The sequence below is a fragment of the Aotus nancymaae genome, unplaced genomic scaffold (assembly GCF_030222135.1).
Source record: "Aotus nancymaae isolate 86718 unplaced genomic scaffold, 86718_ANA_hifiasm-v0.15.2.pri h1tg000004l, whole genome shotgun sequence".
NCBI classification, from domain to species: Eukaryota; Metazoa; Chordata; class Mammalia; order Primates; family Aotidae; genus Aotus; species Aotus nancymaae.
The window spans coordinates 68,661,500-68,733,588 of NW_026988415.1; the positions used below are offsets into that span (position 1 = coordinate 68,661,500).

The following is a 72,089-nucleotide window of genomic DNA, read 5'->3' on the forward strand; positions in this document are numbered from 1 at the left end:
TCCTGTCACTTACAGCAACATGGATGGAACTGGATGTCATTATTTTAAGTGAAATAAGTCAAGCACAGAAAGACAAATATTGCATGCTCTTATTCATATGCGGGGGCTAAAAAAGTGGATCTCATGAAGATAGAGAATAGATTGGTGGTTACCAGAGGTGGTTCCAAGTTCCTGGTTAACCTGGTGGTTCCTGGTTCCTGTAGTAACCACAGAGGTGAAGAGAAGTTGATTAATTAGTACAAATATACAGTTAGATAGAAGGAATAAGATCTAGTGTTCAATAGATAAGTAGAGTGACTATAGTATACAACAATCTATTGTACATTTCAAAATAGCTAGAAAAGAATACTTCAAATGTTTCTAACATAAAGGAAAGACAAATATTTAAGGTGATGGCTATCCCAAGTACACTGATTTTATGTTTACAAATTATATGAATATATTAAATTATCAAATGTACCCTGTACTATTACACATCAATAAAAAATATTTTAAAATAAAAGCTAAATTCCTAAGAAAAAATTACATACAAACATGGACAACAGATGGATTAGAAAACTAAAACTGAAAGGTAACTGCTTTGTACCACTGTAACAGAATACCTAAGACTGGGTAATTTATAAAGCACGGAGAATTATTTATTGCCCTCTGGAGGCTATGAAGTACAAGCTCAGTGGGCCCCTATCTGGTGGGGCCTTCTTGCTGCATCATCAAATGGCAGAAGGTGGAAGAGAAAGAGAGCACATTTATACAAGAGAGAGGAGGAGAGAGAACAAGCAGAAGAGGAGGCCAAGGTTGCTTTTTTAACAAACCCACTCTTGCAATATGAGCCCACTCTCATGATAACATGAATCCATTCACAAGGGCAGAGCCTTCATGTCCTAATCACTTCTAAATGGTCCCACCTACCAAAACTGCTGCACTGGGAATGAAGTTTCCAACACATGAACCTTGGGGACACGTTTAAACCATAACAGTAATACTATAATGGGAGATGGAGAAAAAAAATATTTGTGACCTGGGAGTGGAGAGTGAATTGGGGGAAGAACTTTTTAAACAAGATGGCAAAAGTGAAACCATAAGGCAAATCTTTTATTTATTTGAATATGTTAAAATTGTTAAAATCAAGGATTTCTATTCAACATAGAACATCACAGAGAACATTAATAGGAAGATGATAAAAGTGAAGAAAATATTTTCAATGTCTGAAGCTGACAAAGAATTGATACCTAAAATATATAAGAACTCTGGCAAATTATAGCAAAAGCTCAGCAACTCCAGTAGAAAAATGGGCAAATTATATTTATAGGCAATTTACATAAGAGCAAACCTGAAAGACTGGTAAGCATATATAGAAATGCTCAACTCATCCCTAATCACAGAAATGTAAATTTTTAAGAAACAATGAAATATAACTTTATTAAGCTGACAAAATTATTTATTTATATTTTTACAGAACCAAGATCAGAAAAGATAAATTGACAAAATTTAGAAAGCAGGGTCATGCCAAGTACTGGTGGAGACTGGAAATATAGGAACTTTCATGCAGGTAAAAGTGTAGATTTGTACTATTATTCCAGAGAACTAACTGAAAGCAGGCAGTTATATTTGAATCATGCCCCATGCCCCAGCAATTTTGTTCCTGAGTCGGTATCCCAGAGAAATTCTCCTATGAATTCAGGTACAGGTATATTCACCGCAGCATGGTTTGTGCTAGTGGGAAGTTGGAGATGCTGGGAAAGTGGCTGCATATTGTGGATTACCAGGCAGCAGAAGAAAGCAATGAGCTACACTGGACATATGAGCATAGCGACATGGATGAAGCTTTTAAACACAGTGCTGAGGGAGAAATGAGATATACAACACAATGCCATTTACAGACACTGAAAAATATGCACCCAAGATCATACTTAGATTGCAAGAATACCTAAAAATTAAAAGATACACATTAAATGTGTTAGAATAGCTGTATATGGAGTGGGAAAAGGAAATGGCTATTGAACATGGGAATGGAAAGCAATAACTAAACAAGGGATGGGCATAGCTCAGACCAATAATAATGCAAAAATAAAATACCAGAATATAAAATAATTCATCCAGGAGGCAATAAAAGTATCCAGTGTATAGATTTCAAGAACTACAAAAGCCAGATTTCTAACTCTTCAAAAGTCTGTAGGATAAGGAACAAAGGGTGGTTATGTGAGTAGCTTAGCATAGAAGCTGAGCTGCTAAAGAAAATATCTATAACTAATATCCTAGAAAGAACTAACACTGCCAAATTTTAGAGTGAAGATTCCTTTCTTTTTCATGATTTTATCTATCTTTGCCACTTCTGTGTTTAGATACAGAAACTATTTTGAGTCTAGAGTCATATACTTTTGGACATGGAACAATAATCCCTGTTTCTTGAGCCCCTGAGTTTTGGAACTTAGGTGTAAGAAAGAATTTTACACTGGGACAAATGATTGAGCGAGTTGCATCTCTGAAATCTTAAAAAGCAGAAAGCACTGTAAGTTTTCCAGGTCATTTTAAAAGCTCTGGTCCATATGACATTTCCATGTCTCTATCAGTCCTGACCATCATTTACCTGACTTATCCCTTAAGTGATCATTTTGTGTCTACTCCACTAAGTGTAATATGCAGAATGAGAAATAATGTAATTTCTTTTACTTTGAAGTTTCATATAGATCAGAAAATAAAAGTAAGGAAGTATTCTTCCTTCATAGGTAATTTATCATTTTTATTTATACATAAGGAACAATAATAAACATGGCAAGGTGCTTGGGTGGATGCTCAGATGCTCAGTGGTCATTTCTAGACAACCCCTTATTCAGGGATCTAGTCTCTATAGTTAGCCACACATTTTAAGATGGACTGCGTTTGGAAAACTCACTTATATACTACTCAGCTTAACACTAGCTTAACAGTAGCAGGCACTGAAAAAGACTATCTTTCTAGATTCAATTATCCATTGATCTAACAAATGAATATATATTTAGTGACTGATATGCAAGGGTGAGAATGAGGATAAAGTCAGTAGATTAGAGGCTGTGAGTATGTTCCACAAGGGTACAGTCTTTGCCAATAGCATAGGAAATTCACAGGACAAGGGTATGAGTGGGGCCACTAGCTTTTGGACCAGGAAGTTAATTTTTTACTAACTATATTGCTTAGAAATCCTAGAATTCTCAATGACTCTGTGCTAGTCCCCACATTTTCTTCATAACAAGGGTAGCCCCTGCATCTCCCCCACAAAATGCAAAGTATAGGACTTTTAGCAGATAGCATTCCCAGTGTAAGATCTGCTGTGGTTGAGCAGCCTCAAAGTAGGTTAGGGTTTTTAAGAGTTTTAATTATTTACAAATAACACTTTCTGGTTAATTTGATAGAGGAATAAATTTGAGTCACAGAAGGCCTCACTAGTGCTCTATTGCTATTAAAGCTTTGCTGATATTGGGGATCCTGCTGCCAGGATTTTGGTGTGGAAGACTAATAGGGTTTGCTGATGAGCAAAGGGACTATTAAGCCAAGGTTTGCTGCACAGCGCTTTGGATTTTAATGGTGACATTTTATACCTCGACAGCCCAATAAATATGTAAGAAGATAGTGGCATTAGCATGTCCCCAGATACAGCCTCCAATGGGTTAACATAATGAGGCAGTATAAATTCAAAGTTGGTCAGTTTGCCCAGATTTCTAAACTCCCCACTTTATTGTGCGAAAATTTCCTACAGAAGATTTCAGAATCAATAATTCTCTATCAGAGGCTTTGAAGAAGCAAAAGAAGCCCTACCCAGTTACCTGCTGTGTCTCTGAGGGGAGGCCAGAGTCATGATTAGGCCCCAACCCAGCTCCTCAGCTCAGCTGCAGCTATAATTAAGGATAAGCCATAATCTGCCTTTAAAATATCCTCCACTTTTCATGCCTTCCTTGCACAATCATAACTATTTTTTAAAAAATCAAATCATCGGCCGGGCGCGGTGGCTCACGCCTGTAATCCCAGCACTTTGGGAGGCCGAGCCGGGTGGATCACGAGGTCAAGAGATCGAGACCATCCTGGTCAACAAGGTGAAACCCCGTCTCTACTAAAAATACAAAAATTAGCTGGGCATGGTGGCGCGTGCCTGTAATCCCAGCTACTCAGGAGGCTGAGGCAGGAGAATTGCCTGAACCCAGGAGGCGGAGATTGCGATGAGCCGAGATCACGCCATTGCACTCCAGCCTGGGTAACAAGAGTGAAACTCCGTCTCAAAAGAAAAAAAAAAAAAAAAAAAAAATCAAATCATCAAGGGCTCAAATTAGGTCTTTATTCTGTCCTCCTATTTCAGTTATCAAATGTGTAAATCCTTGAGCTCTGCTGTCTGATTTTGAAGAGGCTGTTCAAGTGCTTCTTAATAATTTAGTGGTTTGAGGGATTTTAACACTCATTCTCCCTTGGGCACCTGCTGATATTCTGAAGTACAAACTTTGTACTCCGATCTCAATTTTGATGCAGAGTATAGAGTTCTGAAGTTGACAAATGAAATGTGACTAAAGACCTGCCAACCTGTCCTGCTTGCCAGACTCCCAACAGAACAAGGTTCTTGTTACTTGAGCTGATGTGACACTGGCTGCGACAAGGAGCCCAGAGTAGGCAGAGACAGCACATAGCCCAGTTGCAGTGGTATGGGACTTTTTATTTTAACATTTTCAGTAGAGTGCCCAGACAGGCTAATTATTAGAACCATAAAAAAAGTGGACCTAATCTCACCCAAACAGAGATAATCCAAGAAAATAATTGCTCGGCTGTAATGGACAAACTTTACTGGTATGACCCCAAATATTTAATGATTACTCTGTACCCTTAGCCTTGACAAATACAGAGCACTGTTCCTTTCTCAACGTATGGCAAAAGGCCCATGGCACTTTTCAAAAACCTGCCTTTCACTTTTTTTCTCATTACTGATGAGAAAGCGGTTGGTATATTTAAATATGCATGTCCACATAGGTACATAGGCTTATATGTATACACATGCACGAATGCAGTTAGTCGACATTTATTGAATGCAGAACACTATGTGGCAGGAAGTACCAGGGGAAATTTAAAAAAAAAAACACCTAATCTCTGCCCACATGATAGTTATAGTCTAATGGACAATTTGTGATGCATAGGAAAATGAACAAAAATTGATTACTCTAGAGATAAAAGCCTCTCTGTCTTTTGTAACACTTTTTTTCCTTGTGAGTACAAAAATAATGCATGTTTCTTACAAAAACTTTGGAAAATAATCACCTGCAATGCCAGTGCCCAGAAATATATACTGTATTAATGTTTAAATATACATCCTTCAGACTTGTTTTTTCTATGCTCATAAAACGTCTTTAAATGTATACCATTTAACAAACTGACTTTTTCATTGGACAATATGTGATAAATATTTTCCATGTCATTAAACTTTCTCCTAAAATAAAGTATTTAATAATATATTTAATCATAAAATATGTGATAATTTATTAACAAATACTCTAATTCACAACTATGTGAATATATTTAACACTACTGAACTGTTCACTTAAAAATGGTTATGGTGGTTTTTAGAAATTTTGAAAAACAGGGCCAGGCGCAGCATGTCTCATACTTGTAATCCCAGCACTTTGGGAAGCCGAGGAGGGAGGACAGCTTGAGTGCAGGAGTTCCAGACCAGCCTGAGCAACAGAGGGAGACTCTGTCTCTACAAAAAATTGAAAAATTAGCGGTCATGGTTGCACGTGATGGTAGTCCCAGCTACTTGGGAGGCTGAGGTGGGAGGATCGCTTGAGCCAGGGAGGTTGAGGCTGCCATGAGCCGGACTCATACTTAGTCCACTGCACTCCAGCCTGGGCGACAGAAAAAGACTCCATCTCATATACACACATACACAAAACCCCTAATTATTGAAGAATGTTAGGGTGTTGTAACATTTTGCTATTATAAATAGTTCCACAATGAAAAAGCCTTGAGTGTTATTTTTGTGCATGTGCATATCCCTGATTCTTTCTTTAGGAAAAATTCCTAAAATTGGAACTGCTAAGCTAAAGGAATGAACAAAAACAGAAATGTCTTTTTGGCCAGGCACGGTGGCTCACGTCTGTAATCCCAGCACTTTGGGAGGCCGAGGCAGGTGGATCACGAGGTCAGGAGTTCGAGACCAGCCTGGCCAATATAATGACACCCCGTCTCTACTAAATATACAAAAATTAACCAGGTGTGGTGGCATGCACCTGTAGTCCCAGCTACTCGGGAGACTGAGGCAGAAGAATCGCTTGAACCCGAGAGGCGGAGGTTGCAGTGAGCCAAGATCGCGCCACTGCACTCCAGCCTGGCAACAGAGCGAGACTCTGTCTCAAAAGAAATGCCTTTTGAAATTTTTATTGACCCCTGTACAAACACAAAAAATAAAAATGTCTTTGCTGTTTATGATTTTAAAAATAATTCATACTTGTAATTTTTTCAGAAAATGGCAAAAAATACTAAAAAGAAAATGAAAGTTACCTTTAACCCCACCATTCAGAAATAAACACTATTAATATTTTGGTGAATTACTGTTCGGATTTTTTTCTCTTCATATGTATTCTTATACATACTTAAAATAGGAGCATACTATATTTGGTAATCTGTATTTTCATATTACAAAATATAATAAATATCTTTCCATATCAATAAATAAAGGCAGACATAGTAATATTTCATTTCTGTAATACATTTTGATGTACAATTATGTCAGAGGTTATGTAAATAATACTGTATTTTTGAATATTTAGATTGTTTCTAGTTTTGCACTATTACTAACAACAGTGTTTTGATGAAAAGTCTTATCTATACAGCTTTATGCATTTATGTAATTATTTTTCAAGATAATTTCTCAAATGTAGAATTGCTAAGTAAAAGGGCATACACATTTATTTTATTTCATTTTTATTGATATATGTAATATTTGTAGATTTTGACATGCACATTTTTAAGGCTTTTGGAATATCATGCCAAATCTTACTTCAAAATGGGTGGACCACTGTGTATTTTCACAAATTGGAGGAGTTTTTTTTTAGAGAGACATGATCTGGCTCTGTCACTCAGGCCGGAGTGCAGTGGCACGATCATAGCTCACTGCAGCCTTGAACTCCTGGGCTTAAGCAATCCTCCTGCTTCAACCTCTGAAACAGCTGAGACTACAGGCACGCATCACCATGACTGACAAATTAAAAAAAAAAAACTGTAGAGACAGATGGTCTCGCCTTTTTGCCTAGGCTGGTCTGTAACTCCCAGGCTCAAGTGATCCTCCTACCTAGGCCTCCCATAGTGCTGAAAGTATAGGTATCAGCCACTACACCCGGGCCATTTTTTATATAACATGGTTTTATCCATATGGATACTATTTTTGGACTTTTCTTGTTCAAAGTTAATTAATTGCCTCAACATCACTGATTAAAAGGCAATCTTTTATCCAGTTGATTTGAAATGCCATCTTTATCAGATGTGTACTTGGAATATTTGTGTATGATTTGAGTTTCTATCTCCACCCCACTATCTATTCATTTCTGTATCTAGCATTACTTCTTTAACATTCTCTTAAAATAATAATATATCACATTTCCTCCCAATTAAGTTCTTCTCTAGGCACTCGAGTTCACAGAACTTACCTTGCCTGTAGTAACTGCCTACAGTGTGATTTGATATCAAGTACTCCCACCAGAAAATGTCTTCCCCATCAAATTACTATGGCCCCCAAAAGGCCTCCCTTTAGGTTATACAAAAGTTCCCAAACAGGTTGCACATTCAAATTACAAATTAATTTTTTTTAAATACAGATATTTTGACTCTACCCCAGAGCTACTGAATCAGACTCTAAATCACTCTGGTACCAGTGATTTGGAGCTTTGGATGTCTTTGGTTTCAAGAACAAAAGGCAGAAAGTATCTCAAGCAGGCAAAAGTTAAAACCCATGTGTATTACCTGGAGTCTCTTTCAATCTTCTCTCCTATACTGGAAATTGGTTTATCCAATTTGTACTAATGAACACTTTTGACTAGGCCATCAAGGAGGTTTAAACCTTAAGAGGAAAAACTATAGAACTGGCTTACTTTGGAAGGGAAGGAAGAAACATAATGTAATAACTTCTGGAGAGGAATGAGTTCCAGGCCAGGAAAGTCAATCCAAAAAAGTTTTTTATTTTTGCTTATGTTATTCAGCATGTCTTAGGTAATATTCAGATGAACATTCTGTATTTTAATTATTATGTATTGATTTATTTGACTATCATCCATTTATGGCAAGTGATACTGGTTTTCCATTTGTAATAGTAATATATAACATCACTTTAATTAATATATTTACATTTTAAAAGGTAAATCCTTTTCTAAAAATCAAGAAGAGGATATCAGAAAAGTTTTAAATATGGTTAAGAATAATTAAAATTGGGTAAACACTAACAATGAGATTCCTGGGGTAGATGCTTGAAAGTCTAGTTGGGGGAAGGATGCTGAAAAGACAGCCAAAATATGTTTTGTCTATCTGACAATTTTGTTCAGGGTCAGAACTAATATTAACTATATTGGTGTCTCTTTGGTCTCCCATTTTGTTCTGTATTGGCTTATAACGCATTTATTCAGTGGGCAGCATGTCAAGCAGTACAATTTCAACTCCACATGAATAGCAAATGACCAATCTATGTTGCTGCCTAAGGCTGTTGTTCTATTTATGACTCTAGGCTTCTTGCTGAATCAAGTTTTGAACCAAAGAAAAGAGTTGGAGATTTAGTTATGTGCCTTACTATGATAATATTGTTGTTACTGTGCATCTTTTTGTAGAAGATTTTCTTCAAAAAATGGAACAGTAATCCAGGACTCTGGCATTCTGAGATTCTCACTCTTTGCTCTTTGAAAAATAGACTCAATTCTACCTAAAAAGAAGACTTTTTAGGTGTTCAAAATCACGCAGATTCAAGTAATAGTCCTTCCTTCAAAAGTGCAAGTATGCCTTCCAGTATGGGAGTAACTGAGAGACAATAATGGAGAAGACAGTGCATTGAGTGAAAAGGAGCATGAAGTATTTCCTTTTCTCTGTTCAGTGCTCAGACCAGTGCAGATGAGCCACTATGCAATATGAAAGGGCTGTAAGGGAGGTAGGCACTTAACATTTGAGGAACAAATGCATCTGTTGGCCCAGTGCTCTGTGAGGAAAAGGATCTAAAATAAAAATGCTCAATTCCACTGCCTATTCTGGGTCATGTGGGTGTGTCTCTTTAATAAGCCACTTGCAGTTCTTTTTCAGGCTAAGGTGTGCTATTTCCTGAGAGGTTGGTTTGTGGAAGAAGATAAAGTACTTAAGCACATGGTCTGAACTCTAAAGTCGGACAGACTCAGTTTGAATCCCTGTCTCTTCTACTTAATAGCCATATTACATTGCAAGTTACTTTAAACTTTAATTTTTCCAGCTGTAATATGGGTATAATAATACTTATGCCAAAGGTTTATCGTGAGCCTTATGTAAGATACTTTGTACAGAGCCTGACACATTTTAAATGTACAATAAATACTATTTTTATTATCTGTTTATTACCATTTATATAGGTAGTAAGGTATGTTTTTAAATAGCATATTTTCTCCTTAAACTAAGAGTTATAGAAGATTGATAGCCATTTTCTCACAGCTGGATTATCTAGAGTGCTTGAAAGCATGTAGTGCAGCATTGCCAGTGCTTTCCTGAAGTCAAACACTGCATCTCTAAATATTTCTAAGTGCTCTTGTTCTGCCAAAAAGAAAAAAGTAATGCACCCAGCCAAATAAATAGGTGACTTTGGCCAATTTCTGCCATAAGGAGAGAGGAAGAGAGGCAAGAGGTGGAAGAGAGAAAGGAAGGAGAGGAAACTTATAGTTGAAAAGACCATGCCAGCTGGGAGCACTGGCTCACACCTGTAATCCCAGTACTCTGGGAGGCCGAGGTTGGAGGATCACCTGACATCAGGAGTTCGAGACCAGACTGGCCAACATAGTGAAACCTCGTCTCTCCTAAAATACAAAAATTAGCGGGGCATAATTGTGGGTGCCTGTAATCCTAGCTACTCAGGAGGCTGAGGCAGGAGAATTGCTTGAATCTGGGAGGTGGAGGTTGCAGTGAGCCGAAATTGCACTACTGCACTCCAGCCTGGGTGACAGAGCAAGGCTCTGTCTCAAAAAAAAAAAAAAAAAAGCAATCAAACAAACATAGAACCATGCCCATTCAAGATTGTTAGTATAAGGTATACAGATTGAACTTCTGAGGAATGAAATTACCAGCAGAGCCAGGTTTTTCATCTTTTAAATCATCTTCAAGAAGACATTTTTTTAGATTTATGATTCACTTGAGATCTGGTTTAGGAGCTTGGAGACCTGGGTTGTTAGACGCAGCATGCACTTAGAATCCAAACCTATCTCCCTTATTTACTAGTCATGCAGTCACAGATAAATTTTGTTTTTCCTGTTGTTTCTCATTGCTTTAGGCTTCGTTTTTCTCACCTACAAAATGCTCATAACATCTTATAAGGTTTTTTGGTGAGAAGTAAATGAGATAGTGTGCCTATTTCTGGCACATAGTAGGGACACAATAAATGGTAGCTATTATTGATTTAACTATATCCATCTTCCAAATACGTCTCTGCAGATAGCCTGCATCTGAATTTTCTGGGGAGTTTATTTAAAATAAAGATGCCCGAATTCCACCCCAAAATGTCTAAATCAGAATCCTACAATGGGGCCTGGAATCTACATTTTAATTAAGCATCAGATGTGTTCTTGCGGGGAGGAGGTTTTTTGGAAGCTGGAACTTTTCAGTTAAAGTGCTAAGAAGGAGAAGCTCTCTACCAAGGGACTAAGAAAGCTGGGGAATATGTTAGTATTGAATCCACTGTTCCAGAGGGCTCCATGGAAATTGTTGAGAGGGTAAGGAACAGTGTAAGTGGAGATGAAAGTGGAAGCTGACCTCTATGAAAATGGAAGTTTAGGTGGGTGTGGGACCAGATGGACTTGAGGTTTTTATGTTGACTGAGGAAAATCAAGATAAGAAGCAGGGATGGAGCCATCTTCTTCACCAAAGTGAAACTTGGTATGAAGTTGTTTGATGTCAGAGGCAGTGCATAATCAACCTAGTGTACTGTAAACCTTTGTTCTTCACAATTTAAATGGCAGAGAACCCATTTATTAAAATAGATTACTAATTGGAGATAAAATGAGTGTATATTATCTAAATCCTAGCCTTTTGTCTTCTCCCTGTTATACTACTCTTAATTTGTTATAGGACAATTACTTTCTAGTTGCTTTGGCATGAAAAACTACCATGTGCTTTTTTTTCCCCGGAGTCCACCTCTGCTGCCAGGCTGGAGTGCAGTGGCATGATCTCGGCTCACTGCAACCTACGTCTCCCGGGTTCAAGTAATTCTCCTGCCTCAGCCTCCCAAGTAGCTGGGACTACAGGCGTGTATCACCACGCTGAGCTAATTTTTGTATTTTTAGTAGAGACGGGTTTTCACCATGTCAGCCAGGATGGCCTCGATCTTTTGACATCGTGATCCACCTGCCTCGGCCTCCCAAAGTGCTGGGATTACAGGCATGAGCCACCACACCCGGCCACTGCCTTGTGCTTTCTAAACCAGCACATCTGAAACATTTATGTTTGGATATGTAAGGCACTTGATATTGCTTCATTGGCAGGTTACTTTTATATTCCCAGAAAGCACAGAATGTAAAGAGAAGCCTTTCATTGCTGCTTTAATAGCTGGAGTAAAAAAAGACATGACAGTAAATCTGCTTCCAGTTCCCCTGATAATAACGTAATTAAACAGGCATGGGTACATATTTTATTTCTACTATATCTGAATATTTGCAGTAACATTTCCTATTTCTAGAATATATTTTAATGGGAGATAACAACCCCAGTTAATTAAATTACAGGGCATTTGTGGGAGGAATAATATGCATCACAATATACCTTTTCAAAGAGATACACTGAATTCTAGAGAAACTAGAAGGTTTTCAATAACAATGCCAATATAAACAAGACATTGTGCTGCTAGAAACAAAGGCAACTGTAATCTTTTCTACTACCATAAAATGAATATATAAGATGATGCTTTAAGGCTTTTGGGTTAAAAATACCTTCTATAGATGTTAAGGAATAAAAAGGCTTTACTCTTGTGATTTGTGTGCTATACTCTTTAATCTTTCATTAATTTTAAGATCTCTGACATTCATCAAGTACAAACTTCCTAAAGTGACTTCCTAAAGAGTGATACCTGGGCCCCTACAATGAAAGCAACACATCAACTTTAGCTTTTACATACGTTTGTTTACAAAATAACTACATAAAATTACATCCTACCGGGATGCCAATTCTTCTCCTGCTTTGTGAACATGTTCAGGGCAGAGATTACAGCCCCAGAGCCTAGCACAGTCATGGCACAAAGTAAGTATATGTTGAATGGGTAACTTAACTGAATTAATAAATTAAGAAATCACTGATTATCTTTCACTTGTCTCTTTCCATCTTGCTATTTCCCTCCTCAGGGCAAATTGAAGCAAACATTTAGAATTCATTCATATCTTGAATTTTATTGTGAATTCCTAAAGGTACAAACTTTGGCAAAATGGAAGCACTAAGAGAGAGACATTGGTTTTCCGGTTAAATTGATTTTGGCCAGTGATTCTTATTCAAAAGATTTAAAATGCTCCCTAGACATTAGAGGCAATACTTAAACTAAATAAGTATTTTGCGGGTGTCTTAAAAAAAAAAGTCGAGTTTCTTAAAGAAGTATTGTAATCTTAAAACAGTGGCTGTATCCACTATAAAGAAAAACACAGTTTCAAACACATGGCAGCCAAGAAGATTTTTATTTTAAAAAACAATTTAATCAGATCATATGAGTTTTCTTTTAAAACAACTCTTCAACAACTTCCCATTGTTCTTAGGATAAGATCCAAAATGTCTGACATGAACTGCAAGCTAATTTGTTGATTCATTGAAGAAATATTGATTGAGTGCCTTTTAGGTATTTTAGGCTGGGAAAATACCACTGAGAAGGGGTGGGGCAAAGCCTCAGTTCTCACGGAGCTTCCACTGCCAGAAGTGGGGGCGGGCCAGCAGAAACACTGACAGACTATAAACATATAAATAAAATGAACAAACAAAATTAACAAATAACAAGACAAATTCCTTTCTGACAAGTGCTATGGAGAAAATAAAATAGAATATTTGCTAGAGAAAACAAGCTATTCTTTCAGTTCCCCAGGTTCCCTTCTCTCATCCTATGGAATTTGTACAGGTTATTCCCTCTCCCAGGGTTCCTCTCTCAACTTCTCATCCGGAACCATCATTCTGTCTTCAGGTCTCAGCTAAAAATGGCAGCTTTTTTGGGTTAAATGTTCCTTTTATATACTCACCATTGTACCCTTATGTCCCCTTTGTAATGTCCATTACATTTAAAAAGTATGTGTTCAATATCTGTCTTGCCCTAGGGAAGAGTCTTCTAGTGTACGGTCTACTGATATAGCTAGTGGTATGTCCCCAGCGACAAGAAGGTAGTAGATTATCAATACATTTTGTTAAAATGAACAGAAGGAAGATTGGGAAGTTCTAACCAAATAAGTATTTAGTAGTTGCTTTGGTAGGTTCTAGAGTGACACTGAATGCCACTATGGGATAAATTGTTTTGACAAGAATTTTCCTTGATATTGTAAGTGAAGTAGCTCCATGCTTATAAAAGAACATGGCTAAATATGTAGAAAAGGAAAAGAAAGTATATTTGAAGCATGAAAAGAATAAGTGATAAGCGAGATACATTTTTTCAAATTCAGACAGATTTTTCTTTCAAAATAAAAATGGCTCTACCCCTTTCCAATACCAAGTAATAATGTACATTATAAAATGTTGAAGACAATATTAAAAGGGGCAAAGAACATAAAAATGGGCCCAGTGCAATGGCTCATGTCTGTAATCCCAGCACTTTGGGAGGTCGAGGCGGGTGGATCACCTGAGGTCAGGAGTTCGAGACCAGCCTGACCAACATGGTGAAATCCTTTCTCTACTAAAAATACAAAAATTAGTCAGGCATGGTGGTGGACACCTGTAATCCCAGCTACTCGGGAAGCAGAGGCATGAGAATCGCTTGAACCTGGGAGACAGAGGTTGCAGTGAGCTGAGATCGCACCACTGCACTCCAGCCTGGGCGACAGTGCCACTCTGTCTCTAAATAAATAAATAACACTAATAACTCCATCACATTTTATTTGCATGCATGCTTATCTAGACTTTCTTCTAGGCATATTTATACATATCTTTTAAATAAAAATGGAGTCACAGGCCGGGCGCGGTGGCTCACACCTGTAATCCCAGCACTTTGGGAGGCCGAGGCGAGTGGATCACAAAGTCAAGAGATCGAGACTATCCTGGCCATGGTGAAACCCCGTCTCTACTAAAAATACAAAAATTAGCCAGGCGTGGTGGCACGCGCCTGTGGTCCCAGCTACTTGGGGGCTGAGGCAGAAGAATCACTTGAACCCAGGAGGCGGAGGTTGCAGTGAGCTGAGATTGCACCACTGCACTCCAGCCTGTCGACAGAGCAAGCCTCCATCTCAAAAAAAAAAAAAAAAAAAAAAAAAATGGAGTCACACATGCTCTATTGTAAATCACTTTTTTCATTAAAAATGTAACCTGAGGCTGGGTGCAGTGGCTCATGCCTGTAATCCCAGCATTTTGGGAGGCCGAGTCGGATGGATCACTTGAGGTCAGGAGTTTGAGACCAGCCTGGCCAATATGGTGAAACCCTGTTTCTACTCAAAATACAAAAATTAGCTGGGCGTGGTGGCACGTGCCTGTATTCCCAGCTACTAAGGAGGCTGAGGCAGGAAAATCGCTTGAAACCAGAAAGCGGAGGTTGCAGTGAGCCGAGACCAAGACTGCACTCTAGGCTGGGTGATAGAGCTAGACTGCATCTCAAAAAAAAAGTAACCTGAACCTATTTCCAGCTCTAGGTACTCATCATTTCTAATGGCTACATAGTAGTCCATTATGTGGTTATACTATAACTAATTATTGTTGAATGGTTACTTTTTTCTGATTTGTCACTATTTTGATGTTATAAACCACACTGTAATTAGCATCTTTGTACATTCATTACATCTTTGCAAATCTGTCCACTTCTTTCCTTAAAATAAATTTCTGTACATTGACTTGTTGGTCAAATAGTATGAATACGAGTCTTTTGAAACATGTTACCAAATTTCTTTAAGAAAACTGATATCGGCCGGGCACGGGGGCTCATGCCTGTAATCCCAGCACTTAGGGAGGCTGAGGCGGGAGGATCACGAGGTCAAGAGATGGAGACCATCCTGGTCAACATGGTGAAACCCCATCTCTACTAAAAATACAGAAATTAGCTGGGCATGGTGGCACGCGCATGTGGTCCCAGCTACTCGGGAGGCTGAGAAAGGAGAATCGCTTGAACCCTTGAACCCGGGAGACAGAGGTTGCAGTGAGCCGAGATTGCACCATTGCACTGCAGCCTGGGCGACAAAGCAAGACTCCATCCAAAAAAAAAAAAAAAAAAAAGAAAGAAAGAAGAAAGAAAGAAAGAGAGACAGAAAGAAAGAAAAGAAAAAGTAACCTATGTTTTCTTCCACATAATTTGTGATTTTATATTTTACATTAAGCCACATAAGCCTCAAGAATACGTTAAGGAGTGGCTAATGTTACTGCCATAATCAGAATATCAGGTTTAATGGCAATTGCAGGCTATTTAATAATTCATTTCACATGTTCTAGGTAAACGTTCTAGTACATGATTATGTAAAATAAGACAAAAACCTGAGTAGAGACACAGCACCTAAATCATGTATCCCTCTGCCAAAAATGACAATATCAATGGGTCTGCTAGGAAGTTGGGCAGGTAAGTATGAAGGGATATTTTTTTTAACTGCTTGGAGTGAAATACTTATATTCCAGGCTGATATAACATCCATCATGCTGAAGGGGTAATTCTCCCAAAGTATATTTGAGGGGTTACTATGTGGTCGCTGGGGACACAACAGTCAACAAAACAGAGAGGTTTACCGCTCAGAAAGGGTGAAGTAAACAAACAACATACTTTCAGATTAAGTACTTTACAGAAAAGTAAGCAGGTAAGGGGATGGGAGAAGTCGTTATTAGTTTTTTCTTTTTTTTCTTAGACCCCTTTTCCACCTTCAGGAGGAAGTCCTTGTTGTAGGTAGGGTGGTCAGGGAAGGCTTCTCTAGGAAGGTAATAATTGTGAGGCTTGGATGATGAAAGCAAAGATATAAAAAGAAAATATTCCAACAAAGGTAAAGTAGTTGAGGTAGGTAGAAGTTAGCTTTGTTGGAAAACCAGTAAGAAAGCCAACATAACTGGCATGTTATTGGAAAACAGAAAAATGGGAAAAGAAACAGAACCTAAAAACTTGGGTAAGGTTTTCCTTTAATTGTGACAATGGGAGTGGCAGGCTGTGTGGCCCATTCCCCCAATTCTTTCAGGCATTACTACCTAAGAAAGGCCTTTAACTGCCCTTTTACAAATTCCAACGTTATCAGATTTTCCCACCCTTTCGCAATCACCCGCCCTTTTCGAATACTTTAGAGTTACCCGCCTCAAAGTTATCAGTCTTTTAAACATTGCGAATCCGTTTGCCCCTATCGGGAACTCTTCTGTCCCCTTTCCTTAATTTTTCTTCTTGATATTTATCACTAACATTTTATATACATATATATATATTTTTAAAATTATTGTCCCCGGCCCCCAGTAAATTATAAAGATTATGAGAATTGGGATTTTGATCTGTTTTTTTTTTTCTTTCTTTCTTTTTTCTTTTCTTTTTTTTTGAGACGGAGTTTCGCTCTTGTTACCCAGGCTGGAGCGCAATGGCGCGATCTCGGCTCACCGCAACCTCCGCCTCCTGGGTTCAGGCAATTCTTCCTGTCTCAGCCTCCTAAGTAGCTGGGATTACAGGCACGCGCCACCGTGCCCAGCTAATTTTTTGTATTTTTAGTAGAGACGGGGTTTCACCATGTTGACCAGGATGGTCTCGATCTGTCGACCTCGTGATCCACCCGCCTCGGCCTCCCAAAGTGCTGGGATTACAGGCGTGAGCCACCGCGCCCGGCCTATTTGATTTCTTAATTTTGGTCTATTTTAATTTCCTAAGCATTTACAATGGCGCTTGACATACAGTTGCCACTCAGTAAATATGTGTTGAATAAAACGTGGGCAACTGTATGAACTGGACTGATTGTGTGAACTGATGTTCATACAGGTTACACTAGTATCACATTTCTCGCTCTCCGAAAAAGTCTTCAAACAGTCAGACCGTGACGTCCTTCAGTTTTCAAAATGGGAAAGTAAAGGTTCCCACAATTCTCACAACGCAAATTTCTCGCCACAATTCAAAATGGCGGAGGAGGGTGGGGCCTGTCACATGCTGGGCGTCATAACAGCTTTCCTTTTCCAAACCGCCATCCGCCTTGCCGCGTCGTCTGCCGTCCCCCTCCTCCCGCGGAGCCTTTTCGAGGAATCGACTGGGATTGGCTAACATGCTGGGAGTGGGGCTGCGGTGCCGGGACGCGGCATCATCACTTCCTGTTGTGGGCAGTCGTTTCCTGTCGCTGCTTGGTAACAATGGGGAAGATAATGGCTGCCTGAGCAACGTCTCGGAGCAGGCGCTGGGCTAGAGGCGGGTCTCAACCAGCGACTCATTGGAGGCGGGCTTGAGAGCAGCGGCCAGAGAGGTGCGGAGCAGCCTCGGACGCCGCGGCCGAACCAACCGAGTCGGATCCTGACCCTAAAACCTAGTAAGTGAAGACTTGGGAATCCTGTGAGAAATGGATGTAGAGCGACAGGAAGACAGCGGAGCCGCGGCTGCCGTGTTCTCTCAAAATGGCCCGAGTGACGCGTCGTGGCAGAGGCTCAGCGCCGCCTCCGGACCCCAGGCCCGTTACTGCGGGGGGCTCCGTGGCGTAGTCGCCGCTGCCATTTTAGTTCAGTGGTGTAGTCGACGGGCTCTTTGAAGGGGAAGGAGGTGGGGAGTACTTCCTCTCCGTGGCCGCGCGAGCTGCAGCCCAGGCCCTCCGGAGCCTTAGAATATCGGGGGAGGCGGTTTTGGAGTTTTGGCCTCAGGCGTCAAAATCTTAGGGCGTCTCAGGTTTTTTTTTCTCTCTGTTCTCGGGAGGCTTCCTGGCCTCCCCCTCGTTTCTTATGTCCGGCTTGGGTTTGGGAAAAGGGAAGTAAAAAATCAGGCTGCCCTAAGTAAGATGCTGGGAACTCTCCGGCCTGTAGATTTCCCCAGATTTGCAAAACCTCATTTTGAGCCCGTCTGCAGGGTATTACCAATTAGGCGCCCCCTGGGGCCGCGATGACATCTTCCCTGAGGATCTGAGGCAAATGTGGTTTACTCCCTTGCTCGAATAACCCTGGCATATCCTTTGCCAGGTATCACAGGAAGGATCCCCCTAAAAGAGAGAGAAAAGTCGTTACGTGTTTGTTGTTTTCTCCTGGGTAAGGGATGGAATTGGGCCAAATTATTTTCAAGTAATATCCGTTTAATCCACTAACAACCCAATCCCTCCCCCATTAAAAAAAAAAAAAAAAAAAAAAAAGCCTAAGGGGTCTCGGCTTCTGCAGGCGGTACCTGCCACGCATGCCTTAGCTTAGTAACTAGTATTAACCGGTTGGGCTTCTGCTTCCTGAATACTCGGCCCCTTTTTCCCTTATGCTGATTAATTTCAAGATGGAGGAGACAGCCACGTTCCTTCCCTGGACAGTTTCACCATACTTATTCCACAGGTTAGTCTGGGAATCTGAGGCCTAGCAGTCTTATTATTGAGGTCATTTTTTTTTTCATTTTGGAGCAAGAGGAAGCAGTTATATCAGATTGTCATCTACCATTTGCAAGGCCCCACAATGATTTTTTGCTAGAAGTAAGGAGCCCGCATTTCCTGAATCAGAATTAACCGCAGTGCTTTGGGCTGATTGAAAGGGGGAAGAAATAACAAACATACTGCTACTAATCATTTCTTTCACTCTTCGTGATTATAAATAAAGTACTTACCACTCGATTAGGTACATTGTATTTTCTCTGGAGGACTGGAGAGCAGACAGGCACAATTATAGCACCTCCCCCCCCATGAGTTTTCTAAACTAAAAATACAGCTTAGGTAGCCAGAAAGACCAATCCACTTTTTAAAATACGATTTTAGGACACTCTCCACTTACTGAAAAATGTTATAAAGATTTTGTGGCCTATGATGTTATGATGAATTTTAATACTTTAGTTCCTGCCTTAGGCTAGTGTAATGTGCCAAATAAGTCCTTGAAAGTGACTATCAGAATCTGAAAATAATTACTGGTCTGATAAGGAAAGACCTATTTTAAACAAGCTTACAGTAAAACGTAAATTGCCTCTCAGCCTTAAAAGACATCTTTTATCTAACTCCTGGTCCCCTCAGACCTTCTTGCTCTCCCCAAATACCCTAATACTAATATTGAATTCGGTTGGGTTGTGGTGTGTCTGTGTGTGTTTTTTTAAGGATGTGTCTAATTCAAAGAAAATGTGTATCTTCTAAAAGAGGAAGAATAATGGATTCTTTTTTTTTCTAGAGAAGAGAGTGAAGAAAACTAAAATCCAGTTTATTGTATTTCAATACTATGTCATAACAGTCAGGTAATTTATTTTTTGTTGCGTCTCCTGATGATTTATATGTAGAATGCATGTTTACAAATATTTATTGTTCTGTTTTGCAGGCCCTGTAATTGGATGGGCTCATTGATAGATGTTAGATGGTATTGGGTATTCTTCATAAGAATGGGTACTTTTCTCAGCTCTCATGAGACTTATTTAAAAAAAAAAAGAATGGGTACTTTTCACTGAGAATTAAAAGGGTAATGTTTCTGGATACCTGGAACTCACCAGTGCTTTATCTGTGAATTTGACTTTAAAATAATGTCTGAAGTTTACCAATACCTGTATAGAACAAAAAACAAGAAATTTGTTGCCTTATATCATTGTTGAAATGGCATGGGTATAAGTAAAATAACATTTAAATGTTCAATGGATAACTAAATGAAACATCAGTAGAATAGCTTTTGAGAGTATAACCTTACATTATTTTGTGTGTGGTGGTTGATTTTTACTTTTAAGAATCAAAAATTCATAATTTTGTGATACTTTTAATTGGTATTAACTCCTTTTATTATTATCATCAGTAGGGTAACCACATAATTTATTGCCCTAACCAAGACACTTTTAAGGACAAAAGGAACGTTAATGATTCCTGGACAACAGGTATAAACCTTGATTGTCCCAGACAAACTGGGATGGATACTTAGCCTAAATTCATAACCAACTTCTACTGAAGGCCTTTGGTGCTAGGCCATGTGCTTTACATGCATTATTTTATAATCCTCACAGCAGAACCTTATAAGAATGTTAACTGTTTTATAGAGGAAACAGAAAACCCATCATCAGTTAAATAGCTGTAAGTGATGGAGCCCTCATTTTATCCCAGGCCTGTCTGAAGCTGAAGTCACTGAACTTTATGCTTCTAGGTTTGATTGCTGTCTAATTAGATAGGAAATGCAATGAAAATGAAAGGTCCTAGTAAAAAGTCTGTAGGTTATGTTGCATCAAAAACTTGTTAACACTTAAAAGTGTCCAACAATCCCGTTTTCATCTGTTATGTTCCTGTTTCAGCTATTAGTGCTCTTTGTATATAATTTGATAAACTTAATTTAAAATCAGAAATGATTTTAAGAAATAGCTTAATAATGAAATGATCTGGAAATGTTAGGCTGGTTGGATATCTTTGAGGTTAGTGAACATATAGTGAGCCTTAAATAATACAGTAGGTCAAATGAGGCATCTGCATTTATGGAATTATGTTATGTGTACATTAATTTTTCCATGGCCATGGTGGATTGGAAATAGAGCAAATCACCAACCAGCCTCCTCCTGTTCTTTTCATTTATTATAGAGTGGATGACAAATTAGAAAATGAAAAGTCTTCTGTCAAACCCCAAACCAATGAGGTGCTGGAATTTTCTGCCACTGCCTAGGACTGGACAAGGTTTTGGTTTTGTTTTTTTTTAAGCTTTGTTCCTTAATGTTTTTCTTTAACACAAAGATTTCCAAAACCTATGGCCCATTAATTTCAGAAAGTATCTAGTTTACATAATAAATTGAAGTTCTGATGTCCAATATAAAAAAGCAGTAACACTTCGGTGTCCATTTTTGTTTCATTATTTTTTTCTCAACCTCAAACATGAACGTTTCCCAGATAATTGAGCAGTTCATTTTTCTTTTTTTCAATTGAAATGTTTTTTAAATACACCTCAATTGGGGGAATACGTTTATGAACTTGAGGTTTTTCTCCTGAAATATTTAGTTGGTATTTTTGCCCTAGATTTCCTTATATTTTAATGCTCCAACCCAAGATTTTTTTTGTTTTGTTTTTGAGCCGGAGTTTTGCTCTGTCCCTCAGGGTGGAGTGCAGTGTCGTGCTATCTTGGCTAACTGCACCCTCCACCTCCCAGGTTCAAGCAATTCTCCTGCCTCAGCCTCCTGAGTACCTAGGATTACAGGCACGTGACACCATGCCTAGCTAATTTTTGTATTTTTAGTAGAGACAGTGTTTTCACCATGTTGGCCAGGCTGGTCTTGAACTCCTGATCTCAGGTGGTCCACCCGCCTTGGCCTTCCAAAGTGCTGGGATTACAGGCATGAGCCACCACGCCCAGCCCCCAACCCAGTAGTTTAATTTCATTAGTCATAATAGTACTCACATATTTGTGAGACAGTCTGTAGGCAGAGAGCACTTGGTACATTATATAGATTCGTGGATTTCTTGCAGGAATTTCGCAAGGACAGGTTGGGTTGCTCTTAAAACATTTGACAGTCTAGTGGTGTTTGCATCATGATGAACATGTTCCTTCCTGGGAGAAAGATATTTGTGTTTGATGTTTTAAATTTTTTTCTGGAATGACAACAGGTCCCTTCTGATCTCCTCTTGACTGTAAGAAGAAAGATGTTAACTACAATTTTTGTGTCTTGTTGACCAATGTTCTCTTTAGTGCTGTTTATAACTAAGGAGACCATATAAATTGTCTAAACTGGGACACTTTTGAGAGTGAAAAGGGGAGCCATATTACTAATTACTTTAGCACAAGTGTAAACCATTACTCTTCTGGACAAATCAAAGATATATGGTCACCCTCTTCATGTTATTTCTATGTAAGTATTTTATGTAGATTCAGGAAGGTCAGTTGTTAGCATGTTGGTCTTAAATACAAAATTATTTCCTCAAATAATATAACTGATTGGTATAGATAATATTTTCTTTTTTGGTTAAGTGATTTTAGTTTTAGAAATTAGCTTCACTCTTTTAAAGACCTGATTTTTTGATGGAAAAATTGTAGGTCCTTAAAATAGTGCCTTATTTTAAGGGGGAAATATGTTGGAAAAATGTTGGTGTTATTTGTGAACACCAACATTATCAGTTATCAGTGATTTTTACATTTATAACTTTTGAAATAAACATATGGACTCTTTGGGTTTTTGAGTCTTTTTCTTTTTGACTTCTTAGGAATAATGAGAGAAGCAAGTCAAAATGAGTTTATAGATAAGACCAAATTCTAATTTAGTGTCATAGCTCGATAATGAAAGAACATAAAATGGGTAATTGAAGATTAAATTCGCTGTCTAGATTAAGGTATTTGACTGAGATGAAATGTCATAATGGTTTCCTTTTTTAACTAAGCTGATCCTATAGATCTACAGCATTTGGCATGGTCTTCAGTCCTTTGATTTACTATAGTTCTTAACACTTTCAGTTTAACTGTTTTAGAGGGTTGTAGTAAAAATTGTTTGAGCTGCAAGTCGTTGGGACATTACTGAGTCCTTTTATTTTTTCTCTGCTGTCTTTTTCAAGTGGTAAATATAGAAGAATATAGTAAAAATTGTTTGAGCTGCAAGTTGGTGGGACATTCCTGAGTCCTTTTAGTTTTTCTCTGCTGTCTTTTTCAAGTGGTAAAGATGGAAGAATGTAAGTGGAAGCTAAGCTAACTGCCATTCAGATAATATTTTATAATCTCTTATTGCTGTAGTAGCATGAGCAGTGGTGGGTGCCTTGGTAGCATTTTCTGATAGGCCACTGTTGGAAATTATGAGAGGTATGATGTAATAAGGAGAGTCTGTGAGACATTAACCCTGCCCTTTTTTTTTTTTTTTTAAGAATGCTTTATATTTCTTTTCAAAAAGATAAGCGGCCAAGGCAGGAAGATCATGAGGTCAGGAGATTAAGACCATCCTGGCTAACATGCTGAAACCCCATTTCTATTAAAAATACAAAAAATTAGTCAGGCGTGGTGGCACGAGCCTGTAGTCCCAGCTACTTGGGAGGGTGAGGCAGGAGAATCACTTGAATCTGGGAGGTGGCGTTTGTAGTAAGCTGAGGTCGCACCACTGCACGCCAGCCTGGGCGACAGAGCGAAACTCCATCTCAAAGAAAGAAAAATAGAAAGTAAGATGACCGCATAAGTTTAGGTAGAAGTACTTTGAGTGAAATAGTAGTGAGAAAAACAGCACTTATAAGCTTACATCTTAGTTATTTGTGCTGTTTCCTAAACTTAATTTTTCTTAATATCGTAATGTGGCCTAGGTTATGTCTTATTTACAGTCACAGATTCATAGAACTGGATGGTACCTTGCAGATGGTTTAATCCAATACTCTAATATTGATGGGGATTCTCAGGCACAAGAGGTTTAAATGAATTGGCTAAATCCACATAACCAAATTACAGCCAAGACTGGATTTCAGTATCTCTTTTTTTCCTTTCACAGAGCTGAATTTCACCCTGCTACCCATGTGTAGAATAAGAAAAGATATCTGTTTGTTATCAAATATTTCTATGTTACAAATGCCATAAAATTTTAATTAAACATTCCATATATGAAGAATCCCCAACACTTTTGGTGTCTACATACATGATGGTACTTTTGTTTTCTGATGTTAAATTCAGCAGTTCTTTGTGATTTAACTTTTAAAAAACTGAATAAAGTATTTTTCATTTTGGTGATGGTATTTAACATTTTCTCAATACAGATCACATGTTATTAGTCCTTAATCTCCTTTATGAGGTTCTTTTGGGGTTTAGTTTGTTGTTTTTTTTTAATACGGAGTCTCACTCTGTCACCCAGGCTGGAGTGCAGTGGTGCTGTCTCTGCTTACTGCAACCTCCACCTCCCAGGTTCAAGCGATTCTCCTGCCGCAGCCTCCTGAGTAGCTGGGATTGCAGGTACCCGCCATCATGCCCAGCAGATTTTTGTATTTTTGTAGAGATGAGGTTTCACCATGTTGGCCAGGCTGATCTTGAACTCCTGACCTCATATGATCCGCTCGCCTCAGCCTCCCAAAGTGCTGGGATTACAGGCATGAGCCACTGTGCTCAGCCTCCTTTATGAGGAGGTTCTTAATGAAGTTTTGTTGCAAACAAAATGGATTGCCCTTCTCTTGTCAATGTGACACATTTTTGTGTTGATATCCATGATTTTTTAAAAATTATCATGTCCTGCTTTAGAGCTTTATTAATAGAATTTGGAGCTTGATTGAACACATATGCACAAGATGAAAATATTCAGCATGATTTAGTTAGATGATGTTATGTTACCTTAATTCCTCCCTCCCACCCACTCCACTTTTGTTTTTAAAAAGAGGTAATTTCTTCCAGATGACTTTTTTCATTTTGATAGAGACCTCACTGTGTCACCCAGGTTGGAATGCTATGGCACGATCTCAGCTCACTGCAACCTCTGCCCCCAGGCTTAAGCGATCCTTCCACCTCACCCATCTCAGGTCCCAAGTAGCTGGGACCGCAGATGGGCATCACCATCTATGATGGTGCTAAGTTTTTGCATCTTTTGGTAGAGACAGGGTTTCACCATGTTGCCCAGGCTGGTCTTGAACTCCTGGGCTGAAGCAATCCACTGACCTCGACCTCCCAAAGTGCTGAGATTACAGGTGTGGGCTACCACACTCAACCAGCACCTTGCCCAGCCAAGATGACTTACTTTTTAAAATTGGTTTTTACACAAGTATTTCACTTGATGTTTCAGAATTTAGTTTTGTAAGGTCTGTTTTATTAACAGCATTTTTGGATGCCTTATGTTTCCTTAATTGAGTACTATAATGTTTCCATCAAATATAATATGCCTGTGTTTATACTTAGCACCAGGTCTCCTGACCGGTTAGTACTGAAGAGTATGTTTTAAATGACTTTTTGCCTGAATGTTATAACAATTAATTTTTTTTTAAGATTGGTGTGCATGAATTAGAAGAATTAAATGAGACACTACATTTAGCAGTAGTCAGAAAGTCATTTGCATAATTTATATTAATATATAATAATGACTAGTAAGCCTTATTAACAATATGTTAAAATTCTCAAGGTGAATAAAACTGTTTTAAATAAATCTCAGGTTTGGTGTTCTTGCTGGCCTTTCCTCCCCAGAATTAAATTTATCTGATACAGTCCCATTCATTGACCAGATGGATGAGTAGCTCTTTGAAATGATTGGGCAAAATTTCTAATTTGGTTTCTTGTTTACAGGAATGGATTTGGAGATATTGGCACACAGTACTCTAAAAGAAATAAGGTTAATAAAATATGCTATTCATCTAAGGAACAACTGTATTTTTTAAAATTGCTAAAAGTTGACTTATTTAAAAATAAGTTCATCTGGGTTTGTGCTGCTTATAAAAGGCGTTTTGTCATTTTGGAATTTTTCATACAGGGAGTGAACATACTATAAAAAGCTCATAGATTGAATAGTTTAGTCATGCCTATTGGCGTTGAAGGAGTATAGAATCTTGGGATACGTTGGGATGCAGTTGTCTTAGTGAAAAGTTGACTGGATTTGGAATGCAGAAACTTGGATTTAATTACTTGCTCTTTCCATGTCCTAGCCACATGGTTTTGGTAAATCTCTTTGTGCTTCTGTTTCTCACCTGCAGAGGTGGTAATTCCTACTTCATGGAATTATTGTGAGAATTAAATGAAATACAGGTGAAAGGGCTATATAAATACATGGTGATGAGTATTGCTAATAGCCAGAGAGAGACCTAAGTGACTTCAAAACAATTGTATTTCATTGTCTACATCACTGTATGTTTCACTGGTAATCTCTTCATAGAAAAATGGCTGATGCTAATTATATGCTGACGTCAAAATTTCTGACTTATGTGAGATAGCTAAAGAAACAATTTTATGACCTTCTGTTAGGATGTTGAAGGATCCTAGGGGTGTGTAAGGATTCTTTTTTTTCTCTTACTACTTAAACTAGAAATGTACCACAATGTTACAGAAATGTAAAGTAGAATCTGGAGACCTGTTTTGTTAATATGTTATTCTTCACTAATGTTTTCACCCCTCAGTGGAGATAGAGCTGTGTTTGATCATTTGGACTATGGTTCCCTGACATTTTTGACATGCCTGAACTTTAAAATGTTTGTTTGCACTTACTAAACAATAGGGGAGTTACATCTGCCTGGGGCAGAACTTATGGTTTAGATTTATTCCATTTCTTTCTTTTATGCCACTTAGATAGTGAAGGGCTGCTTAAAATGAGACCAGGCTCATTGGGTATGTGAGAGTGAGATTAGTTTACAAGGCATTTGAGAGCATTGCTTGAATTCAGGATTTCCGTTTTCTTTGCAAATGTAATTACCTCTGGTCCAGGGGGCCTCTGCAGGTATTGTAGCCATAGCTTACTCCTTAAATTCCCCTATAAGGGAGGGAGTGCCTTGCCAGTGCTGAAATCTCTTGACCCCCAATTCCAGCCCATGGGAAATGCAAAGTTAAGGCAGAAAGGATGGAGGCTTTAAAATAAGTCTGTTGCAGGAATATCATGGGGAAAATATTTTCCTTGACTGTCTCTGATGTATATATGGGAGGGTAGAGGGAAAGGAGGAGACAGAGCAGTATATTGCTATCAAAGAGGTAGTGCTTTGGATTTGTTCACATGTTACTTTGTGTCTCCTTAAAATTTTGAATTAAATACAATTTAGAAATCCCTCTTTCATGGAATGGAATCCAAGTTTATCAAGCAGGAGCTGTTTCGGATTCAAAAATCTCTGAAATCACTGTGTCAGGAAAATTTTGAATGAAGGTATAATGTTTTGTCTCTAGTTTCCATATAGGAAATGGTAGAAATTCTAAAAGGGCAAAAATGAATCTTGAAGATTCATGAACATAGGAAAGAATTATCTATCCCATGAGTATTGAACATTGTACAGTATTGAATCTTACAGTTGTATTTTTGGAAAACATAAAGGGAATGCAAATATTGGGTTTGTAGAGCATGAGCAATATATTGGGAATATTTGAAACTCTCCATGTGTGAGATTTCTCTATCTTACAAAGAAATACTTTATGCTGCCCAATATAGTAGCCACTAAACATGTGTGACTGTTAGGCATTTGAAATAAAACTAGTGAAACTGAAATTTTAAGTTTAAAAAACTGAAGTAGTGTAAAATGTTTTTCCACTAAACAAAACTTTATTGTTTTGGGAGAACTACATTCCATTATATCTGTTGAAAATTTAGCATCCAACTTGTGATGGGCTCTAAATGTAAAACACACACCAGGTTTCAAAGACTTAGTATTTTTTAATGTAAAACTTCTAAGTGATTTTTTTTATATTGATATGTTGAAATGATATTTTGGTTGCATCAGTAAGATACATTACTAAGATTAATTTCATGTGTTTTTGCTCTGAATAATTACATATATGGTTCAAATCATATTTCTTTTGGACAGTACTGTTTCAGACAGACTACTAAGGGAAATGAGCTCAGTGTTCACATTGGATTTCATTCAGTCATTTAAATATCCACAATGTGCAAGGCATTGTGCTAGTGGCATTTGGCAGAGTTCTAAAGGGACTAATTCTGGTTCATTCCCTAAAAGAAAGTACTTGGGAAGAGAAGACACATACAAAATATAAAACATCATGGAAGACAGGAAGTGCCACTCTAGTAGCATAGACAAGTGCTGTATGCGGAGACGGATGGAAAAATGGCTAGCTGAGATAGTAATAGCTCCTTAAGACAGAAGATCTCATTGACTCTTAGCGGGTAGGTGAAATAGGAAGAGGCTAAGAGGGGGTTGAGGGGGAATAGCAGTGAATTGTAACATTAGTAAAGCACTAGGTATGTTGAAGGAGGAGAGTACAGGGTGGGGGCAACCTAAGTGGATTGGTGTTGCCAAGAAAATGTTATGATTTTGTGTCACTGGGGTATGTAGCTTACTATGACCCTAAGCCCAGAATAGAAAACCAAGAGACTTCACTACCCTTAATAGCATTTTAGTCCAAATGGTCTTTTGGAATCAGTCTCTTCCAGCTCTCACCTAATAAGGAAACCTCTTTTTAATATGCAACTTCTGCTTTGAGTATCTCCAGAGAAAGGTAGTTTGCTTGCTTTAAGAGACTGGTTGCATTTCAATTTTTTTGACAATTTTGCTAGATTGTTTTATTAAAAGGAAGAATTATTTGCTTCTGCATGTCTTTAACTATTGACTCTAACCCTATGGTTGTGCTCTCTTTCATGTTATTCCTCTCTAAATATTTGAAGATGGTAATTGTGTCCATTTTTAGTCTTTCTCCAGGCTAAATACCTCCAGGTAATTCATCCATTCCTTTTATGATGCTCCCAGCCTTCTCACTAGTGTTTCACATACTCTACATATAGTCTGTTTTTGTTTTTGAGATGGGGTCTCACTCTCTTGCCCAGGCTGGAGTGCAGTGGTGCAGTCTTGGCTCACAGCAATCTATGCCTCCCAGGTTCAAGCAATTCTCCTGCCTCAGCCTCCGTAGTAGCTGGGACTACAGGCATGCACCACCATGCCCAGCTAATTTTTTTTGTATTTTTTTAATAGAGACAAGGTTTCGCCATGTTGTTCAGGCTGGTCTCAAACTCCTGACCTCAAATGATCTGCCCACCTCAGCCTCCCAAAGTGCTAGGATTACAGGTGTGAGCCACCATGTCCAGCCTACTACATGTACTCTGAACAGCAGGTTTCAGTGGGGCTGTTAACTGCTTTTATTTGAACACCAAGATCTATGAAAGCAACTTTTTATTCTCTTAGGTTTTGTAGCCAGGTCAAAACAGACTTTTTAATTGAGCTTGTGTTGGCTAAAAACATGAGGTCTCTTTCATGTGAACTGTCAAGTCAGGTTCTTCCCCTACTGTGAACTTTTAGTATGGGTTATTTTAGCTTGATAGCCCTTCATAAAGTGTCCAAGGTAGGATGTTTACCATTGTTTTTATTTCAGCCCATCCTCGGAATCCATTGAGAATGCAGAATATTATTTATCATATGCATCTTCTGTGCTAACTCACAGCTTCAAGTTGTTTATGGATTTATTTACCATGTCTTGGGCAGATTCATCCAACTGGTTCACATAAAAATGCTAAAGTTTACAGGGCTTTTTGCAAGTTAACATTGCTTCGTAATCTTTGAGGGTGGTATTCAACAACTGTGAATCTCTTTAATTGTATTGTCATCAAGCTCCTTACTACTCAAGAGTATGGTTCTAGGTTCAGCATTAACATCACCTGGAGGCTTAATAAAAATGCAGAATCTCAGGCCCTACTCCAACCTACTGAATCAGAATCTGTATTTTAACAAGATTTCCAGATGATTCCTATTACACTGATCTATATCTCTTCATAATGATAGCAAGAAAAACCACAGATCCTGTGCAGAAATCTGGTCAGTCAGCAGTGTTACCCTGATGTCCCTATCAAAGAGGTTCTCGACCCTGACTTTGAAAATAGAATTACCTGTGGAATTTAAAAAATATCCATGTCTGGCCAACCCCAGAGAAAGCCCCCAAGTAATTCAAATGTGCAAGCCAAGGTTTAGAACCATCCCTGTGTAAAGCAAATAAGGTTAAATAAAGTTAATCTTCTCAGGGGTTTCTTTGTATTTTTTTTAGTTAACCAGCAGTAAACTTCACTTCTTGTGAACATATTTTCTTCTGCATGTTTATAGTTTATCCGATAATGTATTTGCAGAACTTTTCCCTAGGTTTATTGTCAGATTTTACTGCTCTGTACCTTGTAGATCTCACTTTTTTTGAAGTTTGGATCATTTGGCATCTCTCTCCTATTCTCTATGACATCTCAAAAGGATTGTCATTAGAAATTATGCAGTCTTGGCTTTTGGTTTTCTTTGAAAAGTTGTTTTTTTCCACTCTTTCCAGTTAGAAGATGATTCTCATTGTTTAATAACATAGAAACAAAATGGAAGTTGAGTGACTCTTCCTTCAGTCTCCTGTTAATATACCTCATACACCCCCCTCCATACTCAATACAACATCCCTTTCTTGCTTCACATTCAGTGTTTTAAATCTTTCCCATATTTTTGCTGATTTCTGTTCCTTCTGGGCTTTTACCTCCCTGATACTTCTTTCTTTCTTTGAGATGGAGTTGTATTCTTGTCGCCCAGGCTGGAGTGCATGGCATGATCTCAGCTTACTGCAGTCCCTGTCTCCCAGGTTCAAGGGATTCTCCTGCTTCAGCCTCCCAAGTAGCTGGAATTACAGGTGTGTGCGCCACACCCAGCTTATTATTATTATTATTGTTTTAATAGAGACAGGGTTTCACCATGTTGACCAGGCTGGTCCCAAACTCCTGACCTCAGGTGATCCACCTGCCTCGGCCTCCCAAAGTGCTGGGATTACAGGCATGAGCCACCGCACCCAGCCCCTGATACTATTGTTAAGACTGTGTGCCACTACTGTAACTGTCCTTGGCATGTGAGTTTTCTCTTTTCTTTGGTTCATGTTCTTCAAATGTCAGAACTTACCAGATGTCTTTGCCTTCTTTGGAAGATTTATATTTTTCAAGCCTTTTAACCCTGCAGTTATTTTCAGAACTGTACTGTTCGTTCACAAGTGAATTTTGTCTTAACTTTCATATATTAGTGTTCAGACTACTAACTGCTTTGTTAAGAACATTGACTAAATGTGTTCTTAGCAAATTTGAGAAATTATGGTTTTTTTTTTCTTTGTGCTTTTCTGTATTTTTAAAAATCGGCTGCCTTTACCATTTCCAATGCCAAATTGTACTATTTGAGATAATGTGGGAAAATTTGACTTCCTTTTTGGTGTTTTTGTTGGGTATTTTTTTGTAATTTTTAGTACCTGTTTTTTTCTGCGTGTTTTATTTAAGCTGCTGATTTCTAGTCTCAAATTTTCAGGTATTATAAAATAAGCATTTGTCAGAAATTTCTATAGTATAATCATATTATGATTAAGCAATCTCAGTTATGAGATTAAGAAACTCCAAAAATAGTATGATTTCACCCCCCCCACACACACATTTCTGGACATTCTCATCTTAATTAAATAAGGATAGGATAGTTCTAAGAATAATGATCTAAGGAAAACAATGGAGATCTAGGTATGCCCATGTCTAGACTAAAATTTATTTAGGCTTAGCAAGCAGGCAGGGTTTGACAAGACAGCTTCTTCGTGTTTTTATATCTGGAGGAAGACTTGTCTTATTTTTCTCTTTAGGATTGATATGTAAACATTCCAGCACTTCAGGTGTTACGTGTGGGTATATGTGGGGTTAAGTCATAGTACCAATACAGACTTATCTTTTTTCCATAAATCAAATTTTCATATTGTCCTAGTCTGTTCAGGCTGCTGTAATAGAGTATTATAAACTGGGTGGCTTATAAACAACAAAAATAATGTCTTTCACAGTTCTAGAGACTGGAAAATCCAAGATCAAGGTGCCAGCAGGTTTGACGTCTGTTGAGGGCCCACTTACTTGTAGACAGCTGTCTTCTCACTGTAACCTCACATGGCAGAAGGACAAAGAAACTCTCTGTGGACTGTTATATAAAGTGTTAATTTCATGAGGGCCCCATCCTTATGACCTAATAACTTTCCAAAAGCCCTACCTTCTAATACTTTCACCTTGGGGGTTAGGATTTCAATGTGAATTTGAGGGGAACAGACATTTGCTCATTAGCACATATGTTCATGGAATTTAGTTGTGTCTGTGGGGAACATAAGGTGAATCTGGGGTTGTAAGGGAAAGAATCAGAGGATGAACATTTTTGTTTGGAGTCTCCTTGTATTTTAGATTGTTGACTACCATTGTTTTTTTATTAGTGTGCAGTTAATTGATGTGTATGTGTGGAATGTCTACCAATATTCTGGTTTCCTTAAACTCGTACAAGTCGTGAATGACAAATAAGAAGTTTTGACTAAGTTTATGTATTACCTAGAACAAGAGTTGGCATACTTTTTCTGTAAAAGGCCAGATGGTATTTTAGGCTTTGCAGGTCAAAAAGCAAAATTCAGCATGTCGTTACTTACACAAAAAAGAAACCAAATTCTCACAGTTTTTCCTGATAAAACTCAAAATGTAATAACAGTAATTGAATACAGTGTTTTGTGAGATAGGTGAGGGTAGCATTTTGCTTAATTGGGATTCATAGCTAGTCTTCCTTATTAGTCATTTGCAAATGTCCATCTATTATTGCTGACTTAAATATTTCATCTTTGAAAATGTCTTTTCATACGTATAGGTATTGCTATCTTAAGCCACAACTGTATGATTTTAGTAAAGCATATTCATCTTTTAGAAGTTACCTATAGAATTTTGTTAGATTTTTATCTTTTAATTTAACTTTTTATGAATATAGGGTCTCACTGTGTTGCCCAAGCTGGTTTGAATTTCTGGGCTCAAGTGATCCTCCCACCTTGGCCTCCCAAAGTGCTGAGATAATAGGTTTGAGCCACCACACCCAGCCAGATTATTTTAATATTTACTTTTTGACATATTACCACTGCAGAGGTATCACTTCCAGAGGGTTAGATGGAAGCTCCTCAGTTGCACAGTTAAATGGATTTTGAAATCAGGAAATGTATTTTGTGCTTACGTTGGGGTCTGCAAAACACTTCTGGAACTGTAGTTTGAGCTCAGAAAATGTATATGCTACAAATTTGTGTGGGAATGGAGCTCTCATTACTTTGACAGCACAAGAAGTATATAAAACAGCTTGAGGCTGGGCACGGTGACTCACGCCTGTAATCTCAGCACTTTGGGAGGCCAAGGCGGGCAGATCACCTGAGGTCAGGAGTTCGAGACCAGCCTGGCCAACGTGACGAAACCCTGTCTCTACTAAAAATACAAAAAATTAGCCAGGCATGGTGGCACACACCTGTAATCCCAGCTACTCAGGTCAGGAGGCTGAGGCAGGAGAATCGCCTGAACCCAGGAGGCGGAGGTTGCAGTGAGCCAAGATCGAGCTATTGCACTCCAGCCTGGGCAACAAGAGTGAAACTCCATCGCAAAAAAAAAAAATGCAAAAAATAGCTTGACATTACATGTGATACCAATGTTATTGTTGGAACAGCTTTACTACAATATAAGTTTTACATATAAGCATTTTTTGCTTTGTTGTTTTAGGATGGATTCTTGAAAAAACATTATCAACTCTGCAGCAAACACTAATTTTCCAAGCAATTCATTGTTTGATAAGAGTAATTGAGAGCAGTTGTCACGCAGAAAAATATTCCACCTTTGCCTTGAGTATAACAAATCACAATAAAACTTTACCAATGTTAGCCCATCAAAATACTGGGTAGTAGAGCAAGACAGGATTTCTGACAAAAGTTCATGGAACTTCGCCAGGTGCGGTGGCTCATGCCTGTAATCCCAGCTACTTGGGAAGTTGAGGCAGGAGAGTCGCTTGAACTCGGGAGGCGGAGGTTGCGGTGAGCCGAGATCGCGCCATTGCACTCCAGCCTGGGCAACGAGCGAATCTCTGTCTCAAAAAAAAAAAAAAAAAAGAAAGAAATTCATGGAGCTTGAACTTAAACCAGAGTTCATAAGAGGAAAATTCATCATTAGTGCTACTGGTTCGGTAATATAATAGATTGAAATATTTTCTTCAGAGCACCTGCTGATGAGTAATACGATAAATAACCAAAAACGTTAAATACCTTACATTTTCATAAACTTTGTAAATTTGTCTAGGTCTTTTTCCATTCCATATATATTTTTATCATTCCAGTAGTAACATATCTTCTTATGATATTCTCCTTCAGGTTGTGCTGAATTAGAGTTTTCTCAACTTCGAAAATATTCTCACCTATGATTATTTCATGTAGACTGCAGAGGTTACTTCTGCAGTTCAAACTCCTTCAATAATCAATACGTGGCTCTTTCAATAAACAATAACTAAGTAGTATCAGTTATATTTGTTAACAAATCAAGAGCCAAAGAGAAAACCATTCCATCATTTGCCTTATTTTTTCAGTTGATTAGTGACGTTGCTTTCAGTATTCCCAACTTTTTGGATCACTATACTCACCAAAAGTCCAATATTACGTTTATTTTCTCTGGACACATTTCTTTAGCTTCTGCACCCAAACATAATTTTACGAACTCGCCATCAATAAACAGCTTTCCTTGCTTAGCCAATAAATGAGTCACTTGGAAATTTACTTTATTGAAGCCTCATTTTTATTTTTGTGAAGAAATATTTTGTGATGATATTTCACTTTACATTTTCTAACTTTTTAAACTGTAGCTTTCCTGTGAATTTGGGAATATTGTCACTAGTGTTTTGTATAGTAGTGTTCAGTATATGTTATATTTAGTATATAGTGTCTTTTTTGCATAATCATGCATTCTTTGCCATCTAATCTGATTTTTGAAAAAATGCATCCTCTACTGCACCTTTAAGCGTGACATTCAGAGTCCACTTTTCTCTTCATTTGAGATGATGAGTGTGTACTCAGTTTTTTTTAATGTTACAGTATGATGGCGCTTGAAATGCTGTTATAAATTACAACTACATCACTGCAACTTAGAGTGCACAGAGCAGCAGTGCAAAGCAATGAGAGTGCCACATACAGTCTGTCACAACTACTTAACTGCCAATATAGCATAAAAGCAGCCATAGATAGCATATAAATGAATGTGTATGGCTGTGTTCCAATAAAACTTTATGAACACTAAAATGTGAATTTCATTATATTTTCGTATGTCAGAAAATAGTCTCTAAAAACCATTCTTAGTTTGCAAGGAGAATAAAAATATGCAGCATGAGGCTGGGTGCAGTGGCTCACACCTGTAAAGCACTTTGGGAGGTTGAGGTACGACACTTGAGGTCAGGAGTTCGAGACCAGACTGGCCAACATGGTGAAACCCTGTCTTTACTAAAAATACAAAAATTAGCTGGGCATGGTGGCAGGTGCCTGTAATCCCAGCTACTCGGGAGGCTGAGGCAGGAGAATCACTTGAACCCGGAAGGTGGAGGTTTCGATGAGCCTAGATCACAGCACTGCACTCTAGCCTGGGTGACAGAGCAAGACTCCATCTCAAAAAAAAAAAAAAAAAATGGCTGGATTTGGCCCAAGGGCTTTAGTGTGCCAGCCCTGTCTGGCTCAAAGGCTATAGTTTGCCAACCCTTGACCTACTTTTTTTTTTTTTTTCGAGACAGCGTTTTGCTCTGTCACCAGTCTGGAGTGCAGTGGCACGATCTCGGCTCACTGCAACCTCTGCCTCCCGGGGGGTTTGAGTGATTCCCCTGCCTCAGCCTCCCGTGTAGCTGGGACTACAGGTATGCACCACCACACCCAGCTAATTTTTTATATTTTAGTAGAGACAGGGTTTCACCATGTTGGCCAGGATGGTCTCAATCTCCTGACCTCGTGATCCGCCCGCCTTGATCTCCCAAAGTGCTGGGATTACAGGCATGAGCCACTGTACCTGGCCTGACCTAGTCTTAATGTAACAGAGCTTTTCAGGAGTTTTTGTTAGGAAATTTGATTTGTTTGAGGTCTGAAAATCCATGTCTAGACCTACATTCTGGATTTTCACGTAATTAAAACTGTTGTATAGAATGCATAGTGACTTTTATTTTCAAGATTAGTCTCCTTTCTCTTTTTAGATAATTTTCCACTTGTTCATCAATATGGAAAACTCAGATTCTAACGACAAAGGAAGTGGTGATCAGTCTGCAGCACAGCGCAGAAGTCAGATGGACCGATTGGATCGGGAAGAAGCTTTCTATCAGTTTGTAAATAACCTGAGTGAAGAAGATTATAGGCTTATGAGAGATAACAATTTGCTAGGCACCCCAGGTATGCTTACATATATTTAAGGATTTATAAATGTAGATTGCCAATTTAAAACATCATACTTGAACCTGTTTTAAAAATCTGTTTCTTTAGCCATTATGAAATAGGATTATTTAATATCAGGGATATGGAATGACATTTATTGCTGTATCTACTACCTGATTGTATTTACAGAGAGATTTTTAACTTATGCATTATAATATGAATTTTTAGTGAACTGAATTGAAAGGAATGGAGCTGAATATTTTTGTTCTGAGTTGGCTTTATATGTTTAACTTACTAGATACGAATCCAAGTGTGAAATAGCTAATGGGAACTTAGTTTTTAGGAAAGACTTATTGTATTTTATCTCTGATTTTCTGAATATGTCCCAGTTGTAATCCTCCAGAGCTAGCCTTGGATAACATAGCAATTAGAAGTTTCTGCTTAATTATTATCTTTTACCCCACTAAGTCCCATTTGATTCTACTTAAAACTCAGTATCTGTCTTCTTCATTTCTCTTTAATTCTACTTACCTTTGAGTAATTACTTAGGTTTTAAAAGGTAAGGTTTTAGCATTACTTTTAAGAAAAGGGGTGTGTTTTGAGCCAACAGTACCAGACTCGAATCAGAATGCCTTAGTTGGAGTTCTGGCTCTGCTGTTGGTGTGGCTTCTGGCAAGCCAGTCTGTCACTCAATCTGTTTCTTCATTTTAAAATGCAGACAACAATATCTACCTCTCAAAGCTACAATTCTTAAAAATTATTTATTTATTTTTGAGACAGGGTCTCATTATGTTGCCCAGGCTGGACTCAAGGGATTCTTCTGCCTCAGTCTCCCGAGTAGCTGGGACTACAGATGCAGTACCACTGTACACCCAGCTTAGAATTGCTTTTTTTTTTTTTTTTTTTTTTTTTTGAGGCAGAGTCTCACTCTGTCACCCAGGCTGGAGTGCAGTGGTGCAGTCTCGCTCACTGCAACCTTCGCCTCCCGGGTTCAAGCGATTCTCCTGCCTCAGCCTCCCAAGCAGCTGGGATTATAGGCGCCCACCACCATGCTTGGCTAATTTTTGTATTTTTAGTAGAGATGGGATTTCACTATGTTGGCCAGGCTGGTCTCCAACTCCTGGCCTCCAGCAATCCACCCACCTTGACCTCCAAAGTGGTGGAATTACAGGTGTGAGCCACTGCGCCCAGCCTAGAGTTGCAGGGTTTTTTTTCTTTTTTACTGTCTTGATTGAGTTATAAAAGTTGCAGTTTTTAAAAGTTAGATGTTATATGCAAAAGAACTTTGTAAATTGCTTGTAATATATTTCCAAAGAAGTGAATTTTTCCAGGTCCTACTCATTTCTGTTTTCCTCTCAGGGAGCTGGGAGCTACTGGGTTTGGGGTTTTTTTTTTTTTTTTTTAAGTTTTCTCTTAACTTTTAAAAATATTTTTACAATAATCATCTTGTGTCAGATTACTGTGAGTCACTGATAAAGTATTTGATTGTCATACCCCTAATGTCATCTTTGCCCTGTGGTATTAAATTTCAGGTGAAAGTACTGAGGAAGAGTTGCTGAGAAGACTACAGCAAATTAAAGAAGGCCCACCACCACAAAACTCAGATGAAAATAGAGGTATATTTTGGTTTTGGTGGGGAGGTGGATAGATGATGGAATGATAGGAACTTTGTAGTAGTAAATGTCAGCCAAAGTCATCCAGATTTGACACAAATTAATATGATGCTAAGTAACTGCTCATAAAAAGAAAACTGGCATTTTCTTGGTATTTAGTGGTAATATCAGCATTTTTTTTCTGCGTTACCTTTGTGATATTTGTGTTAATTGGGACACCATGAGAAATGGCCTATTTAAATGTGATTTTCTTTGTTTGTTTTCCACCTCCATTGAAATTTATTCCTACTTAATTCCTTCTTTATAAACATGTGGACTTTTTCACCAGCAAAAAAAAAAAGTTGTCTAAACCCAGTGGTTCCTAATGAGATGTAATTTTGCCCCATATAGGACATTAGCAACGTCCAGAGACACTTCTGGTTGACACAACTGGGAATCTGCCACAGGCATCTAGTGTGTAGAGGGCAGGAATGTTGCCAAACACCCTGACGTGCCTTAATACACAACATAGCCCCATGACAAAGAATTAACTGGCTTGAAATGTCAGTAGTACCACTGTTGAGAAATCCTGCTCTAACCTCAGGTCTGGTGTTTCCCTCCCAGTGTCAAGTAGGAATTTTGATTGTATAACCTGAGAGGCTACGATAATAATTTGGTTCTTGAACATGCCATTATATGTGCTATCCAAGGCGCGGACTACTTATTTGATCTGATATTTAATATCGTGTCCATTGAAAATCTTGGTAATATTAAGAAATATTCAAGTGCTTTTAAACCTATAAACTTTGTTTATATTTTTGCTATGGCTACAATAAATAGTCCTGTATTTTGAAACAATCTCAAGTGTTATCAAAGGCACATAAGTCAAAAGCCTAGAAGTAATGAAAACTTGACAAAAATGTAGCTTGAACTAAGTATGACTGTTCGTTAACCACTGTTTCCTTACCTAGTTTGATTACATTAGTGTTTTGGCCGAGGGCTGAAAAAATGTCTTCTGACCATCCCACAGTGGTAGGCTTAGCTCTGTATATGATAAAATACTGAAAATAGACTTCCTCCAGATTCTCTTTAAAAATCAAATAATTCTCTATATTTCTCTACTATAGTTTGCTTTTTTCAGATGGAATTAGAATTTTCTTGCCTTATAAATTTAAGCAGTGTAGTTTGTAAAAATCTGTAATTGTGAAATGTGTTCAGAATTTTTAAGGTCTTTAATGCAGAGTTTCAGAGCACTTACTATGTGATTGTCCTCATTTTAGTAGTTCCTTTTTCTCCCTCTCCCCCTCCTTTCTTTTGAACAGGAGGAGACTCTTCAGATGATGTGTCTAATGGTGACTCTATAATAGACTGGCTTAACTCTGTCAGACAAACTGGAAATACAACAAGAAGTGGGCAAAGAGGAAACCAATCGTGGAGAGCAGTGAGCCGGACTAATCCAAACAGTGGTGATTTCAGATTCAGTTTAGAGATAAATGTTAACCGTAATAATGGGAGCCAAAATTCAGAGAATGAAAATGAGCCATCTGCAAGACGTTCTAGTGGAGAAAATGTGGAAAACAACAGCCAAAGGCAAGTGGAAAACCCACGATCTGAATCAACATCTGCAAGGCCATCTAGATCAGAACGAAATTCAACTGAAACATTAACAGAAGTCCCACCTACCAGAGGTCAGAGGAGGGCAAGAAGCAGGAGCCCAGACCATCGGAGAACCAGAGCAAGAGCTGAGAGAAGTAGGTCACCTCTGCATCCAATGAGTGAAATTCCACGAAGATCTCATCATAGTATCTCATCTCAGACTTTTGAACATCCTTTGGTAAACGAGACGGAGGGAAGTTCTAGAACCCGGCACCATGTGACATTGAGACAGCAAATATCTGGGCCTGAGTTGCTAAGTAGAGGTCTTTTTGCAGCTTCTGGAACAAGAAATCCCTCTCAAGGAGCAGGTTCTTCAGACACAGCTGCCAGTGGTGAATCTACAGGATCAGGACAGAGACCACCAACCATAGTCCTTGATCTTCAAGTAAGAAGAGTTCGTCCTGGAGAATATCGGCAGAGAGATAGCATAGCCAGCAGAACTCGGTCTAGGTCTCAGACGCCAAACAATACTGTCACTTATGAAAGTGAACGAGGAGGTTTTAGGCGTACGTTTTCACGTTCTGAGCGGGCAGGTGTGAGAACCTATGTCAGTACCATCAGAATTCCCATCCGTAGAATCTTAAATACTGGTTTAAGTGAGACTACATCTGTTGCAATTCAGACCATGTTAAGGCAGATAATGACAGGTTTTGGTGAGTTAAGCTATTTTATGTACAGTGATAGTGACTCAGAGCCTAGTGGCTCAGTCCCAAATCGAAATACAGAAAGGTCAGAGTCACGGAGTGGGAGAGGGGGTTCTGGTGGTGGTAGTAGTTCTGGTTCCAGTTCAAGTTCAAGTTCAAGTTCCAGTTCAAGTTCCAGTTCCAGTTCCAGTTCCAGTCCTAGTTCCAGTTCCGGTGGTGAAAGTTCAGAAACTAGCTCAGATTTATTTGAAGGCAGTAATGAAGGAAGCTCATCATCAGGCTCATCAGGTGCCAGGCGAGAGGGTCGACATAGGGCCCCAGTCACATTTGATGAAAGTGGCTCTTTGCCCTTCCTTAGCCTGGCTCAGTTTTTCCTCTTAAATGAGGATGATGATGACCAACCTAGAGGACTCACCAAAGAACAGATTGACAACTTGGCAATGAGGAGTTTTGGTGAAAACGATGCATTAAAAACCTGTAGTGTTTGCATTACAGAATATACAGAAGGCAACAAACTTCGTAAACTACCTTGTTCCCATGAGTACCATGTCCACTGCATCGATCGCTGGTTATCTGAGAATTCTACCTGTCCTATTTGTCGCAGAGCAGTCTTAGCTTCTGGTAACAGAGAAAGTGTTGTGTAATTAAGATCTGAACTCTCAGCTATGTAGCTGATATAGTGATGGGCAAACAGGAATCTCTTGCTTTTATGTCCACTTTTTGAGTGGTACTTAAATGTAAAGTAACAACTTGAATTGAGTCATTGCTTTCTGAAGGAATCGTTGGCCTTTCTCCAGTTTTTGTTCCAGAATAAAAGGAATATTTAAAGGAAATATTTTAAAAGCCACGTTTTAGGACCTAAAAATCTGATTTCCATACCAGTTAAATTGGTAACATCACTGTTACTGATAATTTATCATTATACTTGTTAATTTTTCCTTTGTTATCTTAAAAGATCTGCCTTAGCAATGGCTCCTGTCTGTTTCATGTTGATCTTTAAATTTTTTCCACGCCATAGGAGAGAAGGGTGAAGGAAATTACCAGTTTAGACTAAGTTACAGTATGTGTTTCATAAGTAACTAAAGCTATACCATTCCTGGTTATTAGTTGACACAAATTCAGCCACATTCTGAATATTGTTTGTTCACCTTTCAGACTTGGTGATACTGGACATGTCAGTGTAAATAACACTAAGGTTAGGATCTAAGTGTATAACTGTCTCCTAAGCCCATCACTGTGGCACACTGTAGAGTGAGCTTATAGTTTAATTGAGATATTTATCTTGTGGAAATATTAAAAAGCCTATGCTTGTGTAAGTGAAAAAAATCACATTCATTTGTTTAAAAATGTAAAGCTATTTTGTAGAGGCTCAGTACTTTTTTCCAATGCACTGTTGTATGAATGCATTAAAAATTGTAAAGTACCATGCTTAGAACTGAGAAAACTGCTTTTTGTGAGCCAACATAGTAACAAACACACCAAACAAAGTACAAAGCTGCTTTTGTAAGTGTGTAGATGTCAAGAGCAGAACATATCTATAATATTTAACGTATGTGAACAGCTACTGTGACATGCAAAGGATAGGACAGTGCAGAATCAAACTGCCTTGAAGACCAGTGGAAACTATAATTTAACTTTGATTTAGGCAAGAAGTGAAAGATGGAAGGAGTAAAGAAAAGTGCTCTGAAGAATTTAAAGTTTTCCTAAAGACAGTAATAATGCAGACACAAACTGGTTTCATATGACGAGAGCAGCCTCAGCAGCTTGACCTGGTATTCTGCCTGAGTAGATGACGCAAAAGATCAGCAAGTTTGGCAGAGTTTTGGTTTAAGAAAAACAAACCACTACCACCTAGCACAAGTTAAATTGATGTTTTTACAAGTCTGCTCCTCAAAAATAAAAAGATGGAGGAAAGAGACTATAAAACCACTCTTAGCATATGAATTGCAGTTGGTACACATGTGTGTGCTAATAGGAAAGTCTCAAATTTGTGTTGTTTTTGAGATTTGTCATTTAAGGTACCAGTGCACATTGATAATATTTCATTTCTATCTCTAACACAGACCTAACACCTCAAATTTAAAGAACAGTTAAAGATTAAGGGATTTTTATCCTTTTTTGAAAGTGAGTCATGTTGGGTTCTTTTAAATTCAGATTTTAATTGTGCTGCCCATATTTGAAAATGAGACTGCTGGCTTGCTATCTATGGACATGCACTTTATGTTGGTTTCTTAGTAGTAAGAGTAACTTCATGATAACCCCAGTCCTCTTGCCTAATTTCTTTTTTGAGACTGGTTGGGGTTAGGATTCGAATGACTATGAAGCAGATAATTGTTCTTCTGGGAAAAGCTAACAGGCCAAAATAGGGATTGAACATGTCCTTGGCCTTTAACAAAGCAAACTAGCTACCCAGATGTAGTCAAATACTCTACAAAATAAACAAGTCTACTTTAGGAATTGTCTGGCTACCTTCATTGTTACCAACTTAGCTGTAAAGATTATTTCAAAGCTTACTCTTTCGTGATTTCTTCTGGCTTTCCATCCTACCTAAGTATCAAGGAAATTAACTTGTAAATATGGTAGTTGTTTACTAAGGATATGTACTGCTCTTGCAAGGAAATAATGTCCAAACAAAGCTTCACTTATTTTTTTGAATATAAGCAGATTTCACTGTTTATGGCGCTTATGTAATACATTTTATCTTTTTAAAAAAATTGTCCATGTAAAAGTCAGGATTCCTTTATATTTGTGAGCCTCCTTTTCTCCTTTCCCAAGGATGTAATCTACGGTTTTCAGATCTGCAGGGTAGTCTTGATTGGCTAAAAAAATCAATTTTCTTCTTGGCTTAAAGTGTTCCATTATTATAGGGGTGTTCATTTTAAATAGATTAAAAACAATTGCAGCACATTATAAGCATAAGAGAAAGTTATTGACAACAGGTACCTTCCTAACCTCCCAAGACGTACTACTCATTTGTGAAGTATTAAAGTAAGAGGTAATTCAAGCAGAATGCTGGTTATGAATGTAGATATTGAAGCTATTCATAAACACTGGAAATAGAATTTTAAGTTTTTAGCCTTTAGTGGAATGCACATATTGGACATGTGCATGTGAACACCTTTTTCAGTAGCACTCATTCATTTCCATTCAATTGTATAGAATGAATACAAGTATTTTAGTGGAATTTGCTACTTAATTTTTATTTTGCGATGTCCATGATACTAGTGTTGTGGACATTGAAGACAAGGTCATTCGTAGGTGTCAGATTACAATGGAGAACAAAAATCGTTTTCCCCCACCAACATCCAAACACCTATTCTCGAGGGAGCATTTCTTGCAAAACACTTTACATTTCATTTTCTATCTTTGCACTTTTTCTTAAATACAGAAAACTGTCTTTAAGACCTACTTTGAACTTCATGCAGTAATAGGTACAAAGATAAACAATGTTGGGAGTTTACATCATTCAAAGCATAGGGAAAAGTACCAAAACCTGAATTTTCTTGAATATTTCAGATGTTTTTAAAAATTCACTTACTAGTCTGAAACATTTGAAGTGTTTTAACTCTGAGCAGCTGACAAAGTTGAGGTTTTTTGTTTGTTTATTTGTTTTTTTTTTTGAGACAGAGTCTCACTTGGTTGCCCAGGCTGAAGTGCAATGGAGCAATCTCAGCTCACTGCAACCCCCGCCTCCTGGGTTCAGGCAATTCTCCTGCCTCAGCCTCCCAAGTAGCTGGGACTACAGGCACGTGCCACCACACCTGGCTAATTTTTTATCTTTAGTAGAGTCGGGGGTTTCACCATATTGGCCAGGCTGTTCTTGAACTCTTGACCTCAAGTGATCTGCCTGCCTCAGCCTCCCCAAGTGCTGGTATTACAGGCGTGAGCCACCACACCTGGCCAAAGTTGAGGTTTATTAGTACTATTAGAAACAAAATTGAGCAAGTTAAGTTAAAAGTTGGTGGACTTTGTATCAACAGTATAGAAGATGAGCCACCTTGTTACTTTGGAATATTTGCTCTAAACATGTTAGTTATACCTCAATGGTGTTAATGGAGGTGGGGATTGAGAAAAGGGTTCACATTAGTGTTGGAATGTAGTTAATTGTATAGTTCATAAGAAAACCTTTAGCACCAGGAAATAAAATATGTGTGTGTACACACACACAGTTTTTAAAAACATGATTTTTGAAATTCATCCAAACCTTAAGATTAGGAAACTGCTGGCTGTGTTGCCTCAAGTAATGTGTCCTCCTCCCCTGGAACAACATGTCTTTTCTGTGCCAAGTGTTCTCTCCTAGTGTCAGTGTCTCAAATTATATTTATGAAGGTTTATCACGTAATATGCTTCATATTTAACTACCTGCTTCCCAAGTGTCCATGACATGCAATGGGTCAAGCATCAGCCAAGATTTTCAGTTATTTCCCAAAATACCCATATAATTGGGAGGTAAAGATGCAAAATTTCTCTTAAAAGGCCATTTTTACAGCTTGCTAAAATACGGTGGCACCTTGTGGTTGTTAATATTTTTTCTTTTAAAGATTGAGAATGTTTTTATTTTCCCCCTTTTTTTCTTTGTTCTTTTGTGAACAAAAAAATATATAATCTGCCTTATTTGATTTTTTTTTTTTTAAGTTTTACCTTACAGGCTTCCCTGTCACATGTTTTACCATATTAAGTACATAGAAGCCATGTTTGCAGGGCACTTTTATTCTCCTAGTCTTATAAGACTATGCTGATTGTTACTTTCTGAAGTATTCTGTACCTTAGTATGCAAGATTGTTAAGGCACATGTTAAAGTGTCAGGTGTGTTTTTTTCCTTTAATTCTTCAGTATGTTTGTAATCAATAACAGTATTTTAATTCATTGAGTTAACTAGTAAATTGTGTGCTTCTGAAAAAAACATGAAAAATGTAAATTGACGACATACTTCATTTGGAAAAATGCAAGATCTGAGGAACTAGTATGTCACTTATTTATTTTTATTTTATTTTTTACTTTTTTGAGACAGGGTCTTGCTCTGTCACCCAGGCTGGAGTGCAGTGGCATGGTCACGGCTCACTGCAGCCTTGACTTCCTATGCTCAGGTGATTCTCCCACCTCAGCCTTCCAAGTAACTGGGACTACAGGCATGCGCCACATTGGCTAATTTTTTGTGGAGATGGGGTTTCACCATGTTGTCCAGGCTGGTCTTGAACTCCTGGGCTCAGGCAATCCACCTGCCTCAGCCTCCCAGAGTCCTGGGATTATACGCATGAGCCACTGGGCCCAGCCTCACTTATTCTTAAATCAGATTTTTTAATCAACTAGAACAGCTGTTGAGTTAAGTACCTGCCCTGCAAAAATTTTTAGCATTATGAGATTAAGAATTATTTTCCTTAACTGGAACAGTTCTAAGATACCTGATACTCCTCTAACAAGTGAGTAATCTCATTTAAGTAGCCCCAGTTTGTATCTTAAAGGCTACAGCATAGAATTGAGCTGTTTAACAGTTAGAATTGTCAAGTGATAATCACAGAACAGTTTGTATTGGTTTTGTAATTCTCATGTCTTGATCAAATCTGAAGGAAATAGGCATATCCTCCAACACTCTAAAAGCTAGTGAGATATTTATTTTTTATTATGATTTGTTTATTCAAGTTCCACAAGCTGCATTATGGTTAGTTGGGTTGAGTAGTAGATATCTTAAAGACATACAGTGAAGGTGAACCCTGTCATACCATGGTGCCTCTTTATTTCAAGGTTCCTCTAGAAGTTCCTCATCTTGCAGAATTATTTCAATACCAAGGTATGGTTGAACCAGCTGCCCAGCCTTAACTCTATTTAGTGCGCCATTACTAATGTTCTTTTAACTGGTTTGTATGTGTTTTAACTGTCCAGTGTTTGAATTTTACCGATAGATCCATTTGTCCCTGGTGCTGCTTTTAAGGATGTAGGGCCACGTGATCAGGTATCAAGTTGAGTAGGTACGCAGTTGGCCTGGTGATGTATCTGTGCCTGTTTTATCTTCTCCCAGGAAGAGCTGCTTTGGTATAGTTGTTTACTTGGATTCATACAAAGAACAGGGCATCAATCTTGGAAAGCTTTCTGAAGTTTATAAGAACCTGAAGGGATTTGGAGGGGGGAACAGTAACAAAGGCTGCCTTTATGTCTTTGGACACAAAGCACATAGATGTATGTTCTGTAAAAACTAAAATGATTGTTACGCCAGGGCTTCCTGACCTCTGGGAGAGTCTCAGAAAAAAGCAGAGGAGCACAAAGTGAAATTAATTTGGTTGGCTTGCTTTATCTGGTTTCTCATTTTCTTTCAATTTAAACCTGAATATAACACCCTTCTCCAATATCTATCCAGCAGACTCCTGGTTGGGAAGCCCTGTATTAAATTTTGAGAATGTACACAGTTTTCTTTTGTACAGTGCTTTACACCTGCTAAAAATTAACTTGTTTAATGCAAAACAAGACCTTGAAAGGTCAATCATATTAAAGCTGGTTTGATTATTAATAGTTATCTTTTAGGAAGAAGCTTTTTCCCTATGTAAGATGTCATACTGCAGATTTAAAATATAGACTATCAATAAAATGCATGAAGTGGTCATTTGTGCTTGATCATCTCTCCTTGGGTTTTTTTTTTTTAAAAAGGGGAATCTGCTATAAAGGGTCTGTTGCTTCAAACCAATGTCAAATAGACTTTATTTTTAGAATCAAATGGAATTACAGTGCAACCTTGATTTTTAATCCCCTCACTGCTATGAGTGTGGGCAGGTACTGGTTTATGTGTTATAACTTCCATTTTATCTGTGTTGTGTAGTTGAATGGCTTAATCGTTGAGTGGTAAAATAAAAGATTAAAGTATATTCCGATACAAGAATCCTGGAAAGATTTATGTGAATGACATTTCAAGTAGGCATATCTTTGCTGTTTCTTGTATTCTCGCCATTGCTCTGCCCACTCCCTTGCTTGCCCTCTATATATACAAAAACTTGTAGGCGTGCCCATGTGCTTGTACTTCTGTCTTCCGTTTCTATCTTTAACCTCTTAAACTTATTGCTTAAGCCACTAATAGATCCTTGTTTCAAGTAAATTATCACACTGTGATACCTGGTGAATTTTATTATACTTTCATTTCCTCTGGTGCCTGCAGAGCTATCTCTCACTGGCATCATAACTCAGTTTCTCAGGATAGTTTTGATGTGGTCAGCTCTTTACCTGGCATCATAACTCAGTCTCTCAGGATAGTTTTGATGTGGTCAGCTCTTTACTTCATGGCCTTCCCAGGGTTTTAAGTTTAGTGTCATTCATGATTTTATTATTTGAAACTCAATACTACCACCAGAAAGTTTGTGCTCTAGACAATGAAGCCAAAGCACAGGCATCTTAGACCAGTGAAAAGGATCCAGACATAAATTAGTCAAGATTGGTGGTGCACGGCTGTGGTCCCAGCTACTTGGGAGGCTGAGGTGGTAGAATCACTTGAGCCCGGGAGATCAAGGCTGCAGTAAGCTGTGATCACGCTGTTGCACTCCAACCTGGGTGACAAAGGGAAACCCTGTCTTTAAAAAAAAAAAAAAAAAAAAAAAAAGGACCCAGATACTAGAAGAGAGGATTCGATAAATCTGGGTGGATTATAAACTACTCTTAATGGTCATTTTATAAATTAAGAAAGCAAGGGTCCAGTTTCTTTGAGATCTTTGAATTTAGACAAGATTTAACTATAAGGCCTTGCGTGGATTACTAATAACTATATTTAAATTAGCTAAACTTTTCTGGTTGCTGTCAGGGATTAAGTACTCTATATAAATTATTTAATCATCACAGTGACTGTGAAGTGAAAGTATGCCACCCATTTTATAGGTAATACAACTGAGATAAAGATGTTTGGTAATTTGCCCAGGTCACATATAAGTAGCAGATTATTTGTACTCATCTTTGATGCAGTTTATTTTCCCTGTGCTATAAACTTCCCTGTGCTCTTAATCCCACTACTATAGGACTTCTAATTTGTTTCTTATTATTTATCCCAAGCCCTAGACTAGATTGCTTATGAGGTATGATTTCTTAGAGTAAACATCAGGTTTGGCTGGTTTGCCAAGAAAAACTTAAAAGGCCAAATCTTTTTTTTTTTTTTTTTTCTTTTTGAGATGGAGTCTCGCCCTATTGCCCAGGCTGGAGTACAATGGTGCGATCTCGGCTCACTGCAACCTCCACCTCCCGGGTTCAAATGATTCTCTTGCCTCAGCTTCCCAAGTAGCTGGGATTACAGGTACCCGCCACCATGCACAGCTAATTTTTGTATTTTTAGTGGAGACAGGGTTTCAGCATGTTGGCCAGGCTGGTCTTGAACTACTGACCTCATGATTCTCCCGCCTCGGCCTCCCAAAATGCTGGGATTACAGGTGTGTGCCACTGCACCCGGCCGCAAATCTTTATTTTTTTTGGAGGATTAATGGTAATAAACTGTAAATTCAGTGTAACACTGGGCATTACCAGATACGCCTTAGCACTATGAACAACATGAACTGTCATTTTAGCAGGTTAAGTGTACTTTGTAATCAGCCCTAGGGCAAATTGATCAAGGTGTTTTATTTCCAAAAGTCTGAAAATAGGCTGGAATAAAAATTTGGGGAATTGTTAAATGGTCATCTCAGCCCCTGATTACATGTGCTCTTGGTTGGCTCCAATTATGATAATTTGAAACATGAGTAGAAAGATTCAAATTGGAGCTTTTAAAAAATATGCCCAGCCAGGCGCGGTGGGTCATGCCTGTAATCCCAACAATTTGGGAGGCCAAGGCAGGTGGATCATGAGGTCGGGAGATAGAGACCATCTCGGCCAACATGGTGAAACCCCGCCTCTACTAAAAGTACAAAAATTAGCTGAGTGTGGTGGTGTGCACCTGTAGTCTCTGCTACTTGGGAGGTTGAGGCAAAAGAATCGCTTGAACCCAGGAGGCAGAGGTTGCAGTGAGCCGAGATCATGCCACTGCACTCCAGCCTGGCAACAGAGCAAGACTCTGTCTCAAAAAAATAATATAAAAAATATATATACATATATAGATATACACACGCACACACACATATATATATGTGTATATATATACATACACACACACACACATATGCCAGCCAGCTTATTGGCATGCAAATAAATGCCCTTTAAAGTTAGTTGCCTTGGCCAGCCATCAGTATTCCAAGAATGTTATCATTGCTGAGAAGATATTTGGAACTCATTTAAATAGCTTTTAGAAACAATTTTATGAACCACTGCAAAAAGCAACCCTATTGGGTTTGTTCACTTTATTTGTTACCCTATGAATTTGCTGTTTCCAAGAATTATCTTTTTTTCCAGATGAATGGAGATTTGCCATCCTTAAGCATATTCAGGAATGTACTATGCACTCTAAAAGCAATAACAAGGCATTTCCAAATAATAGATTTAATAGTATTTAGAGTAAGTAAATGGCTGCTGAGGGTAGTACTTTGAAAAGATAATTACGGCACATTTAACATTTGAAGCACAGGGAGAAAGATAATCCCCACCCACAAGGAACCAGCATTTAGCGAGATGTGTAAATAGTAGGCTGGGCACGGTGGCTTAGGACTGTAATCTTCGCACTTTGGGAGGCTGAGTTGAGTGGATCACGTGAAGTCAGGAGTTTGAGACCAGCCTGGCTAACATGGTGAAACTCCGTCTCTTACTAAAAATTCAAAAAAAATTTGGCCGGGGGCGGTGGCTCACGCCTATAATCCCAGCACTTTGGGAGGCTGAGGCGGGTGGATCACGAGGTCAAGAGATCGAGACCATCCTGGTCAACATGATGAAACCTCGTCTCTACTAAAAATACAAAAATTAGCTGGGCATGGTGGCGCACGCCTGTAGTCCCAGCTACTCAGGAGGCTGAGGCCGGAGAATTGCTTGAACCCAGGAGGCGGAGGTTGCGGTGAGCCGAGATCGATCCATTGCACTCCCGCCTGGGTAACAAGAGCGAAACTGTCTCAAAAAAAAAAAAAAAAAATTAGCCAGGCGAGGTGACGTGTGCCTGTAGTCCCAACTACTCGGGAGGCTGAGGCAGGAGAATCGCCTGAATCCAGGAGGCAGAGGTTGCAGTGAGCTGAGATCATGCCACTGCACTCCAGCCTGAGAAACAGCGAGACTCCGTCTCAAAAACAAAAAATAGGTAAAATAGTACCAAAATCTAAGAAATATATATATATACTAGAATTATCCACCTCCATTCAAATATGTTGTAACTGCTAGATCTAGTAGGTATTTGAGGAGTAAAAGTTCATGGGTCAATAAGGGCTCATCTGAATCTCGTTTGTTTCCTCAGCTAATAGAAGATAAATGTGCATTGTGCTCCTACTATTAATACATCCTAGGCATTCTGCTGGTCTGAGGTTTCTCTTTCCTGTGTAGGACGTGGACCTGAAGTCTAAAATACTGCCGAGTTTCTCAGTGGACAGTGTTGGTCACTGTGGTGTACCTACTTTTTTAAATTCACAGTTTGTCTTCTATATGCACCAAATGCTCTAGAATAGCACTGTCCAGTAGAAATGTAATGCATGTGGGTGGATCATCTGAAGTCAAGAGTTCAAGACCAGCCTGGCCAACATGGTGAAACCAGTCTCTACTAAAAATACAAAAAAAAAAAAATTAGCTGAGCATGGTGGCTTGCACCTGTAATCCCAACTACTTGGGAGGCTGAGGCAGGAGAATTGGTTGAACCCAGGAAGTGGAGGGTGCAGTGAGATGAGACTGTGCCACTGCCCTCTAGCCTGGGCAACAGAGTGAGATGCTGTCTCAAAAAAAAAAAAAAATCTCCCTACCAAAGTTTGAAATCTGTTAAGAATTAGCAAAAGCAAAAGATCTTAGCTGGCTGAGGATCCTGTGATTAGAAGTTAGGAAAGCTCACCTCAACTGCAGCATCATATAGCAGCCAATAAATAGCAGTTGTTATATTTATTGCAGGAATGAGCACCCAAACTTTTACAGAGAGCTGCTCTTAATTCAGTTCCTAATATATGTTAAAATAACACAAATAACTTTCAAGCAGTTCATCTGAAATAGCTGTATTTGAATATTCCTGGCATTTGTTAGAAACAGCTAACCTGGATTTACCATCTGTTTTCACTTTGTAGTTAAGTACTAAGTGATACCATGTGTTTAAGTGAGTTTTCCTGGAGTGGAAGGAGAAAAGTTGACAATATGAGAATAAAAGCTACCAGATCAGAATGAAAGCAAGTATTTTCCAACACCAAGTCTCTAATGCCATTCTTGAAAGTTTTTTTTGTTTTGTTTGGCAACATGGGGTGAAATATTAACAGTCCTCTGAAGAAAGAGCCTTTGGAATTGAGGTTTTAGAGAAAGCTGATTCGTTTGACTTGGTTTATACTTTCTGTGTGAGTATAACATAACACTTTCTGTGGCCTTTTTATTTAAGAATCTGAAAACCAGCCAGGCATGGTGGCTCATGCCTATAATCCCAGCACTTTGGGAGGCCAAGGCAGGAGAATCACTTGAGGCCAAGAGTTTGAGACCAGCCTGGGCAACATAGTGAGACCCTGTCTCTATATAAAACAAACAATCTGAAAACCTACTTAGTAGTAGAGGCCAGATGTTGGTTTCTAGCGTGGGTGACTCCAACCTATCCCCAGTACATGAATCCAACTGTTTACTTGGAAGATACCAGAGAAGCACATCACTCAGCGTTTTTTTTTTTTTTTAGAATCTTGGGTGTGTAGCCCCATCTAGATTAAAGGCAAAAATTCAGGCAAATTCATTCATTCTGTTTTGCCTTGGCCCTGCCCTTTCCTGGAAGAAAGAAAAGAATGGAACAGTGTCTGAGGCTCTGTTAGCACGAAGGTACAGGATTGTTCCTAAAATGAGAGACCAACTCAGTAACTAAGCCCAAATTCTACCCAATTGCTCTGATGGAAAAGAAACCTTCCCCTAATAATGAAGCTGTCTTTTTTTCTTTCTTGCTGCAGTAGGCACTGAGAAGTTATCTTCTTCAGCATCTGAATTAATCTCCTTTTCCCACTTTTCAGGACCAGAAGCATCTATATATTTAAACAGGAAAATCAGTCTAATCTGCTAGATAGAAATTACATTCCAAGCTTCGTTTTAGTATAGGTGCTGTTTAGTAGCCCTTGTACAGACATGGGCCCTGACTGAACCCCTTCTCTGTCTTTTTTTGTTTGTTTGAGATGGAGTTTCACTCTTGTTGCCCAGGCTGGAGTGCAGTGGCGCAATTGGCTCACCGCAACCTCTGCCTCCCAGGTTCAAGTGATTCTCCTGCCTCGGCCTCCCAAGTAGCTGGAATTATAAGCGCTAACCACCACACCTGGCTAATTTTTGTATTTTTAGTAGAGACAGAATTTCGCCATGTTGGCCAGGCTTGTCTCGAACTCCTGACCTTAGGTGATCTGCCTGCCTCAGCCTCCCAAAGTGTTGGAATTACAGGAGTGAGCCACAGCGCCCAGCCCTCTGTCTTTTAAAGACAGGTCAAAACCACCCACCGGGGAAAAAAGCTGCAGAGGGCATTTTGTTCTTTCCTTCCATCCCACCCCAAGGTATTCCCTTCAGTATTATTATCGTTATGTTTGATTTTGGTTTGTTTCTGTTTTTTGAGAGTCTAGCTCTGCTGTCTAGGCTGGAGTGCAGTGGTGCGATCTTTGGCTCACTGCAACCTCCACCTCTTGGGTTCAAGCGATTCTCCTGCCTCAGCCTCCCAAGTCGCTGGGATTACAGGCCCACACCACCACACCCAGCTAATTTTTGTATTTTTAGTAGAGATGGGGTTTTGCCATGTTGGCCAGGCTTGTCTCAAACTCCTGACATCAGGTGATCCACCTGCTTCAGCCTCTCAAAGTGTTGGGATTACAGGCGTGAGCCACCATACCCGGCCGGTATGTTTGATTTTGAATACCTTATAGGTTAACTACCCAGTATTTAACGTATAAGGTTTTGGTTCATACCTGTTCAAAAATGCCAGTTTATAAACCAAAGCATAGAAATGAGTGGGCTAGGTTCCTGACTCTGACATCTTTGTGGATGACTCAAATATCTACCCATAACTGTTCCAAAGAGGTACCATGAGAGTCACTACCACCCTACTACAAACTCTTTGCTTCCACTGAAAGGTTAACATGAACTGCCAGCATGGCCTTGAAAGGCAAGGGAGGTAGAGAGATGGTTACAGATTGATGAGTAGGTCATATACCAAAATGTGTTGAATACTTATTAGCTTCCAGGCTTTTTTACATTTGTCCTCTTATGTTCTATTCATAACAATTTGGGGGCAGTTGGATATTTGCATTTTATAACAGAATCAGAGGTTAAGTGACATGCTTCGGGTCCCACTGCCAGTATTGATCATTCAAGAAAATATTTTAGCTGGGCCCAGTGGCTCACACCTGTAATCCCAACTCTGGGGGGCGTGAAGTGGGAGGATTGCTTGAGGCCAGGAGTTCAAGACCAGCCTATGCAATACAGTGAGATCTTGTCTTTACAAAAAAAAAAAAAAAAATGCTTGGAATCTATGTCTCAAGCACTGTTCTAAGTACAAGGGGTACTGTGGTCAACAAGACCAAAACCCCTGCCATCATGAAGGTTACGTTCTAATAGAGAGAGGCAGATAATATTTTTGTAAATACAAATTCAGATAATGCTTTAATGCTGGGAAGAAAAGAAAATGGGGTGATGTGATTGTGATTGAGATGGGATAGGGTGGTTGGAGAAGACCTGAGGAGGTGATCACAAGCTGAGACCTGAATAAATAGATCAAGGCAGAACTTTCCAACCCCAGGGAATGAGCTCAGCTCATTATTTAGAAGGAAGAAAGGAGGCAGTGTTGAAGTGGGGAACTAGTACAAGATAAGGCAGGGGCCAGTTCGTAAGGGTTATATAGTCCAAGAAAGGGAGATGGAATTTTATTCTGAGATGAGAAGCTGTTGGAGAGTCTTAATTGTAGGAGTGAAGTGCTCTTACTAATTACTACTAAGTGGCAAAATCAGGGCTAGAAGATAGATCTGACTCTAGAGCTAGTGCATGACACCACAGCAGAAGACTTTCCCATACCTATCCTTTCTTTCCCCGAGTGGAAGTGCAGGGAAGCTGGGCACACAGTACCTTGGAGATGGCTCTGCGTTGCTGTAGGCTTGTGACTTCTCTTTCCAGGTTTTCTTCCTTTCCTAAGAAACTCAGTTTGTGAGATTCATATAAACCATGATGTGGCTCTTTGTGTTATTTTAGTCTAATCTGGTTTGAATGATGTTTTTTATATAAGACAGGGACTTGCCCTTTTGCCCAGGCTGCTCTCAAACTCCTGGGCTCAAGTAGTCCTTCCACCTTGGCAACCCAAAGTGCTAGAATTACAGGCATGAGCCACTGTGGTCGACCTGTATGACCTTTTTCTGCCATCACTGAGAAAATTCTCAGATAGGACCCAATATCACAAATGACACAAAACAAGCTTCTCCCTGATAACTGGTCCAGCGTTGTTGTTTTGTTTCTTCGCTAATAACTGTAGGGGTCAGGGTTGCCCACATAATGAAGAAAAGGGACAGCTGACTTCTTAATTTTTTAAAGAGTTGATTATACAAATCCTTTTCATTAGATGCCTCTTGGTGATTTATTTACTTGTTAGTGATTTTACTGATGGGTAACCTAAATTCAACAAGTAAATTTAACATATATTTTGGAACAGCTAATATGTCCAATCACCCAAGCCAGATGCCTAGATCCAGGCAGGTCTACATTGCAAATCATCCTGAGAGAAAAATGGGAGATTGGATTAGCTATTTCCAGTTATTGTGAGGATATGGAGTCCCAATCTTGGTGATTAGGTTCTTAGTTCTGGACTTCAAACATAGGTGCACAAGTTCTGGGAAAGCTGTGGGAGCTAAAGGAAAGATAATTACTGACTACAGCATAGGTCAAGCTACATGGAAATTAGCTCCTTTTCTGCTTGTTAGGATAGTATACGTTGCTTCTCTAGTCTAGATAAGTAGGTCCATCTTAAGGTCTTACCTCATCTCTCTTTCATGCCACTACTAATTGTTGAGGTGGATCTGACGGTGATTTCATAGCCACATTCCCTCTGGATCCCAGCAAAGTCTAGGGATTTTTTTTTTAAGAGATGGGGTTTCTCCATGTTGGTCAGGCTGGTCTCGAACTCCTGACCTCAGGTGATCTGCCTGCCTCGGCCTCCCAAAGTGCTGGGATTACAGGCGTGAGCCACCACACCTGGCCTAAGTCTAGGGATTTTTAGGGCTGCAGGTGAGTGCCCATGGAGCCTCACTCATCTGCAGAGGTGTCTTCTCAGGCTAAGCAACAAAGAGGCCCTAGTTTAATTGGTGTGAAAAGAGCTACTGGTTTTAACCTGGCCTCCTGAGTTGCTATGATATGGACCTTAGTTTTATGTAGGACACTAACCTACGAAAGTTAACTCCTGGGGACTTCCCTGCCCACCCCCTTCAAACATTCCTTTATCTTTGCTCCTTCAAAAAATCTATTAACCTGGAAATCCAACTGAATTATTCGAATGTGTCTGGATAAGGACACATGGCCCCAGGAACTTTGCTTAAGAGGCAATATAAGGGTCCAGGACCTTTACAGAAATGAACAATAATCAACTGAGCACACGGTCCATGGAGAGTTGAAATGAGGACCTACATTTGTAGTGAAAAGAACAAAGGTTTAAGAGCCAGTCAGACTTAGATTCATAGTCCTTTTACAAGCTGTATGGTTTTAGATAACACACTTTCTCTGAGTCTCCCACTTACCAATTCTGCAAAGTGGGAGTAATGATGCCTACTTTGTTGGGATGCTTAGAGATCACATATGTAAATTTCCTAACACTTTCATGGTAGAGACATTTTATTGAACTATAAGTAGTAAGGTAGAAAATCAGTACTACCCAGCATGGGAGGAGGTGACTGGGCCAACCTCCAGTGGCTGTGAGGTCTGTACATCTGATTTTCAGATATTTTTCAAAGACTGAGTGTGTGAACTGGGACACCAGCTTCAATAAAGATGAAAACAAGCTGGACACAGTGGCTCACACCTGTAATGTCAGTGCTTTGGGAGGCCAAGGAGGAAGGATCACTTGAGGCTAGGAGTTCAAGACTAACCTGGGTAGCATAGAAAGATGTCGTCTTTACAAAGAAATAAATAGCTGAGTGTGATGGTGAAGCAGGAACGGGCATGAGAAACAGACCTTTCGGACACCAAACCAGGAAGGAAGGGGTGATTTATTTGGCTGGGTGCAAGGTGACATAGTTGTCTAACAGCCAAGCTCTTCTAACAGAGAGAAGCTCTGCCTTTATATAGGCTTACAACTCTAGATACTACACGTGAAAGGGTCTTATGTTTACAGCCTTAGAAATTACACATAAAGGGTCTTGGGTTTACAGTTTTACAAATTACATGTGAAAGGGTCTTGGTCCATGGAGTAGGCATGGGGTAGGGGTTTGATCTTGTTGAAGTAAAAATGCCTTCTGGAAAGATTCCCCCATATCATTCCTGCTATCTATAGAAAGGCTCATCGCCTTTCTATAGATAAGAAAGGAGGCGCCAGTCGACCAGCCTTTACTTCTATTGAAATACAGTGTGGAAGTCAAGAGTAGGTGATCTTAGATGCTTGGGTCTCTTTCCTCAGTGGCACATGTCTGTTATCACAGCTACCTGGGAAGCTGAGGTGGAGGATCGCTTGAGCCCAGAAGTTTGAGGTTGTAGTGAGCTATGATCACACCACTGTATTCCAGCCTGGGCAACATAGCAAGACCCTGTCTCTTAAGAAAAAAAAAAAAGATGAATACATCTAGCCAATGGTCTTTGGATACCCAAGAAATTCTACCAGGTTTATGTGAAGAAGACAGACAAAGAAACAGACATAGTTGCTCTAGAATAATACTTGTCCATTGTGAGACAGTAGGAAGTAAACAAAAAAGCCCATATAACAGATCCTTGCTTTACTAGGTAAGTATACTAGAATTACACCTAATTGTCTGCGAAGCAACAAATCAATGGCTGAACATTTGTTGCTATGGTAACCTTTTTTGCTCAACATCTAGCTGCTATTTAGAGGCTACAACAGGAACTAGTTAGACAAATAATTAGATGTATCAGGCATAAAACCAAACAAAAAAAATATGCTGGTGAAATAGGATAATTGGCACACACACACAAAAATCTTAAAATGGTTCTTTTAAAATGTGCATGTGTCTCAACAAAGGTTCCATACATGCTGAGTGACACCAAAAAAAGAAAGCTTGGATACAGCTAGAAAAAATTGAGAAAGAAAAAAATGTGAAAAGTATAGATTTTAGGTCTATGGAAAGCTCTTGTCACAAATCAGGGACTCTCAGAATCTTACCTTGAATTTTTCCTGTAATTGGAGGGCCTATAATTTGGAGGTCCTCTTTACTAGGAACAGCAGCCTCCAGGTATCCTTTATGAACCTTTAGAAAATTTTTTGTAGAGGTAGTGTCTTGCTCTGTTGCCCAGGCTGGAGTGCAATGATGAGATCATAGCTCACTGCAGACTTGACCTCCTGGGCTCAGGCAATCCTCCTGCCTCAGCCTCCCAAGTAGCTGGGATTTCAGGCATACACCACCATGCCTGACTGTTTTTTGTTTTTTTACTTTTAGTAGAGACAAGGGCTGACTATGTTGTCCTGGCTGATCTCTTAAGTCTTGGTCTCAAGCAGTCCTCCTGCCTCAGCCTTCCAAAGTGTTGGGATTGAAGGCATGAGCCACCATGCCCAGACTACCAACCTTTCAGACACTGTTTCTAGGAACCTTCTATTTGTAATCAGCATTTCAAGGTCTGAGTTAAACGAGATTTTCCTTTGTTCTTCTAAAATGAGTGAAGCTACTCCTAGGTCAGAGATACCCTGCAAAAAAAAGAAAAAAACCACTGAGGCAATTCATCCAAAGGGAACATCATCCACCACACAGAGCCCTGCTAACTTTTCCTCAACATGCATGGGATGTTTCAAGACTTTACCCATCAGAGATCATAGCTGAGAAAAAAAGCACTATTTGACCCTTTATTCTTCTCCAACACTGTTCAACTTTACCAACCCCACAGTATTGTTCCTTTAAGTAAAATTGTTTTTCTTTTTTTTTTTTTAATTGCATTTTAAGTTTTGGGGTACATGTGAAAAACATGCAAGATTGTTGCATAGGTGCATACGTGGCAGTGTGATTTCCTGCCTTCCTCCCTTTCACCTATATGTGGCATTTCTCCCCATGCTATCTCTCTCCAACTCCCCACCCCCCACTGTCCCCCCCACTCCCCCCCAACAGACCCCAGTGTATAGTGCTCCCCTCCCTGTGTCCATGTGTTCCCATTGTTCAACACCCGTCTATGAGTGAGAACATGCGGTGTTTGATTTTGTGTTCTTGTGTCAGTTTGCTGAGAATGATAGTTTCCAGGTTCATCCATGTCCCTACAAAGGATGCGAACTCATCATTTTTGATGGCTGCATAATATTCCATGGTGTATATGTGCCACATTTTCCCTGTCCAGTCTATCATCGATGGGCATTTGGGTTGGTTCCAGGTCTTTGCTATTGTAAACTGTGCTGCAGTGAACATTCGTGTGCATGTGTCCTTATAGTAGAACGATTTATAATCCTTTGGATATATACCCAGTAATGGGATTGCTGGGTCAAATGGAATTTCTATTTCTAGGTCCTTGAGGAATCGCCACACTGTCTTCCACAATGGTTGAACTAATTTACACTCCCACCAACAGTGTAAAAGTGTTCCTATTTCTCCACATCCTCTCCAGCATCTGTTGTCTCCAGATTTTTTAATGATCGCCATTCTAACTGACGTGAGATGGTATCTCAATGTAGTTTTGATTTGCATTTCTCTAATGACCAGTGATGATGAGCATTTTTTCATATGCTTGTTGGCCTCATGTATGTCTTCTTTTGTAAAGTATCTGTTCATATCCTTCGCCCATTTTTGAATGGGCTTGTTTGTTTTTTTCTTGTAAATCTGTTTTAGTTCATTGTAAATTCTGGATATCAGCCCTTTGTCAGATGGGTAGGCTGCAAAAATTTTTTCCCATTCTGTTGGTTGCCGATTCACTCTAATGACTGTTTCTTTTGCCATGCAGAAGCTGTGGAGTTTGATTAGGTCCCATTTGTCTATTTTGGCTTTTGTTGCCAATGCTTTTGGTGTTTTGGTCATGAAGTCCTTGCCTACGCCTATGTCCTGAATGGTTTTGCCTAGGTTTTCTTCTATGGTTTTGATGGTGTTAGGTCTTATGTTTAAGTCTTTAATCCATCTGGAGTTAATTTTAGTGTAAGATGTCAGGAAGGGGTCCAGTTTCTGCTTTCTGCACATGGCTAGCCAGTTTTCCCAACACCACTTATTAAACAGGGAATCCTTTCCCCATTGCTTGTTTTTATCAGGTTTGTCAAAGATCAGATGGTTGTAGATATGTTGTGTTGCCTCCAAGGCCTCGGTTCTGTTCCATTGGTCTATATCTCTGTTTTGGTACCAGTACCATGCTGTTTTGATTACTGTAGACTTGTAGTATTGTTTGATGTCCGGTAGTGTGATGCCTCCCGCTTTGTTCTTTTTACTTCGAAGTGACTTGGCTATGCAGGCTCTCTTTTGGTTCCATATGAAGTTTAAGGTGGTTTTTTCCAGTTCCATGAAGAAGGTCATTGGTAGCTTGATGGGGATAGCATTGAATCTGTAAATTACTTTGGGCAGTATGGCCATTTTCACGATATTGATTCTTCCTAACCATGAACATGGAATGTTTTTCCATCTGTTTGTGTCCTCTCTTATTTCCTTGAGCAGTGGTTTGTAGTTCTCCTTGAAGAGGTCCTTTACATCCTTTGTTAGTTGTATTCCTAGGTATTTTATTCTCTTTGTAGCAATTGTGAATGGCAGTTCATTCTTGATTCGGCTCTAAGTCTTTTATTGGCGTATACGAATGCTTGTGATTTTTGCACATTGATTTTGTATCCTGAGACTTTGCTGAAGTTGCTTATCAGTTTCAGGAGATTTTGGGCTGAGATGATGGGGTCTTCTAGATATACAATCATGTCATCTGTAAATAGAGACAATTTGACTTCCTCCTTTCCTAATTGAATACCCTTTATTTCTTTTTCTTGCCTGATTGCTCTGGCTAGAACTTCCAGTACTATATTGAATAGGAGTGGTGAGAGAGGGCATCCTTGTCTAGTGCCAGATTTCAAAGGGAATGCTTCCAGTTTTTGCCCATTCAGTATGATATTGGCTGTTGGTTTGTCGTAAATAGCTTTTATTATTTTGAGATACGTTCCGTCAATACCTAGTTTATTGAGGGTTTTTAGCATAAAGGGCTGTTGAATTTTGTCAAAGGCCTTCTCTGCATCAATTGAGATAATCATGTGGTTTTTGTCTTTGGTTCTGTTTATGTGGTGAATTATATTTATAGACTTGCATATGTTGAAGCACCCTTGCATCCCCGGGATGAATCCTACTTGATCATGGTGGATAAGCTTTTTGATGTGCTGTTGCAATCGGCTTGCCAGTATTTTATTGAAGATTTTTGCATCTATGTTCATCATGGATATTGGCCTGTAGTTTTCTTTTCTTGTTGAGTCTCTGCCAGGTTTTGCTATCAGGATGATGTTGGTCTCATAAAATGATTTGGGAAGGATTCCCTCTTTTTGGATTATTTGGAATAGTTTCAGAAGGAATGGTACCAGTTCTTCTTTGTATGTCTGGTAGAATTAGGCTGTGAACCCATCTGGACCTGGGCTTTTCTTGGGTGGTAGGCTCTTAATTTCTGCCTCGACTTCAGACCTTGTTATTGGTCTATTCAGGGTTTCGACTTCTTCCTGGTTTAGGCTTGGGAGGAGGCAACTGTCCAGGAATTTATCCATTTCTTCCAGGTTTACTAGTTTATGTGCATAGAATTGTTTGTAATAATCTCTGATGATGGTTTGAATTTCTGTGGCATCTGCGGTGATATCCCCTTTATCATTTTTTATTGCATCTATTTGGTTATTCTCTCTTTTCTTTTTTATTAATCTGACTAGTCGTCTGTGTATTTTGTTGATCTTTTCAAAAAACCAGCTCCTGGATTTATTGATTTTTTGAAGGGTTTTTCATGCCTGAAGTCCTGGATATCCTTGTTAATTTTCTGTCTCGTTGATCTATCTAATATTGACAATGGTGTGTTGAAATCTCCCACTATTATTGTGTGGGAGTCTACGTCTCTTTGTAAGTCATTAAGAACTTGCCTTATGTATCTGGGTGCTCCTGTATTAGGTGCATATATATTTAGGATCATTAGCTCTTCTTGTTGCATTGATCCTTTTACCATTATGTAATGTCCTTCTTTGTCTCTTTTGATCTTTGTTGCTTTAAAGTCTATTTTATCAGAGATGAGAATTGCAACTCCTTCTTTTTTTTCTCTCCATTTGCTTGGTAAATCTTCCTCCATCCCTTTATTTTGAGCCTTTGTGTATCCTTGCATGTGAGATGGATTTCCTGGATACAGCACACTGATGGGTTTTGGCTTTTTATCCAATTTGCCAGTCTGTGTCTTTTGATTGGGGCATTTAGTCCATTTACGTTTAGGGTTAATATTGTTATGTGTGAATTTGATCCTGCCATTTTGATGCTAGCCAGCTGTTTTTCCCATTGGTTGATGCAGATTCTTCATTGTGTTGATGCTCTTTACCATTTGGTGTGTTTTTGGAGTGGCCGGTACTGGTTGTTCTTTTCTATGTGTAGTGCCTCTTTCAGGAGCTCTTGTAAAGCAGGTCTGGTGGTGATGAAATGTCTGAGTACTTTCTTGTTCACAAAGGATTTTATTTTTCCTTCACTTATGAAGCTTAATTTGGCTGGATATGAAATTCTGGGTTGAAAGTTCTTTTCTTTAAGGATGTTGAATATTGGCCCCCACTCTCTTCTGGCTTGTAGGGTTTCTGCTGAGAGATCTGCTGTGAGTCTGATGGGCTTCCCTTTTTGGGTAACCCGACCTTTCTCTCTGGCTGCCCTTAGTATTTTCTCCTTCATTTCAACCCTGGTGAATCTGATGATTATGTGCCTTGGGGTTGCTCTTCTAGAGGAATATCTTTGTGGTGTTCTCTGTATTTCCTGGACTTGAATATTGGCCTGCCTTGCTAGGTTGGGGAAGTTTTCCTGGATAATACCCTGAAGAGTATTTTCCAGCTTGGGTTCGTTCTCTTCGTCACATTCAAGTACACCTATCAAACGTAGATTAGGTCTTTTCACATAGTCCCATATTTCTTGTTGACTTTGTTCATTCCTTTTTACCCTGTTTTCTCTAATCTTGCCTTCTCATTTTATTTCATTGAGTTGATCTTCGAACTCTGATATCCTTTCTTCTGCTTGGTCAATTCGGCTGTTGAAACTTGTGCATGCTTCACGAAGTTCTCGTGTTGTGTTTTTTTAACTCCATCAATTCACTTATATTCCTCTCTAAGTTGTCCATTCTCGTTAGCATTTCATCAAGTCTTTTTTCAAGGTTCTTAGTTTCTTTGCATTGGGTTAGAACATGTTCTTTTAGCTCACGGACGTTTCTTATTACCCACTTTCTGAAGGCTGATTCTGTCATTTCATCACACTCAGTCTCCATCCAGTCTTGTTCCCTTGCTGGTGAGGAGTTGTGATCCCTTGTAGGAGGAGAGGTGTTCTGGTTTCAGGTGTTTTCATCCTTTTTACACTGGTTTCTTCCCATCTTTGTGGATTTATCCACCTGTCAGCTTTGTAGTTGTTGACTTTCTGATTGGGTCTCTGAGTGGACGTCCTGTTTGTTGTTGATGAAGTTATTTCTGTTTCTTAGTTTTCCTTTTAACTCTCTGGCCTCTCTGCTGTAGGACTGCTGAGGTCCACTCCAGGCCCTGCTTGCCTGGGGATCACTTGCAGCAGCTGCCGAACAGTAAAGGTTGCTACCAGTTTCTTCTTCTGCTTTGTCCCAGAAGGATACCTGCCAAATGTCAGTCTGAACTCTCATTTATGAGGTGACTCTTTGAATATACGGGGGTCAGGGAGCTGCTTGAGGAAACAGTCTGTCCTTTATATTAGCTCAGGTGCTGAGCTGTGAGCCCCATTGTTCATTCAGAGCTGCTGGGCAGGTAAATTTAAGTCTGCAGCAGCAGGACTCATAAACCCCCCTTTTTTTTCCCAGGTGTTCTGTCCCAGGGAGTTAGGGCTTTATGAGTTTTCGCTGTGCTGCTGCCTTTTTTTTTTTCTTCAGGGCTGCCCTCCCCACAAGGAGGCAGCCTAGTCACTGTCTGCCTGCAGGGGCTTCGCTGAGCTGCTGTGGGCTCCGCCCGTCTGCTATGTGGAGTTCCCTGCAGTCCTGTTTATATGGGTGTAGTTAGAACTGCCTCGGCAATGGTGGTCTGCCTCTGTAATGACAGACTCTCTCTGTAATGGCGGGTTGCCTCAGCAATGGCAGGCTGCCTCAGGAATGGCAGACTGCCTCCGTAGTGGTGGAGTGCCTCGGTAATGGCGGATGCCCCTCCCGCACAGAGCTGGACGGTCCCAGGTTCAGCTGTGCTTGCTGTGAAACTCTCAACCCAGAGCGTTTCCAATTGCTTTTGTTTTTGTTTTTGTTTTTGTTTTTGTGGGAGTGGGACCAGCCGGGCCTGATCACCTGGCTCCCTGCCTCAGAGCCTTTTGTTTTTTAGTTGAACGGTCGGCTCTCTCCCAGGTATTCTGGGCGCCTGTTGGAAAGGCTCCGGGATCTGTGTGATTTCCCATGCGGCAACCCACTGTGCCAGCTGAAATGGCGGCTCTGAGATTTGTGGCTCTTTTTTGCCCAGGAATCCTCTGGACTGGCTCCCTGTTTCAGTCCCCACTTTTTTTTTAATCAGAGGAATGAGCACTTCTGCCTTCCCGGAGGTTCCCAGAGCTCCCCGGAGCTCCCCTTGCTGGCTAAGAAGCGACCCAGTTTCGTTTACTGTGCACTGGGAACCGCCACGCCGGGGCGCAGGTAAAACAGCCTCGCTGGCCAAAACAGCCACACTGGTGACCCGTGGGGCTCCTCCGCCTGGGAATCTCCTGGTCTGTGGGCAATAAAAATCCATCTGGAAATGTGGCATCCACTCACCCTCTGCGCTTTCACTGGGAGCTGCAATCCTGAGCTGCTCCTAACTGGCCATCTTCTCTCTGTCTCCTTCGCCCACTTTTGAATCGGTTTTTTTTTTTTTTTTCTTGTAAATCTGTTTTAGTTCTTTGTAGATTCTGGATATTAGCCCTTTGTCAGATGGGTAGATTGTAAACATTTTTTCCCATTCTGTTGGTTGCTGGTTCACTCTAATGATTGTTTCTTTTGCTCTACAGAAGCTCTGGAGTTTAATTAGGTCCCATTTGACTATTTTGAATTTTGTTGCCGATACTTTTGGTGTTTCAGTCATGAAGTCCTTGCCTATGCCTATGTCCTGAATGTTATTGCCTAAGTTTTCTTCTAGGGTTTTGATGGTGTTAGGTCTTATGTTTAAGTCTTTAATTCATCTGGAGTTAATTTTAGTGTAAGGTGTCAGGAAGGGGTCCAGTTTCTGCTTTCTGCACATGGCTAGCCAATTTCCCAACACCATTTACTAAACAGGGAATCCTTTCCCCATTGCTTGTTTTTGTCCAGTTTGTCAAAGATCAGATGGTTGTAGATGTGTGATGTTGCCTCCGAGGCCTCTGTTCTGTTCCATTGGTCTCTATCTCTGTTTTGGTACCAGTACCATGCTGTTTTGATTACTGTAGCCTTTTAGCATAGTTTGAAGTCACATAACATGATGCCTCCCGCTTTGTTCTTTTTGCTTAGGATTGTCTTGGCTATGTGGGCTCTCTTTTGGTTCCATATGAAGTTTAAGGTAGTTTTTTCCAGTTTTGTGAAGAAGGTCATTGGTAGCTTGATGGGCATAGCATTGAATCTATAAATTACTTTGGGCAGTAAGACCATTTTCACAATATTGATTCTTCCTAACCATGAGCATGGAATGTTTTTCCATCTGTTTGTGTCCTCTCTTATTTCCTTGAGCAGTGGTTTGTAGTTCTCCTTGAATAGGTCCTTTATATCCTTTGTTAGTTGTATTCCTAGGTATTTTATTCTCTTTGTAGCAGTTGTGAATGGGAGTTTGCTCTTGATTTGGCTCTTTGTTAGTCTGTTATTAGCGTATAGGAATGCTTGTGATTCTTGAATGTTGATTTTGTATCCTGAGACTTTGTTGAAGTTGCTTATCAGTTTAAGGAGATTTGGGGCTGAGACGATGGGGTCTTCTAAATATACAATAATGTCATCTGCAAATAGAGACAATTTGACTTCCTCCTTTCCTAACTGAATGTGCTTTATTTCTCTTTCTTGCCTAATTGCGCTGGCTAGAACTTCCAATACTATATTGAATAGAAGTGGTGAGAGAGGGCCCCCTTGTCTAGTGCCAGATTTCAAAAGGAATGCTCCAGTTTTTACCCATTAAGTATGATATTGGCTGTGGGTTTGTTGTAAATAGTATTTATTATTTTGAGATACATTCCTTCCCTACCTAGTTTATTGAGAGTTTTTAGCATAAAGGGCTGTTGAATTTTGTTGAAGGCCTTCTCTGCATCTATTGAGATAATCATGTGGTTTTTGTCTTTGGTTTTGTTTATGCGGTGGATTATGTTTATGGACTTGCATATGTTGAACCAGCCTTGCATCCCTGGGATGAAGCCTACTTGTTCGTGATGGATAAGCTTTTTGATGTGCTGATGCAATCAGTTTGCCAGTATCTTATTGAAGATTTTTGCATCTATGATCATCCTGGATATTAGCTTCAAGTTTTCTTTTTTTTATTGAGTCTCTGCCAGGTTTTGGTATCAGAATGATGTTGGTCTCATAAAATGATTTGGGAAGGATTCCCTCTTTTTATATTTTTTGGAATAGTTTCAGAAGGAATGGTACCAGCTCCTCTTTGTACGTCTGGTAGAATTTGGCTGTGAACCCATCTAGACCTGGAATTTTTTTGGTTGGTAGGCTATTAATTGCTGCCTCAACTTCAACCCTTGTTATTGGTCTATTCAAGGTTTCAGCTTCTTCCTGGTTTAGGCTTGGGAGGGTGCAAGTGTCCAGGAATTTATCCATTTCTTCCAGGTTTACTGGTTTATGTGCATATAGTTGTTTGTAGTAATCTCTGATGGTAGTTTGTATTTCTGTGGAATCGGTGGTGATATCTCCTTTATCATTTTTTATTGCATCTATTTGATTCTTCTCCCATTTTTTTATTAATCTAGCTAGCAGTCTGTGTATTTTGTTGATCTTTTAAAAAAAACAGCTCCTGGATTTTTTGATTTTTTGAAGGGTTTTTTGTGTCTCTGTCTCCTTCAGTTCTGCTCTGATCTTAGTTATTTCTTGTCTTCTGCTAGCTTTTGAGTTTTTTTGATCTTGCTCCTCTAGCTCTTTCAATTTTGATGATAGGGTGTGGATTTTCGATCTTTTCTCGCTTCTCATGTGGGCATTTATTGCTATAAATTTCCCTGTAGACATTGCTTTAAATGTGTCCCAGAGATTCTAGTACGTTGTGTCTTTGTTCTCATTGGTTTTGAAGAACATCTTTATTTTTGCCTTCATTTCATTGTTTATCCAGTCAACATTCAGGAGCCAATTGTTCAGCTTCCATGAAGTTATGCAGTTCTGAGTTAGTGTCTTAATCCTGAGTTCTAATTTGATTGCACTGTGGTCTGAGAGACTGTTTGTTACGATTTCTGTTATTTTGCGTTTGCTGAGCAGTGATTTCCTTCCAATTATGTGGTCAATTTTAGAGTAGGTGTGATGTGGTGCTGAGAAGAATGTATATTCTGTGGATTTGGGGTGGAGAATTCTGTAGATGTCTATTAGGTTAGCTTGGTCCAGATCTGAGTTCAAGTCCTGGATATCCTTGTTAATTTTCTGTCTCATTGTTCTGTCTAATATTGACAGTGGAGTGTTAAAATCTACTATTATTGTGTGGAAGTCTAAGTCTCTTTGTAGGTCATTAAGAACTTGCTTTATGTATCTGGGTGCTCCTGTATTGGGTGTGTATATATTTAGGATTATTAGCTCTTCTTGTTGCATTGATCCTTTTACCATCATGTATTGCCCTTCTTTGTCTCTTTTGATCTTTGTTGGTTTAAAGTCCATTTTATCGGAGACTAGGATTGCACCTCCTGCTTTTTTTTTCTCTCCATTTGCTTGGTAAGTCTTCCTCCATCCCTTTATTTTTAGCCTATTTGTGTCCCTGCATGTGAGATGGGTTTCCTGAATAAAACACACTGATGGGTCTTGACTTTTTATCCAATTTGCTAATCTGTGTGTTTTGATTGGGGAATTTAGCCCATTTACATTTAAGGTTAATATTGTTATGTGTGAATTTGATCCTGCCATTTTGATGCTAGGTGAATGTTTTGCCCATTAGTTGACACAGTTTCTTCATTGTGTCAATGGTCTTTACCATTTGGTATGTTTTGGGAATGACTGGTACTTGTTGTCCCTTTCCATGTTGAGTGCTTCTTTCAGGAGCTCTTGTAAGGCAGGCCTGGTGGTAATGAAATCTCTCAGCAATTGCTTCTCAGTAAAGGATTTTATTTCTCCTTCACTTATGAAGCTTAGTTTGGCTGGATATGAAATTCTGGGTTGAAAGTTCTTTTCTTTAAGGATGTTGAATATTGGCCCCCACTCTCTTCTGACTTCTAGCGTTTCTGCTGAGAGATCTGCTGTGAGTCTGATGGGCTTCCCTTTTTGGGTAACCTGACCTTTCTCTCTGGCTGCCCTTAGCATTTTTTCCTTCATTTCAACCCTAGTGAATCTGAGGATTATGTGCCTTGGGGTTGCTCTTCTTGAGGAATATCTTTGTGGTGTTCTCCGTATTTCCTGGACTTGAATGTTGGGCAGCCTTGCTAGGTTGGGGAAGATCTCCTGGATAATATCCTGAAGAGTGTTTTCCAGCTTGGATTCATTCTCTCCATCACATTCAGGTACACTTATCAAAGGTAGATTAGGTCTTTTCACATAGTCTCATATTTCTTGAAGGTTTTGTTCATTTCTTTTCACTCTTTTTTCTATAATCTTGCCTTCTCGTTTTATTTCATTGAGTTGATCTTCAATCTCGTATATCATTTCTTCTGCTTGGTAGATTTGGCTATTGAAAGTTTTATACGCTTCACGAAGTTCTTGTGCTGTGTTTTTCAGCTCCATCAAGTCGTTTATATTCTCCTCTAAGCTGTTTATTCTAGTTACCATTTCATCTAATCTTTTTTCAAGATTCTTAGTTTCTTTGAATTGGGTTAGGACATGTTCTTTTGTCTCAGAGAAGTTTGCTATTACCCACCATCTGAAGCCTCTTTCTCTCAGTTAATCAGACTCATTCTCCATCCAGCTTTTTTCCCTTGCTGGTGAGGAGTTGTGATCCCTTGGAGGAGGAGAGGCGTTCTGGTTTTTAATGTTTTCATCCTTTTTGCACTGCTTTCTTCCCATCTTCATGGATTTGTCTACCTGTGGTCATTGTAGTTGGTGACTTTTGGATGGGGTCTCTGAGTATACATCCTTTTTGTTGATGTTGAAGCTATTTCTTTGTATTTTTTAGTTTTCCTTCTAACAGTCAGACCCCTCTGCTGCAGGACTGCTGGAGGTCCACTCAAGACCCCACTTGTCTGGCGGTCACCCACGGGGATACCAAACAGTAAGGGTTGCTGCTAGTTTCTTCTGTTTTCTTCGTCCCTGAAGGGTACTGGCCAGATGTCAACCTGAGCTCTCCTTTATGAGGTGTCTCTTTGGATATATAGGGGTCAGGAAGCTGCTTGAAAAGACAGTCTGTTTCTTATAGAAGCTCAAGTGCTGTGCTAGGAGCTCCATTGTTCAGTGCAGAACTGCTGGACAGGGACATTTAAGTCTGCTGCAGCAGAACTCATAACTGCCTCTTTTCCCAGGTACTCTGTCCTAGGAAGGTGGGGATTTATTTATAAGTTCCTGACATGCTGCTGCCTTTTTTCAGAGATGCCCTGCCCAACAAGGAGGTAGTCTGTCACAGTCTGTCAGCAGAGGTTTTGCTGAGCTGCTGCAGGCTCTGCCCAGCTGCTGTATAAAGTTCCCTTGTGGTTTTGTTTTCAAAGGTACAGTTAGAACTGCCTTGGTAGTGGTGGACTGCCTCGGTAGTGGCTGATGCCCTTCCCCCAACCAGACTGGACTGTCCTGGCTCCAGCTGCACTTGCTGCAAAACTCTCAATCCAGAGTGTTTCAGATTGCTGGTTTTGTGGGGGTTGGACTTGCTGGGTCCCTGAAACAGGGGCTCCCTGTTTCAGCCCCCTCCCTTTCAGTTGAATGGGCGGCTCTGTCTCCCAGGCATTCCAGGTGCCAGTTGAAATGGCTGCCCAGATTTGTGTGAGTTTTTGTGTAGAAACCCGCAGGGCTGGCTGAAACAGCTGAGCTGGAGACTCATGGCGCTTTTCAGCCTGGGAATCTCCTAGTCTGTGGGCAGTGAAAACTCATTTGGAAATGCACTGATCACTCACCCTCTGTGTTGTTCTTGCTAGGAACTGCACTCCAGAGCTGTTCGTATTTGGCCATCTTGGATCACTTTTTTCTCTGGTTGTTTTTTTTTTTTTTTTTTTAAATCATGAATGGGTGTTGGATTTGGTCGAATGGTTCTTCTGCATCAATTGGTAGGATCATATAATTGGAAAAAGATCATAGGATCCTTAACTTGTTGATATGGTTTATTACATTGAGTGAGCTTCAAATATTAAGCCAACCTTGCATACTTGGAATAAATTCCAATTGGTCATGGTGTGTGATTCTTTTTATACATTATTGGATTTGGTTTGCTAATATTTTCTGAAGAATTTTACATCTATATTTATAAGGTATATTGTTCTATGTTTCTCTCTTTTTTGTACTGTCTTTCTTTGGTTTTAGTATCAAGGTAATACTGACCTAATAAAATCAATTGGGAAGTGATTTCCTACTTTTATGTTTTGTGAAAGTGATTGTATAAAATTCTGTTAACTCTGAATGTTTGATTAAATTTTCCAATGACTCCACATAGGCTTTTCTTTTGGGGGAGCTTCCTTTTCAGGGAGCTTTTAAAATTTTTTTTCTTTTTAATTTATGAGAGTATATATTAGAAGTATATATTTATGGGGTATGGGAGATATTTTGATACAGCCATGCAATACATAATAATAACATCATGGAAAATGGGGTATCCATCCCCTCATACATTTATCCTTGTATTTCAAGCAATCCAATTATACTCTTTTAGTTCTTGTAAAATGTACAATTAAATTATTTTGACAATAGTGACCCTATCAAATACTAGATTTTATTCATACATTCTATTTTTTTGTATTCATTAAACATCCCCACTATGCTTCCAAGCCTCTGGTAACCATCCTTTCACTCTCCATCTCCATGACTTCAATTGTTTTGATTTTTGGACACCACAAATATATTAGAAAATGAGATGTTTGTCTTATGTGCCTGACTTATTTAACTTAATGATCTCCAGTTCCATCCATGTTGTTGAAGATGACTGTATTTCATTGTTTTAAGGCTGAATAGTACTCCATTGTGTATGTATACCACATTTCTTTATTCATTAATGTGTTGATCAACACTTAGGTTGCTTCCAAATCTAAGCTATTGTGAATAGTACTGCAACAAATATTGGCATGTAGATATCTCTTCAATACACTGATTTCTTTTCTTTTGGGTAAATTACCAGCAGTGGGATTGCTGGATCACATGGTAGCTCTATTTTAACTTTTTTTGAGGAACATCCAAATTGTTCTCCATAGTGGTTATATTAATTTACAGTCCCACCAACAGTTTATGAGAGTTCCCTTTTCTCCACATCCTCTCTAGCATTTGTTGTTACCTATCTTTTGGATAAAAGTCATTTTAACTGGGGTGAGATGATATCTCGTTGTAAGTTTGATTTGCATTTCTCTCATGATCAATGATGTTGAGCACCTTTTCATATGCCAGTTTGCCATTGGTATGTCTTCTTTTGAGAAATGTCTATTCAAACCTATTGCCCATTTTTAATTGGATTATTATATTTTTTCCTATAGAGTTGTTTGAACTTCTTATATATTCTGCTTATTAATCCTTTGTCAGATGGGTAGTTTGTAAATATTTTCTCCCATTCTGTGGGTTGTCTCTTCACTTTGTTGGTTGTTTCCTTTACTGTGCAGAGCCTTTTAATTTGATGTGATCCCATTTTTCCATTTCTGCTTTGGTTGCCTGTGCTTGTGAGGTATTACTCAAGAAATTTTTGCCTAGGATAATGTCCTGGAGATTTTCCCCAATGTTTTCATGTAGTAGTTTCCTAGATTGAGGTCTTAGATTTAAGTGTTTAATCCACTTTGATTTGATTTTTGTACATAGTGAGAGATAAGGATCTAGTTTCATTCTTTGGCAAATGGATATTCAGTTTCCCCACCATCTTTGATTGAAAAGACTGTCCTTTCCCTAATGTATGTTCTTAGCACCTTTTTCAAAAATGAGTACACTATAGATGTATGGATTTATCTCTGGGTTCTGCATTCTATTCCACTGATCTGTGTCTGTTTTTAAGCCAGTACCATGCCATTTTGGTTACTATATAGTATATTCAAAGTCAGGTAATGTGATTGTTTCAGTTTTGTTCTTTTTGCTCAGAATAGCTTTGGTTATTCTGGGTCTTCTCTGGGTCCATATAAATTTTAGGATTTTTTTTTTTTTTGAAGATGTCATTGGTGTTTTGATAGGGATTGTATTTAATCTGTAGATTGCTTTGAGTAGTATGGACATTTTAACAATATTGATTCTTCCAATCCATGAACATGGAATATCTTTCCATTTTCTTATGTCTTCTTCGATTTCTTCCATAGTGTTTTATAGTTTTCATTGCAGAGATCTTTCACTTCTTTGGTTAAGTTAATTCCTAGGTGTTTAATTTTTATTGTCAATGGGATTACATTTTTAAATTTCTTTTTCAGATTGTTCACTGTTGACATATAGAAAT

At 39.1% G+C, this 72,089-nt stretch overlaps 1 protein-coding gene across 2 annotated transcripts; it reads left to right on the forward strand.

Moving 5' to 3' along the window:
* The first annotated feature begins 17,660 nt into the window (after window positions 1–17,660).
* On the forward strand, window positions 17,661–46,685 carry RLIM (ring finger protein, LIM domain interacting). Of its 2 annotated transcripts, XM_021676192.2 has the most exons (5): window positions 17,661–17,840; window positions 19,645–19,708; window positions 36,024–36,216; window positions 37,731–37,814; window positions 39,113–46,685. In XM_021676192.2, exons 3-5 carry the CDS (start codon window positions 36,048–36,050, stop codon window positions 40,732–40,734), a joined length of 1,875 nt encoding a protein of 624 aa, XP_021531867.1. In that variant the 5' UTR covers window positions 17,661–17,840; window positions 19,645–19,708; window positions 36,024–36,047; the 3' UTR covers window positions 40,735–46,685. The 2 variants fall into 2 exon arrangements, with proteins under 2 accessions (XP_021531867.1, XP_021531866.1); XM_021676191.2 differs by lacking the exon at window positions 19,645–19,708.
* The last annotated feature ends 25,404 nt before the right edge of the window (window positions 46,686–72,089 follow it).

Excerpts from the sequence above, each read along its gene's own strand:
- RLIM (XM_021676192.2), top strand. The coding sequence starts at position 36,048 with ATGGAAAACTCAGATTCTAACGACAAAGGAAGTGGTGATCAGTCTGCA. Across the intron at positions 36,217-37,730 it reads CAATTTGCTAGGCACCCCAG|GTGAAAGTACTGAGGAAGAG; the intron begins GTATGCTTACAT and ends ATTAAATTTCAG. Across the intron at positions 37,815-39,112 it reads AAACTCAGATGAAAATAGAG|GAGGAGACTCTTCAGATGAT; the intron begins GTATATTTTGGT and ends TCTTTTGAACAG.